The sequence below is a fragment of the Helianthus annuus genome, chromosome 3 (assembly GCF_002127325.2).
Source record: "Helianthus annuus cultivar XRQ/B chromosome 3, HanXRQr2.0-SUNRISE, whole genome shotgun sequence".
NCBI lineage: Eukaryota > Viridiplantae > Streptophyta > Magnoliopsida > Asterales > Asteraceae > Helianthus > Helianthus annuus.
The window spans coordinates 170,798,334-170,870,422 of NC_035435.2; the positions used below are offsets into that span (position 1 = coordinate 170,798,334).

The 72,089-nt window shown below is 38.5% G+C and overlaps 2 protein-coding genes, 1 long non-coding RNA gene, 1 other non-coding gene and 1 pseudogene across 5 annotated transcripts; 1 reads left to right on the forward strand and 4 right to left on the reverse strand.

Annotated features, from left to right (window-relative positions):
- Positions 1-16,073: 16,073 nt before the first annotated feature.
- LOC110944880 (putative pentatricopeptide repeat-containing protein At1g19290) lies at positions 16,074-26,607 on the reverse strand. Its single transcript, XM_022186527.2, has 7 exons — positions 24,902-26,607; positions 23,167-23,292; positions 23,047-23,062; positions 20,112-20,220; positions 18,402-20,038; positions 16,705-16,819; positions 16,074-16,602 (listed from the first exon to the last, which is right to left on the reverse strand). The coding sequence occupies exons 1-7, from the start codon at positions 26,579-26,581 to the stop codon at positions 16,074-16,076; spliced, it is 4,212 nt and encodes a 1,403-aa protein (XP_022042219.2). The 5' UTR covers positions 26,582-26,607.
- Positions 23,268-24,070, reverse strand: LOC110865658. Of its 2 annotated transcripts, none has more exons than XR_004888946.1 (3): positions 23,828-24,070; positions 23,380-23,625; positions 23,268-23,292 (listed from the first exon to the last, which is right to left on the reverse strand). It is a non-coding gene; the product is annotated as an uncharacterized LOC110865658 (long non-coding RNA). The 2 variants fall into 2 exon arrangements; XR_004888945.1 differs by having other exon boundaries at positions 23,708-24,070.
- Positions 26,608-30,022: 3,415 nt separating the features above from the next.
- On the forward strand, positions 30,023-30,095 carry TRNAK-UUU. Its single transcript has one exon. It is a non-coding gene; the product is annotated as a tRNA-Lys (tRNA).
- Positions 30,096-31,013: 918 nt separating this feature from the next.
- LOC110864080 (putative pentatricopeptide repeat-containing protein At1g12700, mitochondrial) lies at positions 31,014-32,895 on the reverse strand. Its single transcript, XM_022113202.2, has one exon. It carries the CDS (start codon positions 32,883-32,885, stop codon positions 31,203-31,205), a length of 1,683 nt encoding a protein of 560 aa, XP_021968894.2. The 5' UTR covers positions 32,886-32,895; the 3' UTR covers positions 31,014-31,202.
- Positions 32,896-36,400: 3,505 nt separating this feature from the next.
- On the reverse strand, positions 36,401-39,191 carry LOC110864079 (annotated as a pseudogene).
- Positions 39,192-72,089: the final 32,898 nt, after the last annotated feature.

Genomic DNA, 72,089 nt, shown 5'->3' on the forward strand with positions numbered 1-72,089 from the left:
TCCCAAGTACATGTTCTATTTCTATTCCTATGTTTGTACCATAAAAAGCCGTACGTCTTCACATCCGAAATGATCTCCGCAATTTTTGTACTCTTGTTATTAAATATGCAATCATTCCGAGCCTTCCATATTCTCCAACACCCTATAATCATCAAACCTTGAACCATATTCTTTGTCGACGCATTGAGTCTCATGTTATTATAAAGACCCGTGAGATCCTTTAAGTCGCAAATATATAGAACCGGAAACCTGCACCACTTTGCTATAAACTGCCACAGTAAAGTTGAAAGCATGCAACCTGTAAAAATGTGCTCTGCAGTCTCCTCACTATCTTCACAAAAGATGCACAAATTATTCTCCACTTGGATGTTCCTCTTGATCAAAGTTGCTTTGGTCGGTAGTCTTTCAAGCATCGCTCTCCACATAAAAACATTGCATTTTAAAGGTAACCACTTACACCAATCAAATTGAGTCGTCGTAACTGATATGTCTGTCGAAGTAATCCAATCTTTTACATTTGCCACTGTGAACTCTGAGCCGGTACCATGCCACGACCATGAATCTTTCTTTTCAGAAAGCTTCACAGTCGTAAGCATATTAATACAATCCGTCAATTCCAAAGTTTCTTCTAAAGATGTCGGATCGTGCCGCCATTTCCACCCAAAACTCCTAGCGCCTCCCGCCTTCAATACCCGATCCGACACCTTACAATGTTTGTCAGTTTCAAGTCTATAAATATAAGGAAAACGCGCCTTTAATGGTTGCCCGCATAACCAAGGATACATCCAAAATCGAATCAAATCACCATTTCCAATATAGCTCTAATAAGGCTATTAAAGCCGACATCAGCCACCTTCGATTGCTTTCCCCATTTCACAATATTATACCAACCCCCTTTGTACCTTGTTTGAACCGGATAAAGATCCCAATTGCGAGCCGATGAGTGGACCGCATCTATAACCTTTTTCCATAAAGCATTGCTCTCGCTCTTATACCTCCACAGCCATTTTAACACAAGAGCTTGATTCGAATTTTCTAGCCTATTAACACCCAGACCGCCTTTACCTTTTGCCACCGTGACCTTATCCCATCCAACCCAATGTAATTATTTATCCCCGTCACTACCCCCTCCCCTCCCCCCCCCCCCCCCACAAGAACTTCTTCATCATCGCCTCTAAATCATTGATAATTTTTTTCGGTGCTTTATAGAGGGAAAAATAATAAGTGGGAAGACTTTCTAAAACTGAACGGATTAGAGTTAGTTTTCCACCAATTGAGAGAACTTGTGATTTCGATCTGGATAACCGCGCCTGGAAAACCTCCTTAACCGGTTGCCAACTAAGAACTCAGTTCATATTGGCGCCAACTTTTATGCCTAAATATACAAAAGGGATATTACCCGCCTTGCAACCCATACCCGCAGCCATCGTTTGAGTAACATCCAACCCCACCCCCCATACCATATAAGATGGATTTATGAATATTAATTCGAAGTCCCGAGCATATATGAAATAATCGCAACATTCTCTTCAGATTGTTGAAATTATAAATCGACCATTCTCCTAGGTCATGGCATCATCTGCATATAAAAAATGATTTACCTCGGGGCCACCACTAGGAAGCCAAATACCATCAAAAACCCCCAATGTCTTTAGCTTTCCTGAACAAGCTAGAGAACGCCTCCATGACAATGACAAACAAGAAAGGCGATAACGGATCACCTTGTCGAATTCCTTTCTTGCAGTCAAACTCAAATGTAAGAGCTCCATTAACAAGCACTGACGACCTCGCCGACATCAAGATACCCTCCACCCATAAACACCATCTGTGACAACCCTCACTAAACCAGGTATCCGTACGACTTAATTAACTATTAATTGCTGCTTAATTACTGTGCTTAACTGAGATTACTGATAAACTGCTACTTGACTGTTGATATCTGTACATATCTGCATCATACTTTGATTTCCGTCACTACATTATTTATTTACTGAACCCTAGTGACAAACATGATGCACAAAAGCACAGTAGCATTTGAACGGATAACCTATTGAACATGCTGATATAGCCAGCATCAGGCAGACACTGCCTCTAAAGGCCTGTATGAGCCAGAAATATTTTACTACACCCATAATGTGTGTAGGGATACAAGGGTTGTGGAACTGCGTCTCTAGGAATAAGAAACAGAGATTGGATGTGCCTAAAACGTACTCTAAGCACAAGACACAGCACTTTTATTAACATACTAGCTTCTAGCTAACTAATAAAGTGCCAAAACATGAGGAAATATTCCTGACACTTTGCAGAATAAATTGTGTCGCTAAAAAAATATTACTTACGACGCTTAAAAGATTACTTAAGCACTTTAACGGATTATTATCCAACCGAACAACCGGACTATACCCGGAACATAAAAATATTGCCAGAAATATTATTAGACTTTTTCTGAGCCAGTTAGGGTCCCTGATTACCCTAACACTCGCAATATAACGCATCATGCAACTAACGGGGTTAATCCCTAAAGTTAACCTACTTAACTAAACTAAACACTAACTAAACCATTGGAAACGAACTAGATACCCCCCCCCCCCTAATGGGATCGGCCAACTAGAGGAACCAAGGAGTACAACTTTTGATTATTATAATGCTTTATGTTTAATATCTAGATGACACAAAATCCGTTGGACGATGAACAAGATTTTTGTCTATAAATACCTTCACTTAACCCATGAGATTATCACACCACCTATCACCAAAACCTCTCTCTCCCTCCCCTCTCCAAACTCACGGCCAAGCATCCCTCTTCCACCCATCCATTTTTCGGCCTTGATTTCTCCATTTCAAGCACATACAAGGCTTACGGGTTTCATATTAGGAAGCTTGAAGCAAGCGGAAGTGGAAGGACCTCGTTTCTTAGCTTTTATCCACCACATTTTCGACTAGATTCTTCCCTAGCCCCGAGCTAGAGGTATAATGTTTAAAACTCACTCTCGAACGTATCTAAAGTGGTTAATATGAGTTATAATGATTAAAAGTCGGAAACATGCGTTTTGAATCTCTAAAGTCTACTAAAACTTGAATTTTGTTGGTTAAAAGCTCATAACATGTGTAAAAGTTGTAGTATTCGAATATGTTGATTATTGAGGCCCGATCTACGTTGTGGTGGCTCTTATCATCGTTTAACCCGATTTGTTAAGATCATAGATCTTGACATAAGCTTGTTTCTATCGGTACGCGGGTTAAAAGGTGAAACTCCACCACACGAGAAACATGAACTTGTGTAAAAGTATAATTACTAGTAAAATGATGTTTAAAACTAGCGGATCTACGTATGTACAAGTGGTATATTCGTAGAACCAAGTGTCGAGAAAATCATGTTTTATATAAGTTGGATGACAAACTAACAAATGTGATTTTACAAACCACAAGTGTGTAAACACTTGTGAAATAAGAAGCTTTCGACAAAATAACAACCTTTGGGAAAGATGACGGGAAGTTGTAAAGAATGATTTGTTCTAAAAACGGGGTTTTTACAAGGCTAAACTAATTTATATATAGATCCACCAAATATAACGAGATCTACACTATAGTTTTTCATAAAACTACAAGTTCATGTAATAATGCGATTTTACATACTAATCGGTAAGTTTGATGTGTTAAAAATTTGTTTGATGTATTGGAAATTGATTGGTTGATTTAAAGAAGTGTTGAAGTGATTTTGTAAAAGAAAATGATACGCTTGAAAGCGTGGCCACCTCCAGTTACAGGGGAAACTCTGGCGAAATTTTTCTAAAATCTAACACTTAGAATTATTTACAAGTGTTAGACTACTTTTGACATATTTTCAAATATATTTCATGACTTTATTTATTAAATAATCGGAGGTGGGATTTTCACAAAACTAAACGTGATAAACATTTATTCGATAAATATATTTTTTTTTCACCACGCTGTTTATGATTATTTTGTGAAAATGTATGAATATTATTTTTAGAGTAAAAATAATATTTACAAACGTTGACGAACCCAAAATAATACAAACGCTTATACGACAAACATATAAGTTACAACGGTAATTACTATTACCACTTAATCGTTAAAACGTAACTTACGCATTATGCGGAAATATTCATAAACGCGCACTTTGTCAACGTGTTATTTTGGAAAGTAATATGAGAAGAGAAAATATGATATTTTTGAGAAAAATATTTATATTTTGGAATAAGAAGTAAAAATATATTAAGTGGGACTTAATAAGATGATACAAATACACATGTATTAAATCCCCCATCCTTGGGAAGGAAATTAAATTACCAAGTACATACAAGGAACGGTTGTCTAACTGTTTCCCCAAAAATGTAAACTATAAAGCTGAAGCACGGCCATCCGTCTAATAGAATTAGCACATGTAGGTCGTTGCACAGCTGTTGGATATTTGGAGTACTTGGTATAGCGACGCACTGACTGTGAGTTCATGTCCCCCTTTTCTCTTAACTCTTTTCAGTTTTATAAACTGCGGGGGTGAAATACATGTTACTATGATTATGAATACTTGATACATGGTATGGTTAGCGTAAGGAGGGTTATTACTTAGATCATGTGAGTGGGTAGGCGGAAACTGGAGGCCATTAATCCTCATTGTAGGACCGAGGGACGTAAGCGGTAGATCTATCTGGGTGTAGCGAGCCCAACTCCAGGTCCAGCATAACGGACCTCGGGGTGACTTTGTGCCCGACGCGAAATCCGCTAGGTTTGAGTCTTCCTACTTGCACTTCACACATATCAATGGACTTGCAAACCATTGGTGATCTCTTTTTCCTTATTTGCTACATACCAGGGTTTTGATAAATACAAAGGTTTATTTACTCACTTTCGCATGAACTCGCTCAACATTATTGTTGATTTTTCAACTTACATGTATTTCAGGGAATTAAAGATCTGGCACGGTATGGCATGTTTTCCGCTGCATAAGTCACCAGGGTCATCCAGGGTTCGGGGAATGTGACTCTTTCCTGGACAAGTCACAGTCCTTGAATCATGTTTACGTTATGTTTGCATTTGTAATGTTTAGACAAGTTTATGGTTGGTGGGTGTTAACCCGTTAAAACAATGTTTTGATATCTTTATTTTAATGGATGATCTTGCACATTTTTAATTCATATAGCTTGTTATGATTAAGCTATGGTATTAAGAAGTCACACCAAATTAACCACGCTTCCGCAAAGCCAGGGTGTGACAGCTTGGTATCAGAGCTCTGATCATAGCGAACTAGGATTCATTCTCGAGTCTAGACTATGATCACTAGGGCTCTCACGAAAACATTTTTACTGCATACCACTTAAGTCCAGATCCAAAACGTTTTTACAAACAAATGTTGAGCACATTTCATTTATTCATTATTAGGCTCAGTCCTGGAGACTGAGGCTCGGTCTTGGAGGCTGAGGCTCGATCTTAGGGATCGAGGTAGATGTTATTTATGTTAGGCTCAGTCTTGGAGGCTGAGGCTCGGTCTTGGAGGCCGAGGCTCGATCTTAGAGATCGAGGTAGATGTTTGTTGTTTTAGGCTCAGTCTTGGAGGCTGAGGCTCGGTCTTGGAGGCCGAGGCTCGATCTAAGAGGTCGAGGTGGATGATAGAGCAGTCTTAGAGACTGGGAGGAATTTGGCTAGTGGGACTAGGAATGTCAGTCTAGGAGACTGGGAGGCTAGTGGGACTAGGAGAATTATTTGATTGATTATTGTTGACTTACATGTTTATATGAATATATGATTGATTATTATACGTATGTGTGTTTGTGTTACACACGTCGTGCCTTCATCATATACTAGAAAGATGAACACTACGAATCCCATGGCCATAGTATCAGACGACATAGTTTCATCGGAGCACGAGGTGTACATTTCCGATACTACCAGCACAGACGATGACGACTTTCAGCCCCTTTTGCGCTGCATGATGTCGTAGCAAAGCCTACTGATGGCCATCTTGTTGGGAATTTTCCATTCGCGGTGATCCTTGTTCCTGTGCCCCTTGCCGCTTATCCTATTGTTGATATGCCCCCCCCCCCCGACGTGGCCTCTGTCGACGATAACGATCTACTAGAGGAGGACCCATTCGAGGGCGAGATCCTATTGCTGCTGTATTAGCCTACTGCTTGTGGACGCTCCTGCAGGGGAAACTTATGCCCATTCCCCTGTCCCAGACTCATTTGAGTCCCAGACATTAGCCTACCCCGTGATGGTTGATCCAGCTAATTTTGAGATGGAGTTTGTTGATCCGGAGCCAGCCGTGGCCCCTGAGCCAGGCATTGCTCTTAACACCGCATTGGAGCATGACCCTGTTCATGCCAATGCACCCGCTGTTGCTCCTTGATTGATCATCTGCTTGGACGAGAGAAAATTTGGGGTAACTGTGCAGGACAATTTATTATTACGGGGGCCCACGTAATAACGACTTGTAGTGCACAGAAATCCTGGTTGACTCTGCGAGTCAAGACTAATGAAAACCAATGTAGCAAGAAATAACTCGAACACGAATGACCAAGGCGATGAAGCCTCGACTTCATTCTATTTCAAGCAACAAGCCAAATTGGCAAGCCTATGTGAAGGCTCAGAAAAATTTATTTCCTCACCCATACATTGAGTATATTTATGTGTAAAATTGGGTGAGTACATGATGGCTTATGGTGCTATGTATCTCATAGACAATTGGAGAGTTGTCTAACCCACTTCATGCCATTTAGGCAGAAGAGAATGCCACCCAGGCGTGACACAAACACCAGTATGTTGCCAAGGATAGAAGCCGAGCTGCAAAAACGCAACTCACAGGCAATTGCATGACAAGAAGCTCTCCGCTTCTAGCACAACAATGGCACTACTGGAAATAATCCCCATCTGACCGCACCTATAAGCAGTTCCTAAACTGCAAGCCTCTGAACTTCGACGAAACAGAAAGTGCCATTGCATTTGTTCGTTGGTCAGAAAAGATTGACTCCATTCTAAGAAAGACTAACTGTTCGCTCCAAACAGAGTGATACCTTTACCTTGAGGTCATTTCTAGACGGCACACTCTCATGGTGGGACCATCAGGTTCAGGCCCTTAGCACGGATGCTACTTATGCACTGAGCTGGGACGAGCTCAAGGAAATGATGGAGGAGAAATGTGGTTCTAAGACTGGAATTCAGAAGCTTAAGGTGGAGTTCTGGAATTAGAAAATGGACAGACCAGAGATTCCTTAACATGTCCAGCAATCGCACGACTTTCCTAGGGTCGTCCCCTACTAAGTCATTATTGTTGTATGATACAGTTATGTACGTATAAGCTTTACATTGTGATCTCGATTTGTGGTAATGCAATCGCAGTATTCTCATCACTTGTGATGTTTGGTCTATGGATTATGTTCTACGACATGAGATGTTGTGTGGCTGATTTATTGATAGCATGAGATGTTATGTGTTGATATTGTTGAATACATACGTACATTTTACCTGCTATGACCTAACCTACGTGAAACATCTTTTAGAAGATGCCACCAAGACACGAAATGCGCATACCCACCAACGAGGCGGAACTTCAGGAAATCATTGCTGCAGTCATCGCACAATACGAGGCCCATCACTCCGAGCACAACGGAGGTACCTCAGGAAATAAAGGTTGTCCCTACTGGCACTTCCTCAACTACAAGCCTCCGAAGTTCGACGGCACTGGGGGTGCCATAGCTTTTGTGAAATGGGTTGAAAGTATGGATTCCATCTTTCGAATGAGTGGTTGTACGCCAGAACAACAAGTCCTATACGTTTCTGAGTTGTTTCAAGATGGAGCTCGACTATGGTGGAACCTTCAGGTTCAAATAAAAAGCGAAACCGCAACATATGCATTATCATGGGATGAACTGAAAGGAATGATGCATAAGAAGTATTGCTCCCAAGCGGAAACCCAGAAGTTGGAAGGGGAATTCCAGAGCCTGATGATGGAAGGTCCAAAAATGTTGGGATACGTGCAAAGACTTCATGACTTGGCACGAGTTGTTCCCCACTTAGCGGAACCAGAAATGAGGAAATTGGGACAGTTCATTTGGGAACTGGCACCACAAGTCTTGAGCTTGATGACAGCATCTACGCCACCAACAACTATTGCTGCAAGCAAGATGGGTTTGGCACGCGTTACAGAAGCAATCAGACTAGAAAAACTTGCAAACCCCGACAAGAAGAAGGAAACTCTAGGGGAGACATCCGAGAAGAACAAAAGAAAGCTCAATGAAGTTCAAGGAGGTAATCGGACAAATAACAAGAACAAGGCCAAAAAGGAAAGGGGGTACAAGGGTAAACTACCTAAGTGCGAAGAATGCCCGCGCCATCATATCGGGGCATGCAAAAATGGAAAGAGTGATAACTGTGGCAGAGTGGGACACTACAAGGAGGAGTGTTACCGCCGGAAGAAACGTGGAAATCAAGGTCAAGATGGTAGTGGGAAACACGAAGTAAACAACGACCACAGTAACTATCAGAACGGAAGTGGAAATATGGGGCACCTTGGGAAGGATTGCCCAAGAAAGGTTAACCAAGACCATGAAGGAGCTTCCAACATAGAAGCAAGGGAAGCGCGCCAGGATCCCAATGTTGTCACTGGTACATTCCTTATAAACCAACGCTATGCATCCGTTTTATTTGATACTGGCGCCGATTATAGCTTCGTATCTTTAGAATTTAAGAATATGCTTGGTTTAGCCGCTAGTAAATTAGATGTTCCATACGCGATTGAATTAGCGAATGGGAAGTTAGTAGAAGCTAACGAGGTGATTCGAGGTTGCGTTGGGAGAGCATGAGTTTGCTCTCGATCTACTACCAGTCCCGTTGGGAAGCTTCGACGTGGTAGTAGGGATGGGTTGGTTATCGAGCAACAAGGCGGAGATAGTTTGTCACGAGAAGATTATTCGTATTCCGACCGATGATGGTGAGACCATTGTTGTTCATGGGGAGAAGCGTGAGACGCCGTTAAGGATGATTAGCTGCCTGAAAGCAAGGAAGTGTTTACAGAAAGGATGTGTTGCTTTTCTGGCACACATTGTGGATAAGAAAGTTGCTGAGCCAAAGATCGAAGACATCCCTGTCATGAGGGAATACCCAGAAGTCTTTCCAGAAGACTTGCCTGGATTGCCGCCTCAGAGGCAAGTGGAGTTCCACATTGACTTAGTTCCAGGCGCCGCGCCTGTGACTAAGGCACCTTATAGACTTGCTCCGTCTGAGATGCAGGAACTGTCGACGCAACTTCAGGAGTTGCTCGATAAGGGGCTTATCCAACCAAGCTTCTCGCCTTGGGGAGCTCCAGTTTTGTTTTTGAAGAGGAAGGATGGTAGTTTCCGTATGTGCATTGACTATAGAGAGTTGAACAAGCTGACGATCAAGAATAGGTATCCCTTGCCAAGGATTGATGATCTATTCGACCAGCTTCAAGGTTCAAGCTTTTACTCCAAGATCGATCTTCGATCTGGATACCATCAGTTACGGATACAGGAGGAGAGTATCCCAAAGACAGCCTTCAGAACTCGATATGGACACTACGAGTTTCTCGTTATGCCGTTTGGTCTGACAAACTCACCTGCAGTGTTCATGGATTTGATGAATCGGGTTTGTAAGCCGTATTTGGATAAGTTCGTGATCGTATTCATCGATGATATCTTGATTTACTCAAAGACGAAGGCTGAGCACGAGCAGCATCTTAGAGCCATTCTGGAGCTACTAAAGAAGGAACAGCTGTATGCCAAATTCTCTAAGTACGAGTTTTGGCTACGAGAGGTGCAATTCCTTGGGCACGTGGTAAATGGAGATGGAATCCACGTGGATCCCACCAAGATCGAGGCGATCAAGGATTGGGAAACGCCAAAGACGCCAACCGAGATTCGGCAATTCTTGGGTTTGGCTGGCTATTATCGAAGGTTCATCGAGAACTTTTCCAAGATCGCCCAACCATTGACACTCCTCACGCAGAAAGACAAGAAGTTTGATTGGGGAATCAAACAGGATGAAGCATTTCAGATATTGAAAGACAAGCTTTGTAACGCGCCGATCTTAGCTCTGCCGGAAGGTACAAATGATTTTGTGGTATACTGCGACGCATCGCGTCAAGGATTGGGTTGTGTGTTGATGCAACGCCAAAAGGTTATCGCCCACGCGTCACGCCAACTAAAAGTTCATGAAAAGAACTATACCACTCACGATTTGGAGCTAGGCGCAGTGGGCTTTGCTTTGAAGATCTGGAGACACTACCTTTATGGTACAAAGTGTACAATCTTTACAGATCACAAAAGCCTCCAGCATATATTCAACCAGAAGGAGTTGAATATGAGGCAAAGACGATGGGTCGAGCTGTTGAACGACTACGACTGTGAGATAAAGTATCACCCAGGGAAGGCGAATGTGGTCGCCGATGCCCTAAGTCGTAAAGAGAGAATCAAGCCCATAAGGGTTAGAGCTTTGGAGATGATCATTCAGACCGATCTTTCCTCGTGCGTTCGTGCAGCACAGCAAGAAGCTCTCAAGGAAAGAAACCTTGCAGAAGAGTATCTCCGTGGGATGGAGAAGTTGTTGGTACCAAACAGGGAAGGAACGTTGTGTTTTGAGAAAAGGATTCGGGTTCCTTTGTTTGGTGGTTTAAGGAAGGTTATTTTCAATGAAGCTCACAAGTCGCGGTACTCTATCCACCCTGGAGCGGATAAGATGTACCAAGATCTTAAAGATTACTATTGGTGGCCTAGGATGAAAGGCGATGTTGCTGTTTACGTGAGCAAATGTTTGACATGCGCCAAGGTTAAGGCGGAATACCAGAAGCCTTCGGGACTTCTGCAACAACCAGAGATTCCCAAGTGGAAGTGGGAACAAATCTCCATGGATTTTATTACAAAGTTGCCAAGAACGCCAAGAGGCCATGACACTATCTGGGTGATAGTGGATCGATTGACGAAGTCAGCACACTTCTTGCCTATCCGCGAGAAGGATAATACAAGCAAATTGGCTGAAAATCTACATGAGAGAGATTGTTACACGCCATGGAGTACCTCTCTCGATTATCTCCGATAGAGACGGAAGGTTCGTATCGAGGATATGGCAATCCTTCCAGGAAGCTTTTGGCTCAAAGTTGAATCTGAGCACCGCTTTTCACCCGCAGACCGACGGTCAGAGCGAGAGGACGATCCAAACGTTAGAAGACATGCTGAGAGCATGTGTGATGGATTTGGGCGGTAGCTGGGATAAGCATTTACCCCTGGTTGAGTTTTCATACAACAACAGCTACCACACCAGTATTGGTGCCGCGCTATTCGAGGCTTTATATGGGCGCAAGTGCAGATCACCGCTCTGTTGGTCTGACGCTGGTGATAGACAGTTGGTTGGTCCTGAGGTAGTCCAGGAAACCACCGACAAGATCGCACAGATCCGAGACCGTATCAGCGCGGCTCGTGACAGGCAGAAAGCCTACGCAGATCGAGGTAGGAAACCTCAAGAGTTTGAGGTTGGGGATATGGTATTGTTGAAGGTATCACCCTGGAAAGGGGTGGCACGCTTTGGGAAGCGTGGGAAGTTGAATCCGCGCTACATTGGTCCTTTCAAAATTTTGGAAAGAATTGGGACCCTAGCATACAAGTTGGATCTACCTGCCGAATTGAATGGTGTTCACGATACATTTCATGTATCCAATCTGAAAAGAAGTCCAACTCAAGATAACATTGCCATTCCTACCGACGAAATTCATGTTGATGACACGCTCCACTTCGTCGAAGAACCTGCTGAGGTCACGGATTGGAAAATTAACAAGACCCGCCGGAGCAGTGTCAAGCTCGTCAAAGTTCGTTGGAATGCTAGACATGGTCCTGAATTCACCTGGGAGCGTAAGGACCGAATGAAAGAGAAATACCCCCACTTATTTCCTAAGAACCCTGCTTCTACAAGCAGAATTTAAAATTTCGGGACGAAATTTTTCTAACGGGGGGAGAATGTGACAACCCTCACTAAACCAGGTATCCGTACGACTTAATTAACTATTAATTGCTGCTTAATTACTGTGCTTAACTGAGATTACTGATAAACTGCTACTTGACTGTTGATACCTGTACATATCTGCATCATACTTTGATTTCCGTCACTACATTATTTATTTACTGAACCCTAGTGACAAACATGATGCACAAAAGCACAGTAGCATTTGAACGGATAACCTATTGAACATGCTGATATAGCCAGCATCAGGCAGACACTGCCTCTAAAGGCCTGTATGAGCCAGAAATATTTTACTACACCCATAGTGTGTGTAGGGATACAAGGGTTGTGGAACTGCGTCTCTAGGAATAAGAAACAGAGATTGGATGTGCCTAAAACGTACTCTAAGCACAAGACACAGCACTTTTATTAACATACTAGCTTCTAGCTAACTAATAAAGTGCCAAAACATGAGGAAATATTCCTGACACTTTGCAGAATAAATTGTGTCGCTAAAAAAATATTACTTACGACGCTTAAAAGATTACTTAAGCACTTTAACGGATTATTATCCAACCGAACAACCGGACTATACCCGGAACATAAAAATATTGCCAGAAATATTATTAGACTTTTTCTGAGCCAGTTAGGGTCCCTGATTACCCTAACACTCGCAATATAACGCATCATGCAACTAACGGGGTTAATCCCTAAAGTTAACCTACTTAACTAAACTAAACACTAACTAAACCATTGGAAACGAACTAGATACCCCCCCCCCCCCTAATGGGATCGGCCAACTAGAGGAACCAAGGAGTACAACTTTTGATTATTATAATGCTTTATGTTTAATATCTAGATGACACAAAATCCGTTGGACGATGAACAAGATTTTTGTCTATAAATACCTTCACTTAACCCATGAGATTATCACACCACCTATCACCAAAACCTCTCTCTCCCTCCCCTCTCCAAACTCACGGCCAAGCATCCCTCTTCCACCCATCCATTTTTCGGCCTTGATCTCTCCATTTCAAGCACATACAAGGCTTACGGGTTTCATATTAGGAAGCTTGAAGCAAGCGGAAGTGGAAGGACCTCGTTTCTTAGCTTTTATCCACCACATTTTCGACTAGATTCTTCCCTAGCCCCGAGCTAGAGGTATAATGTTTAAAACTCACTCTCGAACGTATCTAAAGTGGTTAATATGAGTTATAATGATTAAAAGTCGGAAACATGCGTTTTGAATCTCTAAAGTCTACTAAAACTTGAATTTTGTTGGTTAAAAGCTCATAACATGTGTAAAAGTTGTAGTATTCGAATATGTTGATTATTGAGGCCCGATCTACGTTGTGGTGGCTCTTATCATCGTTTAACCCGACTTTGTTAAGATCATAGATCTTGACATAAGCTTGTTTCTATCGGTACGCGGGTTAAAAGGTGAAACTCCACCACACGAGAAACATGAACTTGTGTAAAAGTATAATTACTAGTAAAATGATGTTTAAAACTAGCGGATCTACGTATGTACAAGTGGTATATTCGTAGAACCAAGTGTCGAGAAAATCATGTTTTATATAAGTTGGATGACAAACTAACAAATGTGATTTTACAAACCACAAGTGTGTAAACACTTGTGAAATAAGAAGCTTTCGACAAAATAACAACCTTTGGGAAAGATGACGGGAAGTTGTAAAGAATGATTTGTTCTAAAAACGGGGTTTTTACAAGGCTAAACTAATTTATATATAGATCCACCAAATATAACGAGATCTACACTATAGTTTTTCATAAAACTACAAGTTCATGTAATAATGCGATTTTACATACTAATCGGTAAGTTTGATGTGTTAAAAATTTGTTTGATGTATTGGAAATTGATTGGTTGATTTAAAGAAGTGTTGAAGTGATTTTGTAAAAGAAAATGATACGCTTGAAAGCGTGGCCACCTCCAGTTACAGGGGAAACTCTGGCGAAATTTTTCTAAAATCTAACACTTAGAATTATTTACAAGTGTTAGACTACTTTTGACATATTTTCAAATATATTTCATGACTTTATTTATTAAATAATCGGAGGTGGGATTTTCACAAAACTAAACGTGATAAACATTTATTCGATAAATATATTTTTTTTTCACCACGCTGTTTATGATTATTTTGTGAAAATGTATGAATATTATTTTTAGAGTAAAAATAATATTTACAAACGTTGACGAACCCAAAATAATACAAACGCTTATACGACAAACATATAAGTTACAACGGTAATTACTATTACCACTTAATCGTTAAAACGTAACTTACGCATTATGCGGAAATATTCATAAACGCGCACTTTGTCAACGTGTTATTTTGGAAAGTAATATGAGAAGAGAAAATATGATATTTTTGAGAAAAATATTTATATTTTGGAATAAGAAGTAAAAATATATTAAGTGGGACTTAATAAGATGATACAAATACACATGTATTAAATCCCCCATCCTTGGGAAGGAAATTAAATTACCAAGTACATACAAGGAACGGTTGTCTAACTGTTTCCCCAAAAATGTAAACTATAAAGCTGAAGCACGGCCATCCGTCTAATAGAATTAGCACATGTAGGTCGTTGCACAGCTGTTGGATATTTGGAGTACTTGGTATAGCGACGCACTGACTGTGAGTTCATGTCCCCCTTTTCTCTTAACTCTTTTCAGTTTTATAAACTGCGGGGGTGAAATACATGTTACTATGATTATGAATACTTGATACATGGTATGGTTAGCGTAAGGAGGGTTATTACTTAGATCATGTGAGTGGGTAGGTGGAAACTGGAGGCCATTAATCCTCATTGTAGGACCGAGGGACGTAAGCGGTAGATCTATCTGGGTGTAGCGAGCCCAACTCCAGGTCCAGCATAACGGACCTCGGGGTGACTTTGTGCCCGACGCGAAATCCGCTAGGTTTGAGTCTTCCTACTTGCACTTCACACATATCAATGGACTTGCAAACCATTGGTGATCTCTTTTTCCTTATTTGCTACATACCAGGGTTTTGATAAATACAAAGGTTTATTTACTCACTTTCGCATGAACTCGCTCAACACTATTGTTGATTTTTCAACTTACATGTATTTCAGGGAATTAAAGATCTGGCACGGTATGGCATGTTTTCCGCTGCATAAGTCACCAGGGTCATCCAGGGTTCGGGGAATGTGACTCTTTCCTGGACAAGTCACAGTCCTTGAATCATGTTTACGTTATGTTTGCATTTGTAATGTTTAGACAAGTTTATGGTTGGTGGGTGTTAACCCGTTAAAACAATGTTTTGATATCTTTATTTTAATGGATGATCTTGCACATTTTTAATTCATATAGCTTGTTATGATTAAGCTATGGTATTAAGAAGTCACACCAAATTAACCACGCTTCCGCAAAGCCAGGGTGTGACACCATCGAATCGGGAACCCCAAATGACGAAGCATATCTAATAAAAACCCCCAATGCACATTATCATATGCTTTTTCAAAATCAATTTTAAAAATAAACATCTCCTTGCCCATCTGCCTCGCCCAAGCCAATATCTCATTAATCATCATCGGCCCGTCTAAAATAAATCTACCACTCAAGAAAGCAAATTGTGTTTCTAAGTGATATTCCCCATAACCTTTCGGAGCCTATTCGCTAAGATCTTAGAAATCACCTTGCTAATCACCCCAATTAGAGTTATTGGCCTATAATCTCCTAATCCCGAAGGGGCCGAATTTTTAGGAATTAAAGTTATAAATGAAGAGCCAACACCTCGGCTTACGGACCCAGTTTCATAAAACTCATTCATAATATTCATAAAATCTGCTGAAAGAATGTTCCAAAACCTCTTTATGAACATAAAATTAAATCTGTCCGGTCCCGGTGCCTTATCATTACCACAACCAAATACCGCCTCCTTGACTTCTGTCTGTCTCTGAAAAAGGTGCAACCACCAACGTCGCTTCATCGTCAGACAATTGTTTCAACTCATGACCTATGAGTTTAGGTCTAACTTTCATTTCCACAACGAACTTCTTCTTGAAAAATTGAAAAACTTCTTTTTTTAATTTTAGACGCCTTCGTCTCCCAATTCCCATTAACCATCAATCAACCCTGGAATACTGTTTGACGCCTTTCTTTTGTTAATGAGACCATGAAAATACCGTGTGTTATCATCCCCATCTGTTGCCCATTTACATCTAGATTTCTGTTGCAGATCTTTATATTTGAACTCTTCTATTTCTCTAATTCGTCTTCGACTCTCCTCCCAAACCCATTCTTCCTCTTCATTCAAATCCCTTTGTTCGCGAATTATATCAAGATCTTCAACCTCATTATTTAAAATCAATTCTTCCTCAAGATCTTTTTGTTTAATAATTTCCTTCCACTCTGTGATGTATTTTCGAAACCATTTGAGCTTTTGTAATAACACCACATCAGGACAACCATGTCCACGAAATTCATTATTTGCCTTCAACACCACCCCCTCGAAATCGTCCCTTTGTAACCAAGAGTTGAAAAACCGAAATGGTTTTGGCCCGAAGTTACCTGAAAATGTCTTGAGGTTGACCGGACAATGATCGGGCCGACCTTTTGGCAAAACTCTGTATTCAGCAGACGCCCATCTACAAAAAAATCCCAACAAACGAATAATCTATCAATTCGGCTTAATTTATTACCTACCGAAAAAGTAAACTTGCGCCCCCCTGAGCATAAATTCATGTAACCCCGCGTTAAAGTTGAACTCTCTAGCCGCTGCCGCATTAAAGTTGGAATTTCGCCTTTCATCCTCATACCGAACTGAGTTAAAATCCCCTCCCACTACCCATAAACTATTTCTAGCTGTGATAATATCAACAATATTCATCCATAATTGCCGTTTATCAACCAACAAAAGCCCAATCATCCGAGTAAGGGGCTATTTGGCAAAATACTACATGAATTGGGGAGATATATAATTGATTGATGATATTATAAATGGGAAATATATAAATATTAATTTGATAGTTCATTAAGGGTAAAATAGTTATTTTATAAGAGTTTTTAATGAAAAGGGGAACTATGTAACATATATGGATTAGGGAGGGGAAATAAGTAATTGTTTTTTTTTTTTTTTTCATTTGGGGAAATATGTAATAAGAAAGCTTAGAATGGGGAAATATGTAATAATCCCAAAATAAAAACCTACTAAAAAACTACATATATTTTGCTCGGATATCTTGCTTGGGTTTGGGGTATGTTTTGGGTTTGCAAAAAAAATGGTGGTGCGGGATAGTATCCAAGAAAACCGGGAAGCAGTGGTGGTGTTGTTGGATGAGGGGAGGTTGTGGTGGTAGGTGGCATAGGACAATACGCAATCTCACCCGTTCGCGGGTCTCTTCGGTATCAATTTTGCTCGTTGTTTGCTAAATTACCACAAAACGGATTGTTGGGGTCCCATGCGTTTTGATTGTTGGGAAACATTGTGTGAGTATGATAAAATGTATAAAATTTATGGAGAATGGACAGTAGAAATGGTATGGTTTTAGTAAAAATGGTAGGATATATATAGTGTGAAATTTTAAAAATAAAAGTTACAGTAAATTGCCAAAATTGTCCCTGAGGTTTGGATATGTTTGTCATTTTCATACAAAACAACTTTTTTTGTACCATATGGTTTTCACTTTTGAGATTTTTTGCCATTTTCATCCAAACGTCTGACTTTTTTTTGCCAAAATCGTCCCTGAGATTTGAGATTTTTTGCCATTTTCATCCAAATGTTTGATAGAAAAAATAAAGCAAATTAGTTGTTTGGATGAAAATGTCAAAAAATCTCAAATCTCAGGGACGATTTTGGCAAAAAAAAGTCAGACGTTTGGATGAAAATGGCAAAAAATTGAGTGTCTGTATCGTATTAATACCGTAATGAAGAGAATCGAATGGATTCCTGCCATTAACGTTATTTATACCATTGTGTAAGGTCACAGATTGGCCTTAGAAAGGTTATACGCTTGCAAAATATGTTGACCAGTTCATCTACACTGAACAAATGTATATGTTGACACTTTACCAAGTTTGAGGCAAACCGGTTCCCCCTCTCGCAACCGGGTTCAATTTGCACTACCAAATCGGTTTCAACCAGACCCAAACTGCCAATTCGTTCGTATCAGTACCTTTAATTTATGTGTTTGGTTATCAATACATGAAGATTTGGATTGCTATAATATTATCAAACCGTTAGTAAAATATCAAAAGTTAACCTTTAGGAAGTGACTAGATTTTAGAACCAAACACATGAACACCAAATAGAATTTGGTAGAGATTTTCTGCTTTCAACATTTTACAAGTTTTAATCTTCATTTTTCCTCTAAACAATTACTATCTCAGTTTCACTCCCAGTCGCACAAGCTAGGATCGTTCAGTAGTTCTTTTGGCACAAGCTTACCTAACAACTTAAGCATACTTCTATCTAGTAAACCAGCTGCGATATGATCTATAAATAACGATAAAGTCGAAGCATCAAGTGAGTAACCTCTATCATCCATTTCCTGTAAAAGCATCTCAACATCATCATAGTGCCTGTTCTTTAGATATCCTTGGAGTAAAACACGGTAAGTAACATTATTTGGTGTGCAGCCACTCTCTTCCATTTTAAGAAACAACGACTTTGATTCCGCCAATAGACCTTCCCTACAAAAACCACTAATCATCACAGCATAGGTATGAACATTAGGTTGCAAGCCTTTATCAATTAGGTCATAGAAAAGATTCCTTGCAATATCCACTTTCCCATATTTTCCTGCACCATTGATGAGGATATTGTACACAACAATATCAGAATTGAGCTTGCTGTTACCCACCAAATGAAACAAAGAGAGCGCATCCTCTACTAGATGGTTGTTGCAAAGACCCTCTAGAACTATTCGATAAGTGCACTGGTCTGGAATTCGGCCTTGTGCATGCATCTCATTAAAGAGTCTGCGCGCAGCTACACAACGCCCAACCTGAAACAATCCTTGTAACATGGTGCTGTAAGTGACCACATCGGGTTTTAAACCTTGTCCGGACATTTGACGAAACATTTGCATAGCCCCTTCTATATTCCGATTCTTACAATACCCGTTCAGCAAACTATTGTAAGTGACAAGATTAGGGACGAGACCTCTAGGTCTCAGTGAATCAAAAATTGTTTTTGCTTTGATCATTTCCCCTCGCAGACAGTAGCCATCAATAAGTGAGCTATATGTCACTATGTTTGGAAACTCACCTCTCTCAATCATGATGTTGATAACAGCCTCAGCTTCTTTTATTTTACCTTCCTTGCAAAATGCATCAACTAATGCAGTAAAGGTTTTCACATTTGGAGAAATGTTCTCATCCTCCATTTCTTTTAGCATCTTTGAGGCCTCATCCCAACAACCTAACTTACAAAGACCACAAATTAAAGAGTTGTAGGTGATGACGTTTGGTAGAATACCTTTGTCAGATACCATTTCTTTTAAGAGCTTGAAAGCATCATCGATCATTTTATCTTTGCAAAGACTATCAATGATGGTGCTATATGTAACAATACTAGGCTTGCAGTTTTTTTGCTCCATCAGCCTAAGCAAAGCAAGTGCTGTAACGTTATTACCGAACTTGCAAAGCCCTTTAATCATTGTGTTATACATAGCCACATCAGGTTCACAAAGTTTTTGTTTGATGAGCTTCTTGAATAACATCTCTGCTTCAAGAATCCTATCTTCAAGGACGAGTCCGTCTAAGAGTGCATTAAATATGAAGACATTGGGTGGAATAGCTCGCCTAAAGCAGCATCCTAGGAGTGCAAAGCCGTCTTTGGTGCGATTCAACTGACAACAACACTTGATTGCAATGCTCATAGTGTAATTACTAACAGGGACACCAAGGGAACACATTTGTTTGAAAAGGTCAAGAGAAGAAGAAAAATGTTTCATTTTGGTAACAGCAGTCAGCAACTGATTAAACTTAACAACAGATGGCAAAGGCTGTCTGTGTGACATTTCATCGAACAGTTCCAAGGCATCATTCAAGTTGGTAATTTTATGAATCAAAAAGGAAACACTGGAGTGAAGGGAAGCTTTATGAGTACCGGATTGGAAAGATGAGAGAGAATGAAGAAGGAAGGAGTTGGTACCTCTGAATTTGATGAAAGCTGTGCGATTCATCATCGTCTCCGGCAGGGAAACGGAGTTGAAGCTTCAACCTAACTATCAAATGGCAGAAAGCCTGTTCTTTTTGTATTTCTAAAAAACTCAAAATACACACTCAAATCATGAAAACCTCGTTTACCTACTTCATATTTATGTTCTATAACTTTTTTTTTTATGAATGATCAAGAAAGCCCTATCACCCGGATAACGGGATAAGTCGTCCGCGAACACAGACGTTGCTAGTGACCCGACTCACCGCCCAAAGGCACATTGTGGTAAAACATGGTAGACCTAATGGCAAAAGGTCACCCACGTTCGTAAACACAGACGACGCTGGTGACACAACCCACAACCCGAAGGCACGTTGTAGTAAAACCTCTTACTCAACCTGACCCATGGGGTTGCCAATCCACTAGAAGATTTGCCCGATAACTTTTTTTATATGTTTCATGTATTAAGAAAGACTAATAATGAAGCATGTTCTACTAATTTTAATTATTTTTTAAAACATGTAAAATTATATATACTTTTATAGAAATAAGTTTAGTTTGTCATAAACAGATCACGATTTTATTATCCATTTTTCACTTTTATCTTACATGTGTTATGTTCGCATTTCATGTCGTACTCGATGAGATTTAAACTTTACAAAATTATTTAAAGCTTCATTTTGTGCATTTTATATTTTCATATTATACTAATATTAACATTGAAATTAATTATCTACGTTAATGGACCAATTTGTGCATTTTAATATTAACATTGAAATTAATTCTCTACGTTAATTAATGGACCAATTTGTGCACTTCCTTCCTTATGTTTTAACTAGAACTAGTGTTATACTACAACCGCGCGTTGCGGCGGAAAATCACGGGTCAAGACTTCACGTGTCTAGTAGTAATTTTGGTTACGATAGTGGTGTACATCAGAAAAAAAAACATCTATTATCCCGACCATGGTGGCCGGAACTACATACAAACATTGTATCATTAATGCATTTGTTAGGTTTAAGTTGCAACAAAGTCATAATAGTTAAATCAATTTATAATTGTTTTTTTTAATCTTTAGTTTATAAAGATTTTCTTTTAAAAAGAAAAAGAAAGATTGAATGGGACTCGCACTTTCATCAATGAGCTCATCCGTTAACCAAATATTTTTGCTCTTCCTTCGGCAAGGATGAATCCGCACAATGCCAACATTTGTTGTTTCACCCATCCTTCGCCACCCTTGTGGCATCTATAATCATCCATAGCCCCCACATTATAGATGCTATAACAGTAACATGCAAAGCTTCTTAGCACATATTACACAAACAAAATCATAAGCATAACAAAAAGAAAAGTAATGAAAATATTATTCCAAAGCCATACTTCATACCGGATACACCCTGAATAATTCTCATATGGTTTGTAAGTATTCTAATTTATTTATCCTATAATTATGTAATATTTTGATTTTTACTGTAGAAAAGAAAAGGAAACAATTCAACCACATTCTCCTGTCTTTCCTAGTAAATTACCTGTTTCTCGTTATCATCAAATATATAAAGCGTTTAAAAAAATCATTTGTACACAATCAAACCAACTTTGTCACATTAAAGCGAAATAATGTATATGGATACAAAGATCACTTCGTTCTACTTAAAAAACCAAAAACTTGATCCATAAGACATACATATACAATATTGTCAAAGGAACAATTACACTTTGGTATCATATACTTCTGCTGCATCCGGCATTTGTTAAGCAGCTACAATAGTTGGTTGGGCGCGCCATGAACCTGTTGTATCCGGCATATGTTAAGCAGCTACAATAGTTGGTTTCACTCGCAAGTGTATCTTAGATTATTCGTTAATAAATCGCACATGTATGTTAAAAACGAAAATCTTTCCGTTGTTGTCATTGACCATAGGCCGATGTCTTGCTTTTCTTCCACAGTTATTGGCTCCTTCGTTTCAGCACCTTCTCAAAACCAACATTTACATGTAAATAATCACCAAGCAACAACCAACTTTTACGTCGGTACCAATTCATGACACCATCAAATGCAAACTCAAAAATAAAATAAAGAGTTAATTGCCATTTTAGTCCCTGTGGTTTGGCCCATTTTGCTAGTTTAGTCCAAAGGTTTCATTTTTAACATCTGGATCCAAAAATGTTTCATCGTTGCCATTTTGGTCCAACTGACTTAACTCCATCCATATTTGTTAAGTCTGCCAAAGGCATTTTAGTCATTTTAGCCATAAAGGGTTGATAAAAAGAAAAATGAAATGACTAAAATACCCTTGGCAGACTTAACAAATATGGATGGAGTTAAGTCAGTTGGACCAAAATGGCAACGATGAAACATTTTTGGATCCAGATGTTAAAAATGAAAACAGAACTGAAACTTACCTCTGCAGCCTTATCCCTCAACTCAATTTGACTTTCTTCATTTATTATCAAATATAAGGGTGTTAGGAGTGGTGCGGCAAAGGGTGTCGACAAAGGCCTTTGCCGCGCGGCAACACCGCCGCCGAGCCCTTTGCCGCTCGGTTTCTTTGATCAAGCGGTGTAGGCTCGCCGATGCGGGAATCATGAGAGAGAGGGTAGTGTGAGAGATAGAGGGTAGTGTGGGGTGGGGTCCATTCCAATCTCAACCAATCACACTTTTTTCCTTTTTTCTTTTTAAATAGTTTACCACTTTACCAAGTGTCTAAACCATTGCCAACCTTTTGAGCATAGTTTACCACTTTGACATGGCACACTCTCATTGGTTGAATTTTTAGTTTGTCACTCTCAAGTGTCTAACCACTCCTAACACCCTAAAGAATCTGTAGATGAAAATCCAGCTAGAAAAATATTGAAGTGCAATACTTTTGAACAAAGCAAGTTTTTTAATTTCCAATACAAATCAAATCTAGTGTAGATTCATTAGTACCTTTAATTTTATTATTCTGGATTATAAAAACCAGTATCAAATGATTCTTCATAAGATGATTTAAAACTACAATCTACAATGACGATTACCGACCTAAGTTCTGATATGGTTCGTGGTAACATCGTTGAGTGTGGGGCAACCGGAAAGAGCCATTGTGAACTCTAGTTCATCCTTCAACATCTCCATCACTGTTTTTACTCCATACTCGCCCTTTGTTGTTAAGCCACACACAACCGCTCGCCCAACCTACAATATTAGAAAATATCACCATGTATAATTCTAAGAAAATCGCTAAAACTTTGAGTTTTTTCTCCCGTTTGTTGGTAAAATTACCATAACCACTTCGCACCAAGAGCTAAAGCTTTGAATACATCTGTTTCTTGTCATATTCCTCCATCAAATGGAACCTGGTATTCTTCTCTGAACTGAAAGTACCACTTGTAAGCCCTACAAATTTCTTAATCGATGTTGATAATCACAATGTGGTAGGCATAACTGTGCTCGTGACAAGCCCGCTAACTCGTGCCATAACAACTTCAAAACTTTACCTTGTGGCGAATCAAGTCGACCATATGGTTACTTCAAATACACCAACAAAAACCATCATGTCAGACTAGTGGAGCGATTTGAAGGTCTGATGATGAATAGTTAGAAAGCATACATGTAACCTCATTCTCTCAAAGTTGTTAGAGCAGCATCACATACTCGTTAGATGAGTATATATACCAAACTAATTCACAAATCAAGCACAAATTCTAATACCTAAACAAAAAAATCGAACCTTATAAAGAACGCGACGGACGGTCACCATAGGCATTTCCGTAATTCCCAATCTCCCGCCGGCAACTCCTCCATCTCCTCCCTCCATGCCTCTGGCTGGCCATATTCCGGGTTCTGTGACTCACACTGGTCTTTTAGGCTTGGGAATCCACCAGAATGTCGAGAGAATCCTAGAAACCACAGCCGTCACGGTCACCATCAACCACCACCATGGGTGTCCGGTCGGAGACGTGGCCGGTTTTTCCATCACCGTCGCTCCTCTCTCTCTCTCTCTCTGTCCACCGCTGCTCTCTCTACCGTTTGCCGCGTCAAAACCAGCCGACCATCATCACCGCCAAGAGGGTGGCCAGCTGGAGACGACGGCTCCGATCCCTCTCCACCTCTAATCTGTCTCTCTCTCTCTCTTACTCCTCTGTCTAAACCCTATTCCTATTCTGTGTTCATACTTCATACAGCAAAAGAAAAGGGATGAGAAGCGGTGGAAACTATGTTTGATATGAAATCCCTAACATGCCCTTTGTTACTGTTCAAAGACTTCAATTATTAATACGTGTATAATTTTGACCGGTCGTATGTTGCGGCAAGGTCGAAACTTAAAATGACTCGAATTTGTACCGTTAAATATCAGATCCGACTTGTTTCCAAACTTAACTTATGTCAAAACATTTATATAACCAACCTCATTCTATCTTTGTTAACAGCATTAAACAAACAAATTATACATCTAACCAAGGAATGCATATCATGTAAAACAAAAACCATCAAGTTGATAAAATGTGAAATATCAAGTCGATAAAATGTGAAATATCATCTCTCAAGAAGCAAAAGCACATGTTACAGCTGGTATTCCTGAAACAAGAAAAACATCATTAAACCACAACAAAACACGAATGTGTAAGCGTTGTGAATTCGTTATACTGAAAAATGTCTAATGACCAAACACATGAAGACCACATGTCTAAGGACCAAACACAAGCAGACCAAATGGAATGGAATTTGAAGGAGATGTCCTGCTTTCCACATTTTGCAAGTTATAATCTTCATTTTTCATCCCACAATTACTATCTCGGTTTCACTCCCAGTCGCACAACCTGGGATCGTCCAATAATTCTTTTGGCACAAGCTTACTTAACAATTTAAGCATACTTCTATCTAGTAAACCAGCTGCGATGTGATCTATAAATAGTGATAAAGTTGAAGCATCAAGTGAGTAACCTCTATCATCCATTTCCTGTAAAAGCATCTCCACATCATCATAGTGCCTGTTCTTTAGATATCCTTGGAGTAAAACACGGTAAGTAACATCATCGGGAGGGCAGCCACTCTCTTCCATTTTAAGAAACAACAACTTTGCTTCCCCCAATTGACCTTCCCGACAGAAACCACTGATCATCACGTTATATGTACGAACATCAGGTTGCAAGCCTTTATCAATTAGACCTTGGAAAAGAATCTTCGCAACATCTACTTTCCCATTTTTGCCTGCACCATCAATGAGAATGTTGTACACAGCAATATCAGAATTAAGCTTGCTATCACCCATCAAATGAAACAAAGAGAGAGCCTCTTCTACTTGACGATTGTTGCAAAGGCCCTCTAAAACTATTCGATAAGTGTATTGGTTTGGGACTTGGCCTTGTGCATGCATCTCATCAAAGAGTTTGCGTGCATCTACACAACGCCCAACCTGAAAGAATCCTTGTATCATGGTGTTGTAAGTGACTACATTGGGTTTTAAACCTTTTACAATCATTTCATGAAACATTTGCACAGCCTTCTCAATATTCAGATTCTTGCAATACCCATTCAATAAACTATTGTAAGTAACAACACCAGGAACGAGGCCTCTAAGTGTAATGGAATAAAAAATCTCCCTTGCTTTAATCATTTCACCTCGAAGACAGTAACCATCAATAAGTGAACTGTACGTCACTATGTTTGGAACCTCACCTCTCTCAATCATGATGTTGATAACAGCCTCAGCTTCTTCTACTTTACCTTCCTTGCAAAATGCATCAACTAATACGTTAAAGGTATGTACATTTGGAGAAATGTTCTCATCCTCCATTTGTTTTAGCATCTTTGAGGCCTCATCCCAATGACCAAACTTACAAAGACCACATATTAAAGAGGTGTAGGTGATGACATCTGGTAGAATGCTTTTGTTACATACCATTTCTTTAAACAGCTTCAAGGCATCATCTATCATTTTATCCTTGAAAAGACTATCAATGATGGTGTTATATGTAAAAATATCAGGCTTGCAGTTTGTTTGTTCCATTAGCCTGAGCAAAGCAAGTGCTGTAACGTTATTACTGAACTTGCAAAGGCCTTTAATCATTGTGTTGTACATAACCACATTAGGTTCACAAAGTTTTTGTTTGATGAGCTTCTTGAATAACATCTCTGCTTCAAGAATCCTATCTTCTAGGACGAGTCCGTCAATGAGTGCACTAAATATGAAGACATTGGGTGGAATAGCTCGCCTAAAGCAGCTTCCGAGGAGTGCAAAGCCGTCTTTGGTGCGATGCAGCTGACAGCAACACTTGATTGCAATGCTCATAGAATATTCATTAACAGGGACACCAAGAGAACACATTTGGTTGAAAAGATGAAGGGAAGAAGAAAAATGTTTCATTTTGGTAACAAGATGCAACAACTGAGTGAATTTGACAACAGATGGCAAAGGGCGCGCGTGTGACATTTCATCGAACAGGTTGAGTGCATGATTCAAGTTGGTGATTTTATGAAACATGGATCGATTTGTGGAGAAATTAGAGTGAAGAAGGAATGATTTGGTGATTGAATTACCTCTGAGTTTGATAAGAAGAGAATTTGTGAGACACATGATCGTCGATTCGTGAGGAAAAAGGAGTTGATGCTTCAAGTCAACCTAACTATGAAATGTTTGAAAGCATGTCCTTATTGTTGTATTTGTATTTCTTAAAAATCAAAATGGAATCAATATCTTTTTTTTAGTAAAGTGCCTGAATGGTTTATGAGATTTCCTTTTGAATCTGGTTATAGGTATTTCAATTTTATTTTTATTTTTATCCAAAATTAAAATCTAGTCAATTTTTTCGGTTAAAATTTAGTTTTGTTTGTCTTTTTTCTTCCTTTTAATAAAAGGTAAAATGGACTTTTAACGTTTTATTATAACAAATTATAGAAATCTGACAATTTTGCCATTCATTAAAAGGGAGGAAAAAGACAAAAAAATTGGATGTTAACTAAAAATCGAGTAAATTGCCATTTTAGTCCCTGAGTTTTGTCCAAATTTGCCATTTTGATCCAAATAGTTTTTTTTTTTGCATCTGCGTCCCTGACTTTTACATTTTGTTGCCATTTTGATCATTTTGTTTAACTCCATCCAAAAACCCAGTTTGTAACAGGGGTATTTTGGGCATTTCCTTAAAAAATGTTTTCAGTTGCCATTTTGATCCAATTCCAAAAATTCAAAAAAATTCCAAAAAAATCAAAAAATTCTAAAAATCATAAAAATTCTAAAAAATTCAAAAAAAAATATAAAAATAAAAAAAATTCTAAAAAATTCTAAAAAAAATTCTAAAAAATTCGAACCCGTACCGTATCGAACCGTACCGTTTCGACGCGAACCGTACAGTTTCGACCCATACCGTTTCGAACCGAACCGTTTCGACGCGAACCGTTTCGAACCGTACCGTTTCGACCCGAACCGTTTCGAACCGTACCGTTTTGACCCGTACCGTTTCGAACCGAACCGTTTCGACCCGTACCGTTTCGAACCGAACCGTTTCGACGCGAACCGTTTCGAGCGGAACCGTTTCGACACGAACCGTTTCGACCCGTACCGTTTCGAACCCGAACCGTTTCGAGCCGAACCGTTTCGACGCGAAGCGTTTCGACGCGAAGTGTTTCGACCCGTACCGTTTCGAACCGTACCGTTTCGACGCGAACCGTTTCGAACCGAACCGTTTCGACGCGAACCGTTTCGAACCGAACCGTTTCGACCCGTACCGTATCGAACCGAACCGTTTCGAGGCGAACCGTTTCGACTCAAACCGTTTCGAACCGTACCGTTTCGAACCCGAACCGTTTCGAGCCGAACCGTTTCGACGCAGACCGTTTAGACGCGGACCGTTTCGAACCGAACCGCTTCGACGCGGACCGTTTCGAACCGTACCATTTCGACCCGTACCGTTTCGACGCGAACCGTTTCGAGCCGAACCGTTTCGAGCCGAACCGTTTCGAACCGTACCGTTTCGAACCCGAACCGTTTCGAGCCGAACCGTTTCGACCCGTACCGTTTCGACGCGAACCGTTTCGAGCCGAACCGTTTCGACGCGAAGCGTTTCGACGCGAAGTGTTTCGACTTGTACCGTTTCGAACCGTACCGTTTCGACGCGAACCGTTTCGAACCGAACCGTTTCGACCCGTACCGTATCGAACCGAACCGTTTCGAACCGTACCGTTTAGACCCGTACCGTATCGAACCGAACCGTTTCGACGCGAACCGTTTCGACCCGAACCGTTTCGAACCGTACCGTTTCGAACCCGAAACGTTTCGAGCCGAACCGTACCGTTTCGACGTGAACCGTTTCGAACCGAACCGTTTCGACCCGTACCGTATCGAACCGAAGTGTTTTCGGCTTCGAAACGGTTCGCGTCGAAAAGGTTCAGCTCGAAACGGTTCGGGTCGAAATGGTACGGGTCGAAACGGTTCAGCTCGAAACGGTTCGGTTCGAAACGGTTTAGCTCGAAACGGTTCGGTTCGATACGGCACGGTTCGGTTCGAAACGGTACGGGTCGAAACGGTTCGGCTTGAAACGGTTCGGCTTCGAAACGGTACGGGTCGAAACGGTTCGCGTCGTAACGGTTCAGCTCGAAACGGATCGTGTTCGAAACGGTTCGCGCCAAAACGGTTCGTGTTCGAAACGGTTCGCGCCGAAACGGATTTTTTGTATTTTTTGAATTATTTGGATTTTTTAGAATTTTTATGTTTTTTTTTAAGAATTGGATCAAAATGGCAACTGAAAAGGTTTAAATTGAAAAGAGTAACTGGGTTTTTGGATGGAGTTAGGCAAAGTGATTAAAATGGCAACAAAATGTAAAAGTCAGGGACTCAGATGCAAAAAAAAAACTATTTGGATCAAAATGGCAAATTTGGACAAAACGCAGGGACTAAAATGGCAATTTACTCCTAAAAATCTGATCAGATTTTGCTACCTCCCTTTGGTTTTTATTGAATGTACACCCACGCGTTGCGGCGGTATCAATACGATACGATACCAGCACCTGGTATAACAACCGAAAGAGTAAATCATAAAAATAAAGTCGAAAGAAACGTTATTGAAGTTTAGGGGTTGTTTGAAACCCGGTAAAACATTCGAAAGAGAAAAACATCAAACTAAAGTCGAATGAAAAGTTTATTGAGTTTAAGGGTTTTTTTATAACTTTATCAAAGTTTAGAGTCTAAGAAATAAACTACAAGGGGGTGAAAGTGTAAAAGGTGTGGATACTATTCATCAATCCACACCTTTTAATATATACAAGCAATATCGATATGGTAGCAATATGATCAGTTTCTTCGTGTTACGTTGCGTGACTTTGGTCGTTATCGGCCCGACTCATCGGAAAAGCAAAAAGCAAATATCGATATCGGTTCCGTACAAGTTAGAAAAAAGAAAAATAGGTTTTTTCTCACCGCGTTATGTGGTGAGAGTTTGATCATTTTATCCCGTACTACGCGGCGTGACTTTGGTCGTTATTGGCTCTACTCATCCAAAGCGAATATCAATACAGGTTCCAATAATACCAATGAAAAAAAAAACAAAAATATCATTAAAAGTTTAAACCCTAAAAGATAAAAAAAAGAGAAAAACAAAAATACTATTAATATAGGTTGTCTAATTATATATTATATATATTAAATAAATAAATATGAATTACAAGGATGTAACATCCATGAAATTATGGAAACAACATTGTACAAAAGTAGATGCAATTCTGTAAACATAAAATAGATGATACCCATTGAACAAACACATGAAGACCAAATAAAATTCGGTACAAATTTCCTATCTTCTACACTTTGAAGGTACAATCTACATCTCTCTTCATCACCAATCAATCTGTCGTGTCTGTTACTGGCTGTCATGGATGGGCCGCCCTCTTTGATTTTCCGCACCAATCCTTATTTACTACTACATCTTTTTTGGGGTGTATAGCTCAGTTGGTAGAGCATTGGGCTTTTAACCTAATGGTCGCAGGTTCAAGTCCTGCTATACCCAAACCTAACTTGCACTATACTATGAGTAAGGATGCGTAGTAGCGCAAAGAGCACTCTTTGGCCTTTAGATTAGAGGCGCTTCGCCGTCTTTGATTGGATGGAAACAGATATCTAAAGTGTGCAGTGAAGGATCTTTATATTCTAGGTAGCCAGCCAAAAACTATCTTCTACACTTTGAAGGTACAATCTACATCTCTCTTCATCACCAATCAATTTTCAACTTCCCTCCCAGACTATATAAAAAACTGGGACCTTCCATCACTTTATTTGGCACAAGCTTACCTATCAAATTAAGCATGCTATGATAACATTCCTAAAGATTCTGAATAATTAAGGGTTGATTGCTAATACAGTGCTGATTTTAGAAAAAAAAAAAAACTATGATGTAACTATGATATCCACAAAGAAGATATTACCATTTCATAAGTTCAGTGACGGTAATTAAGGGTTGATTGTTAATACAGTGCTGATTTTAATAATGGAACCGGCATATAAAGCCGATAAAAAAGTGAAGCTGGTTTTAGAAAAGAAAAACTATGACCTTCCATCACTTTATTTGACACAATCTAACTATGATCTAGCTGATTTTAGAAAAGAAAAACTAATTAAGGGTTGATTGCTAATACAGTGCTGATTTTAATAATGGAACCGACATATAAAGCCGATAAAAAAGTGAAACATCCTGTCTCAAGAAGCAAAATGTATAACACAAAGAAGATATTACCATCTCATAAGTTCAGTGACGGTAAACTTTTATGAAGCCGGTTAGAATCGTCTACAATATCAATTGTGAAACTTGACAAGGAAATTAACTTCGGTCTGGAGTTGACTGCTGATACAGGGCTGAGTTCAGAAAAGAAAAACAATGACAGACACGGTGTAGATGTTAAACTCGAACTACCGCATCAAGTCGATAAAATGTGAAATATCATGTCTCAAGAAGCAAAAGATAAAACACAAAGAACATGTTACAGCTGATATTCATGAAACGAGCAAAACATCATTAAACTACAACAAAAACAAATCTGTAATCATTGTGAATTCGTTTCATTGTCTAATGACCAAACACATGAAGACCACATGTCATCCCACAATTACTATTTAAGTTTCAGTCCCAGTCGCACAAGCTAGGATCATCCATTAATTCTTTTGGCACAAGCTTACCTAACAGCTTAAGCATACTTCTATCTAGTAAACCAGCTGCGATATGATCTATAAATAACGATAAAGTCGAAGCATCAAGTGAGTAACCTCTACAATCCATTTCCTGTAAAAGCATCTCTACATCATCATAGTGCTTGTTCTTTAAACATCCTTGGAGAAAAACACAGTAAGTAACATTATTTGGTGGGCAGCCACTCTCTTCCATTTTAAGATACAACAACTTTGCTTCCCCCAATAGACCTTCGCGACAAAAACCACCAATCATCACATTATATGTCCTGACATTAGGTTTCAAACCTTTAACGCTTAGACCATGGAAAAGATTCCTTGCAATGTGAAATTTCCCACATTTTCCTGCCCCATCAATGAGGATAGTGTACACAACAATATCGGAATTAAGCTTGCTATCACCCATTAACTGGAACAAAGAGAGTGCCTCTTCTACTTGACGGTTGTTGCAAAGACCCTCTAAAACTATTCGATACGTGTTTTGGTCTGGAATTTGTCCTTTTGCATGCATCTCATCGAAGAGTTTGCGTGCAGCTACACAATGCCCAACCTGAAAAAATCCCTGTAACATGGTGTTGTACGTGACCACATTAGGTTTTAAACCTTGTCCGGTCATTTCACGAAACATTTGCATAGCCTCTTCTATATTCCGATTCTTACAATACCCGTTCAATAAACTATTGTAAGTGACAACATTAGGAACGGGACCTCTAAGTGTCATTGAATCAAAAATCTCCCTTGCTTTGATCATTTCACCTCGAAGACAGTAACCATCAATAAGTGAACTGTACGTCACTATGTTTGGAACCTCACCTCTCTCAATCATGTTGTTGATAACAGCCTCAGCTTCTTCTACTTTACCTTCCTTGCAAAATGCATCAACTAATGCAGTAAAGGTTTGCACATCTGGAGAAATGTTCTCATCCTCCATTTGTTTTAGCAGCTTTGAGGCCTCATCCCAACGACCTAATTTACAAAGACCACAAATTAAAGAGGTGTAGGTAATGACATCTGGTAAAATTCCTTTTTCAAATACCATTTCTTTAAAGAGCTTGAAAGCATCCTCAATCAGTTTATCCTTGCAAAGACTATCAATGATGGTGTTATATGTAAAAATATCAGGCTTGCAGTTTTTTTGCTCCATCAGCCTCAGCAAAGCAACTGCTGTAACGTTATTACCGAACTTACAAAGGCCTTTAATCATTGTGTTGTACATAACAACATTAGGTTCACAAAGTTTTTGCTTGACGAGCTTCTTGAATAACATCTCTGCTTCAAGAATCTTATCTTCAAGGACGAGTCCATCTAAGAGTGCACTATATATGTACACATTGGGTGGAATAGCTCTCCTAAAGCAGCTTCCTAGGACTGCAAAACCGTCGCTGGTGCGATTCAACTGACAACAACACTTGATTGCAATGCTCACAGAATATTCATTAACAGGGACACCAAGAGAACACATTTGGTTGAAAAGATGAAGGGAAGAAGAAAAATGTTTCATTTTGGTAACAAGATGCAACAACTGAGTGAATTTGACAACAGATGGCAAAGGGCGTCTCTGTGACATTTCATCGAACAGGTTGAGTGCATCATTCAATTTGGTAATTTTATCAACCATAGATCGATTTGTGGAGAAATTCAAATTAGAGTGAAGAAGGAAGGGTGTGGTGATAAAATTACCTCTGAATTTGAATTTGAAAAGAAGAGAATTTGTGAGATTCATGATCGTCGAATCGTCAGTGTGGAAAAGGAGTTGATGCCTCAAGTTCAACCTAACTATCAAATGGTGGAAAGCATGTCTGTCCTTGTTGTTGTATTTGTATTTCTTAAAAATCAAAATGGTTCATCAAGTACGTTTTTTTTTAATTTTTAAAGATAAGGGACATAGTTTTTTTAATTTTACTCAAAATTAAAATTCATTCAGATATCTAGTTTTTTTAATCTTTTTTCTTGTTTCTCATTTATTACTTTTATCTAAAAAAAATGGTGAACATTATACCTAATGAAAAGCATTAAAAAATTATTCCGTTATTTTTTCCATTTTTTAAATGCTAATATTAGTATAATTTAACTTTTAAATTACACTAAATAAATCATAATTTACTTTTTTTAGGTTGAGGTGTTTTGGTTGAATCACCACGCGCAAAAAAAAAAAAAAAAAAACAATAAAAAAAGACTCACATTCTTGTACGGCTTTATCTAGTGCTCAATCTTCGGTTGTAACCTAGGCACGTTACGTAGTACCCATCAAATACAATATTTTTAATCTTTTAAAAGAAGAAAATGCTAAAGGAACGGCGAAGGGTAAAGAAATTGAAGCACCACGGGAAATCGTGGCGGCCGTTATTGATGCAGCAGCTTATCAGCATATCTTATATTTTTATTTAAAATTTGAATTTCCTATTTTATCTTTTTTCATAGTTATAAATAGGGCATTTAGGGTTTATTGTTTTTCAGTTTTTTGATTGAATTTTAATAGAAATGAACATTGTTCTTGAACCTATCGGTTCGTTATGAGACTTTGATTAACTAATTGTTCTTGAGCCATTTGAATGCTTCCGAAATTGCATCAGGTGGTATCAGAGCTTTGGTTCTCAAATGGCTCTGCGTGGAGGAAGATGCTTGCTCGATCGTAGATTCGCCGACAGAGGCAACGACAGAAGCATGTTCGTTTCACGTGCTCATGGAGAAGATCGACGCCATGTTCGTAGAACCGTCGACCGAGGCAACGACAGAGTTGATTTCGATCCACGAGATCTTGAAGAGATCAAACGGCTCCGACAACGAGTCCGAGATCTTGAAGAGATCAAACGACTCCGACGGCGAGTCCGAGATCTTGAAAAGATCAAAAGGCTCCGCCAAAGAGTCCAAGATCTTGAGTTACAACGGGAGATGCGCAAGATGGAAACCGAGTCGAGCACCGTCGTCTGGGACGAAGGTGGCGACGGAGAGGAGCATCCATTTGGTCGTTACCCACCCCGGTTCTACGAACCGATCTATCAAGAGTTTTTATCGGAAGACAAACCTGTTTTCGATGATGATGGGATTGAACCCGATGAGAAAGAATGTTCGTTCGTACGAGAAGTTTTAAGAGAGAAAATGGACATTAGTTGTGGTCCGTCAATGAGTACGGTGGTTATTGGTAGCCCTGAGGCAGTTGGTGGTGTGGAAACTCCATCAATGCTGGCAAAATTTGTGGAAGGAATAATTGTTTCACAAGATAAGGTAGGTTTGAAATTTGAAAAATCTATTAATTTTGAAATCTTATACGATAGAAACAATATTTTTTCCTCAAATATGGGGTATCACGATTGCAAGAGGTATGAAAATTCCATGCACTTATTGGATGGATCAGATTGGGATTATACCAAACTTGATGGAAATAATTATGATGTTGGGCCACATCATGCGTTGAAGGGCTCAAATATTGGGATCATATTTGACACAAGAAACGTGGCATCCTTAAGTGAAAAGAATAATGCTGATGTGCTAAGGGGGAACGGGGTGCTCACCGACTTCCCATCGGTGACACCTCTTGCCGATGAGTGACTGCACCGCCAACATATCGGTGACCAAGAGAGAGGCAACAAACCGGTGGCGGCTCACCGAAGAGAGGGGGAGGAGAGAGGGAGAGGGGACCAATCAATGCTTTTTTTTCTTTTTTTTTATTTAATAAAAACCAACTCCCCTAATAGGGGAGTGCCGCCATCAAAAAGGGGTATTAGGGGAGTGTTAGAGGGGAGTTGACGTGGCTTATTCTGGTTGGTTATGTGTAAGAGGAGGGACTCACCTAAGAGGTGAGCACCCCTTACACCCTAAGTTGTCTTGGTACACAACTTTTAATAAATATAATTACTGGTGTGGGCTTTGGAGAACAATCTGCTCTTGGGTTGCAAATCAAACCCAACGCAATCAAAACTTTTAAATTGGATTATTTTAATGGATCATATTTGAAGCTCAGGTGTAGTGATCAACATTCTAAGCCTAGTGAGGAGGCAAGGGGAAAAGAGGCATGGAGAACCTTTGACCCAGGTGGTAAATATCCCGAGTTGGGCGAGATGAACCGTAAAGTTAAGTGGTATAGGTGGTTCGTGATGCTAATAATAAAAAGCAAAAGGGTTGATTTTCCGTTTGATCCGGGAGGTTTTGGTCCAAGGGCAAAACTCGAGGACGAGTTTTTTTCGAAGACGGGGAGAATGATGCAGCAGCTTATCAGCATATCTTATATTTTTATTTAAAATTTGAATTTCCTATTTTATCTTTTTTCATAGTTATAAATAGGGCATATAGGGTTTATTGTTTTTCAGTTTTTTGATTGAATTTTAATAGAAAAGAACATTGTTCTTGAACCTATCGGTTCGTTATGAGACTTTGATTAACTAATTGTTCTTGAGCCATTTGAATGCTTCCGAAATTGCATCACCGTTATTAAGGAACTCGCGGAGCCAAAGATTAAAAAAAACTGAGGACTTGAGGATTAAAGAAATTGAGGCGGCTATGTCAAAAGATAACGTTTGTGACGGATATTAAAAACTTGTGCTACAACTTAACTACAAATCCTTTGGTTTCATTTTGCTAATCCATATATAATGAAAATATGTCGATAACACCCGATATATCAACAACATATGGTATCAAGGTACGACTTGTTTATAAACATCAAAACAAACGGTTCAAATAGAGAGCTCGAAACTTCTGAATTCAAAAATTCAGAAAAAACAACTGGAAGAGATAATCCGAGGTTTCAAGGAATGCTCACCGATTGAATTCAAAAAATATCACTCTGTTGCAGAAGCCACTACTTACAGACTAGCAATCCTAGTTTGAATTATGATCAAGCTATGATATCCACATTGTTACATAAAAATGGAACCAGCATATATCACTGATAAACTGAGAAACATCATGTATCAAGAAACAAAAACTAAAACATAAAGAAGATCTTGCAGCTAGCTTTCGTATATTAGCAAAATATCAGTAAAATACAAGAAACACAAATGCCTAAGCGTTGTGAATTCATTAAATGGACAATGTCTAGAGACCAAACACATGAAATCAAATGGGAACCAAACACAAGAAGACCAAATGGAATTTATAATCTTCATCTTTCATCTCACAATTACTATTTAAGTTTCACTCCCAGTCGCACAAGCTAGGATCGTCCAGAAATTCTTTTGGAACTAACTTATTGAACAACTTAAGCATACTTTTATCTAGTAAACTAGCTGCGATATGATCTATAAATAACGATAAAGTCGAAGCATCAAGTGAGTAACCTCTACAATCCATTTCCCGTAAAAGCATCTCTACATCATCATAGTGCCTGTTCTTTAAACATCCTTGGAGAAAAATACAGTAACTAACATTATTTGGTGGGCAGCCACTCTCTTCCATTTTAAGAAACAACAACCTTGCTTCCCCCAATAGACCTTTGCGACAAAAACCACCAATCATCACATTATACGTCCTGACATCAGGTTGCAAGCCTTTATCTATTAATTCATGGAAAAGATTCCTTGCAATGTGAAATTTCCCACATTTTCCTGCCCCATCAATGAGGATAGTGTACACAACAATATCAGAATTAAGCTTGCTATCACCCATTAACTGGAACAAAGAGAGCGCATCTTCTACTAGATGGTTGTTGCAAAGACCGTCTAAAATTATTCGATAAGTGCATTGGTCTGGAATTAGGCCTTGTGCATGCATCTCACTGAAGAGTTTGTGTGCATCTACACAACGCCCAACCTGAAACAATCCTTGCATCATGGTGCTGTAAGTAACTACATCGGGTTTTAAACCTTTTCCGGACATTTCACGAAACATTTGCTCAGCCTTCTCAATATTCAGATTCTTGCAATACCCATTCAATAAACTACTGTAAGTAACAACATTGGGAACGAGACCTCTAAGGGGGTGTTTGTTTTTTGTGAAAAGTACTTCAGAACCTCTTATGTCTGCCTCACGCAGACCACGCGCAGACGTTTAAGTCTGCAGCTTGTTTGTTTTTTAGAAGTGATTTCATTAAAACACCTCTTCCTCACCTCTTCTCCAAACAGACATGTCCTCACATCTTCACACCTCTTCTAAACTCTTCTATTTCAAAACAATTATCAAAACCCTAGATACTCCACTCCACAGCCGACCTGCTTCACTTCTTCCCCACAACGATCTCGAGCAGCAGCGACCTCCAGCGACATCTCCACAGCAGTGACCTCCAGCGACACCTCCATCGAGATCTCCACAGCAGCCGTCACATCCACAGCAGGTTAGTTTGTTTCGTTTGTGAATTTTGTTTCGTGAGTTTGGCTTAAATTTTCGATTCTGAAGACTGCATCATTGATTCCTATTAATTTTCGTGATTCCTATCTAGCAACATTGTTTCTTGATTTTGCCCTAAGTTCTTAGCGACACCTCCCCCAAGCAGGGTGTTTTTGTTTGATAACTAAAACATTATGTGAATTAAATAAAATAAAATAAAAGTTACTGGTAATTGATATTGTGGCATCTAGACATCTATTGTTCTTCAAAAAGAACATCCTGGATTTTGTAAAGCCTCTGTTGAAAAAGGAATACTTTTGATTTTCTACATGGATTACTTTGCAATACAAACATGTCGTTCTTTAAGCTTTTTTTTTTTTCTTTTTTTTTTTTTTGTAGATTTGATTGATACATCAACTTTATATAATGTTCAACAAGTTCGAATTTTTTAGTGATGAAAATATGAAACTGATGTATTGCAGAAGTTAAAAAACAAACAGTCTTCTTCTTGCAGACTGCAGAGGTTTGGTCCACCTCTTCAGCTGTAGATGTCTGCAGATGTGGTCCGCAGACTGCAGACGTTTTACCTCTGAAAAAACAAACAGCACCTAAGTGTCATTGAATCAAAAATCTCCCTTGCTTTGATCATTTCACCTCGAAGACAGTAACCATCAATAAGTGAACTGTACGTCACTATATTTGGAACCTCACCTCTCTCAATCATGATGTTGATAACAGCCTCAGCTTCTTCTACTTTACCTTCCTTGCAAAATGCATCAACTAATGCAGTAAAGGTTTTCACATTTGGAGAAATCTTCTCATCCTCCATTTCTTTTAGCAGCTTTGAGGCCTCATTCCAACGACCTAACTTACAGAGACCACATATTAAAGAGTTGTAGGTGATGACGTTTGGTAGAATACCTTTGTCATATACCATTTCTTTTAAGAGCTTGAAAGCATCATCAATCATTTTATCCTTGCAAAGACTATCAATGATGGTGCTATATGTAACAATACTAGGCTTGCAGTTTTTTTTGTTCCATTAGCCTGAGCAAAGCAAGTGCTGTAACGTTATTACCGAACTTGCAAAGGCCTTTAATCATTGTGCTGTACATAACAACATTAGGTTCACAAAGTTTTTGTTTGACGAGCTTCTTGAATAACATCTCTGCTTCAAGAATCTTATCTTCAAGGACGAGTCCATCTAAGAGTGCACTATATATAAACTCATTCGGTGCAATAGATCGTCTAAAGCAAAAACCTAGGACTGCGAAACCATCTTTGGTGCGATACAACTGGCAACAACACTTGATTGCAATGCTCATAGAAAATTCATTAAGAGGGACACCAAGGGAACACATTTGGTTGAAAAGATGAAGAGAGGTAGAAAAATGTTTCATTTTAGTAACAGCATTCAACAACTGAGTGAAGTGAACAACAGATGGAAGAGGGCGTCTCTGTGACATTTCATCGAACAGGTTGAGTGTATCATTCAAGTTGGTAATTTTATGAAACATAGATCGATTTGAGGAAATATCGGAATGCAAAGCTAAGTGGAAAGAAGAGAAAGGGGTTTCAGAATGAAGATGGAAGGAGGAGTTGGTGGTAAAATTACCTTGGAATTTGATGAAAGCTATGCGATTCATCATCTTCGGTAGGAGGAAACGGATCACAAGTAGCCTTCAACCTAGCTATAAAACTCAAAAATTGAGTCACACACCCACATTCACATCTTTCATTTATCTTATTTTGCATTTTTCACTTTTCTCTTAAACTAGTGGAATTTTCCCGCAAGTTGCGACATAATTAAGTTTGTGTCGGTTAATTTTATTATGGTTCGGTATGGTAGCGGCAATCATTACTACAACCAAAAGATAATATCCAAAGTCATGATATTCTAAAAATTGACATGTGCTTTACATTAATCTAAAACTATAAAAGTATAAAACTAATATTTTTTCGAAAGACACACACATGTGATACCCGAGGATCACACAAATAAGTCACTTTTTATTTAACAATCAGTATTTCTATGACAAAATTCTAAAGGATTTAAAAATATATTATCTTATATGCTAGATTATTACATGTGTTTAGAGACGAAATATTTTCTAATTTGTTTGCATGTGATGTAAAACCAATTTTTTACCATTGAATTCTCCCTATTTCTCACATGTGATGTAAAAAAAGAAATGTCATTAGATGACATTTTTATAAATACCTTTTAAAATGAGGGATGATTTATGTATTGTAGCTAAGCGCTTGGTATAGCTAAGCACTTGATCTTTTATACAAATATAATAACGTGTCATATTATACACCAGAAAGGACAACACCGTTGTAAGTCGTATTCTTTGTATCCATGAGTAAGGATTCTTGATTCAGATATAGATATAGATATAGATGATTAAAAGTAATAACTTAGAATTAGGAGTCATTTAAAAAAAATTAAAAAATAATAAATTTCAAATATTAAATTCAATAATTCACCCAACATATCCATATTATAAATACTATTTACATCTCAATGTGGCTCTAGTCTACTGTAGGTTTTCTTTTTAGGTTTTTATCTAACTAGTTATTTTCCGTCCGCACGTTGCGGCGGGGACCCAATAACTACAAAAGGCGTGTCTGCAATGCCAAAATATGGATGAGCTCGGTACCGGTAACGGGACCGAAAGTACCGATCCAGAAAATCATCGAAATTAGGTACCAGCACTGAAAATGCTTGGTACAATACGGTGTGGTATTTGAAGGTAAAAATAAAAAAAAATACACGCATTGTGCTAGACTAGTGACGAACTGAAAGTAACGATTCTGAAAACGCCAAAAGGTGGGTACCAAATTGGTACAGAAAATAATTTGGTATAGTAAATTTGGTACCGATACGATACCGGTTTGATTACAGGATTTGATACTATTTGCTCATCAATATTCTAAATATCCAAGTTAATTTTACATGCTACAATTCATTCATTACAGAAAAAGACAAAAAAGAAAGCAAAATAAATTGTTGTGTATATAAAACATCATTCAAACGAAATACTGTTTACTTACTGTGTGTATGAAAAGTAGTCTAAACGGTGCAATTACTTGCATTGCCGCGTTGCTACAGGATTTGATGAGCTCGGTACCAACCGGTATCAAAAATACCATTACCAAAATCCCCAAAAGTGGGTACCGATACCGAATATACCTGGTATGGTACGGTTTGGTCTGGTACGACACCGGTATTTGAGGGTAACAACCGGTGAATATCGGTACTGAAAATACACCGGTTTGGTAAATTTGGGATTGGTACCGGTACCCGTACCCGTACCCGATACCATTTATTCATCTCTTAGTGATGTTACTATTCATTCCATTCTAATTCTAATTTTAATTAATTAATATATAGGTAATATGTTTTGTAAGTTTTAATCACATCTTTATGTGACAACCCTCACTAAACCAGGTATCCGTACGATTTAATTAATAAATAATTGCTGCTTAATTACTCTGCTTAACTGAAATTGCTGACGAACTGCTACTTGATTTCTAGTACTTGTATATTCCTGCATCATACTTTGATTTCCGTCACTACATTATTTACAAGTTGAACCTTAGTGACAAACATGATGCACTAAAGCACAGTAGCATTAGAACGGATAACCTATTGAACACGCTGATAAAGCCAGCATCAGGCAGACACTGCCTCTAAAGGCCTGTATGAGCCAGAAATATTTTACTACGCCCATAGTGAGTGTAGGGATACAAGGGTTGTAGAATTGCGTCTCTAGGAATAAGATATAATGACTGGATGTGCCTAAAACGTACTCTAAGCACGAAACACAGCACTTTTATTGACATACTAGCTTCTGGCTAACTGATAAAGTGCCAAAACATGGGGAAGTATTCCTGACACTTTTGGAAATAAATTGTGTCACTAAAAATATTATTTACGACGCTTAAAAGATTACTTAAGCACTTTAACGGATTACTATCCAACCAAACAACCCGGAACATGAAAATATGGCCAATAATATTATTGATCTTTTTTCTGAGCCAGTTAGGGTCCCTGATTACCCTAACACCCGCTTTATAACGCATCACACCACTAACCGAGTTAACCCCTATCTAACTTGGTTTAATGTAACTAATCTCTAACTAAATACTTGAAATCAAACCGAATGACCCCCCCCTTTGGGCCGATCGGTCACAATGTGACCAAGAAGAGTACAAGTTTGATTATTTTATTGGATTGTGTCTAATATCTTGGAGACACATTAACCTTTGGATTAAGATCTTGAAATTGTCTATAAATACAAACACTAAACTCAAGAGTCATCACCACAACATAACACTCAAAACTCTCTCTCCCTTGCCCTCTCCCAACTCTCGGCCGAACACCCCCTTGTCTACACAACCATTGTCGAGTCTTGTTCATCCATTCCAAGCATATACAAGTGTTCAAGGTCACGTATTAGGAGTCTTGGAGCAAACGGAAGCGGAAGGACCTCGTTACCTTGCTTTTATCCATCACATTTTCGCCTAGATTCTTCCCTAGCCCCGAGCTAGAGGTATAACACTTAAAACTCATTCTCGAACATATCTAAAGTGGTTAATAAGAATTGTAACGGTTAAAATGCGGAAACTCATCTTTTGAATCTTTAAAGTTTACTAAAACATGAATCTTGTTGGTTAAAAGATCATAAGTTGTGTAAAAGTTGTAGTGTTTAAATATGGTGATTATTTAGGCCCGATCTACGTTGTGGTAGCTCGGATCATCGTTTAACCCGACTTTGTTAAGATCATAAATCTTGACATAAGCTTATTTCTATCGGTACAAGGGTTAAAAGGTGAAACTCTACCACACGAGAAACATGAACTTGTGTAAAAGTGTTTTTACTTGTAAAATAGTATTTAAAACTAGCGGATCTACGTATCTGCAAGTGTTATTTTCGTAGAACCAAGTGTCTAGAAAATCATGTTTTATAAAAGTTGGATGACATACTAACAAATATGATTTTTTTTTTACAAACCACAAGTGTATAAACACTTGTGAAATGAAAAGTTTCGACAAAATAACAATCTTTGAGAAAGATGACGGGAAGTTGTAAAGATAGATTTATTCTAAAAACGAGGTTTTTACAAGATTTAGTATTTTACACATAGATCCACAAAATATAACGGGATCTACACTATAGTTTTCGGAAAAACTACAAGTTCATGTGATTATGCGATTTTACATACTTGTCGGCTAGTTTGATGTGTCGGAAATTGATTGATTGATTAAAGAAGTATTGAAGTGATTTTGTAAAAGAAAATGATACGCTTGAAAGCGTGGCCACCTCCAGTTACAGGGGAAACTCTGGCGAAATTTTTCTAAAACCTAACACTTAGAGTTATTTACAAGTGTTAGAATTGTTTTTGATATGTTTTCAAAATATATTTCGCCACTACTTTATTTACTAAATAATCGGAGGTGGGATTTTCACAAAACTAAACGTGATAAATATATACTTAGTAAATATATTTTCACCACATTGTTTATGATTATTTTGTGAAAATACACAAATATTATTTTTAGAGTAAAAATAATATTTCGAACGATAACAGCTCCAAAATAATACAAACGCTTACACGACAAACATATAAGTTACAACGGTAATTATTATTACCACACGATTTCTAAAACGTAACTTACGCATTATACGGAAATATTCATGAACGCGAGTTTCGTCAACGCATTATTTTGGAAGTACTATGGAAAGTGAAAATATAATATTTTTGAGAAAAATATTTATATTTTGGAAGTAGAAGTAAAAATATATTAAGTGGGACTTAATGATATAATACAAATACACATGTATTAAATCCCCCATCCTTGGGAAGGAGATTAATTACCAAAGTACATGCAAAATATAAACACGAAATAGTTGTCTAACTATTTCCCAAAAACTTAAACTATAAAGCTAAGGCACGGCCATCCGTCTAATAGAATTAGCACATGTAGGTCGTTGCACAGCTGCCTGACATCCGGAGTACTTGGTATAGCGACGCACTGACTGTGAGTTCATGTCCCCCTTTTCTCTTAACTGTTTTCAGTTTTCTAAACTGCGGGGGTGAAATACATGTTACATTGATTATGAATACTTTTTACATGGTATGGTTAGCGTAAGGAGGTTTGTTACTTAGATCATGTGAGTGGGTAGGCGGAAACTTGAGGCCATTAATCCTCATGGTAGGACCGAGGGACAGGAGCGGTAGATCTATCTGGGTGTAGCGAGCCCAGCCCCAGGTCCAGCATGACGGACCTCGGGGTGACTTAGTGCCCGACGCATAAATCCGCTAGGTTTGAGTCTTCCTACTTGCACTTCACATATATCAATGGCCTTGCAAACCATTGGTGATCTCTTTTTCCTTATTTGCTACATACCAGGATTTTTGATAAATACAAAGGTTTATTTACTCACTTTCGCATGAACTCGCTCAACATTATTGTTGATTTTTCAACTTACATGTATTTCAGGGAATTAAAAGATCTGGCACGGTATGGCATGTTTTCCGCTGCATTAGTCACCGAGGTCATCCGGGTTTGGGGAATGTGACTCTTTCCTGGACTAGTCACAGTCCTTGAATCATGTCTATGTTATGTTTACGTTTGTAATGTTTGTTGAACAAGTTTATGGTTGATAGGGTGTTAACACGTTAAGACAATGTTATGGTATTTTTATTTTAATGGATGATCTTGCATATTTTTAATTCATATAGCTTGGTTATGATTAAGCTATGGTATTAAGAAGTCACACCAAATTAACCACGCTTCCGCAAAGCCAGGGTGTGACAGCTTGGTATCAGAGCTCTGATCATAGCGAACTAGGATTCCTTCTCGAGTCTAGACTATGATCACTAGGGCTCTCACGAAAACATTTTTACTGCATACCACTTAAGTCCAGATCCAAAACCTTTTTATGAACAAATGTTGAGCGCATTTTATTTATTATTTTTAGGCTCAGTCTGGGAGGCTGAGGCTCGGTCTGGGAGGCCGAGGCTCGATCCAATGGATCGAGGTAGTTGTCTAGTGGGACTAGGGAGTCAGTCTGGGAGGCTGGGAGAATTGACTAGTGGGACTAGGGAGACAGTCTGAGAGACTGGGAGGCTAGTGGGACTAGGAAGAGCAGTCTGGGAGGCTGGGAAAATTGCCTAGTGGGACTAGGAAAAGCAGTCTGGGAGGCTGGGAGGCTAGTGGGACTAGGAGAATTATGTGATTTTTACTTGGTGACTTACGTGATTACCTGATCGTATGACTGATCATTTGTGCATAATTGTGTTTATGTTACTGACATCATGAGTCACCTGTGCCATGCAACATGTTTATGTGTATATGACTCGGACACCACCAGACCCCTACCTATCGTATCTGATGACCTCCCATCTTCGGAGCATGAGGTGCATACATCTGATTCCACCAGCACGGACGACGACGACTTCCAGCCCTTCGCACTACCCGAGGGTGCTGATGAGCCTGCGGATGGCCCCCCTGCTGAGTACTTACCCCTAGTTGTGATCCCGGCTCCTATTCCTTTAGCCGTCTATCCCGCATACGACTTACTACTTGACGCCGAGGCTGACGGCGATATCGATTTGTTTGAGGATGAGCCTATAGAGGATGAGATCCCGGACGCAGCCCTTCTTCCCGCTGGCGATCTTCTGATGATCGCTGACGCCCCTGCTGAGGACTCACCCGCACATTCACCGGTCCCAGACTCCTTTGAGTCTGTGGCTTCCGCACCTTCTCACGAGGTGAGCGCACAACACTTTGCACACGACTCGGACCCTGACCAGGCATCCTCAGCAGCACCTATCCCGAGCTTTGCATTTGAGCATGACGACATAGAGGATTCTGATCCCATTTTTCCTCCGGGATTCGACCCGGATCATGATATTGAGTTTATCCCGATGGACCAGCTCATGGAGGATCCCGCTGATCCAGTTGACCCTATTGATCCTGAGTTCGACTTTGATATGGCTTTTGATGACCATGAGCCTGCCTTGGCTCCTGAGCAGGCAGCTGCTCTAGATCCTATGCCCGAGCATGACCCCGTACATGCTGGCATCCCAGTTGAGCCCGTTCTAGCTGACCCGCCCATTGATGATCATCTGGAGGATGATCATGTTGTTGCTGTCGATCCTGTTGTTCCTCCACCTTTTGTTGATGATATACCTGTTGAGCACATTGCACCAGTTGATCCTGTCGTTGCTTCTCCATTTGATCCCATTCCACTTGAGCCTGAGCACGCACTGTTTGCAGACCACATGGATCCACCCGATGAGGATGCTCAGCACGGTTGGATACCTGCTGATGAGGACGTTCCACCTTTGCCCCCTCAGATCCCTGTTACACGACCTGTTGATTTTACTTGTCAGGTTCCTCAGTTCGTACCTCCAGCGAGGCCTGGAGAGGGCTCTTCAGCCCATCCTTTTGGGCACGTGCCGATGTCTATTCCCTTCATGCCCCAGATGTCATCTGTTCCATCCTCTACTTCACCGTTTCATGTGGCACCATTTGACCCCACCAGTGAGCCTTTACTCTGGTCGACACCGCCCGTCATGCCACCGACTGATCCATACCATCCGTTTCATGTGGGACACACTATAGAGGACGTTTTGATGTCCTTCGTTCATCAGCACGAGTCACACACGCAGCGTCTCCAGGAGCTCGAGAGAGCTCAGCTGCCACCATGTTCATGCCATGGTCAGATACACTCTCCTCTTCATCCATGTCGATCATTACCCCCAGATTATGCTGCCCGACTCTTTACACTAGAGCAGCAGGTTGCTTCCGTCATTCGCACTCAGCAGGCTATGGAGGAGGACTGGCTTCAGCTACGCCGCTTGCTTTACACTTACTTTCCCCCTCCTCCACCGCCATCTGTATAGAGCCCATCAGTACTGCTTGTGTAGACGTTGGTGAGAGGACCGCGATTGCTTTTGGTTGCATAGCATTTTGGAGACTACATGATGATACTGACTTTTGACACATACTTGATATATTTGATGTATTTGACACTGATTTGATATAGCTTTTGGACAGGGGTGATGTAGCCCCTAGTTGATTGATGATTGTATGACACAGTGATGTACTGATACACTTACGTTGTGGTCTCGATATATATGGCAATCGCAGTATTCTCATCATATTTGATTCGCTTGAATGCTTATTTATATTATTAAAACATGGGATGTTGTGTGTATGATACTTGTGACATGGGATGTTGTGTGATTAGTATTTGTGAAGTATTGATAACATGAGATGTTATGTGCTATTACTATTACTATATACGTACGCTTTACTATGGCCTGACCGACGTACACATCATTAGAAGATGCCGCCAAGACGTCAACCTCAGCCAATGCCTATGACTCAGGACGAACTACAACAAGTCATTGCTGCAGCTATTGCTCAATATGCTGCCTCTCAAGGAGGAATGAGTGGAAGCAACTCTGGCAACACTGGCAATAACAACAATCCACCTCATGGTAACCCTAAGTCGTTAAGACATACCATGACCTAGATGGATTTCCTTAGCAAGAATGCTAATGCCAATCATGCGTTATAATGTATGTGCAGGGTGCACCTACAAACAGTTCTTGGACTGCAAGCTCGTAAACTTTGATGGCACAGGAGGTGCAGTCGCTTTTGTCCGCTGGGCTGAGAAAATAGAATCCGTACTTCGCATGAGCAAATGCGCGCTGGATCAACAAGTCACTTACATCTCAGGGCTATTTTTGGATGTAGCCCTATCATGGTGGAATCTACAAGTCCAGACACTTGGCGAAGCTGCTGCTTACGCGCTGACTTGGGCTGAACTGAAGGAACTCATGCGCAAGAAATATTGTTCTCGCGCTTAAATTCAGAGATTGGAGACCGAGTTCTGGCATCTAAAAATGGAAGGTCCTAAGATAGCTGAGTACGTTCAGAGGTTCCACGACTTGTTGCATGTGGTACCCTACATGGTTACACCTGAGTTCAAGAGAATTGAGCGCTTCATTTGGGGATTAGCCCCTCAAATCATCAGCATGGTGACCTCCTCCAAACCTGCAACTATCACTGAAGCCATTGATTTGAGTGTGGCTCTTACGGAGGAGGCAATTCGTTTGAACAAGTTTGATGAAGTGGAGCCTAAGAAGAAGGAGACTCATGTGGAGTCATCTGGAGGGAACAAGCGGAAGTTTTCAAACTTCAAGCAGGGCACCGGGGTGGTGGTTAAGAAAGGAGAGCAGAACGCGCCAGCTCAGGATACAGCTGGTGGTAGGAGGAAAGGTAAGGGATATATGGGTACACAACCCAAGTGCAACTCATGCCAACGACATCACTCTGGTCGTTGCAGCTTAAGAGTTTGTGAATCATGTGGGAAGACTGGTCATACGAAGGATTTTTGTTGGGCTAGTGCTGGCCGGGGAGGCCAAGGAGGATCTGGGAATAGGAATAATCGTGGTGGTAATGGGAACCGCCCCCAAGGAAACCATGGAGGTGATGGGAATCGGGTCAATCATGCAAACCAAGCGGGCGCCATGAATCGAAATCAGGGAAACAACCAAGCGGGAAACAATGGTGGGAACGGGCAGAGGCCCGGATGTTTCAACTGCGGTGATGCTGGGCATTACAAAAGGAATTGCCCGGAATTGAACCAAGCCCGCGGAAGGGTTTTCAACATAGAAGCAAGGGAAGCGCGCCAGGATCCCAATGTTGTCACTGGTACGTTCCCTGTAAACCAACGCTATGCATCCGTTTTATTTGATACTGGCGCCGATTATAGCTTCGTGTCGTTAGAATTTAAGAATATGCTTGGTTTAGCCGCTAGTAAGTTAGATACTCCGTACTCGATTGAATTAGCGAATGGGAAATTAGTAGAAGCTAATGAGGTGATTCGAGGTTGCGTAATCGAATTGGGAAAGCGTGAGTTCGCTCTAGATCTACTACCAGTCCAGTTGGGAAGCTTTGACGTGGTAGTAGGGATGGATTGGTTATCGAGTAACAAGGCCGAGATAGTTTGTCATGAGAAGGTCGTTCGTATCCCGACCGATGATGGTGAGACCATTGTTGTTCACGGAGAGAAGCGTGAGACGCCTTTGAGGATTATTAGCTGCCTAAAGGCAAGAAAGTGTTTGCAGAAGGGATGTGCTGCCTTTCTGGCACACATTATAGATAAGAAGGCTGCTGAGCCAAAGATCGAAGACATCCCTGTCGTGAGGGAATACCCAGAAGTCTTTCCAGAAGATTTGCCAGGCTTGCCGCCTCAAAGGAAAGTGGAGTTTCGCATTAACTTAGTTCCAGGCGACGCGCCTGTGGCTAAGGCACCCTACAGACTTGCTCCGTCTGAGATGCAAGAACTGTCGACACAACTTCAAGAGTTGTTAGACAAGGGATTTATCCGACCAAGCTTCTCGCCTTGGGGAGCTCCAGTTTTGTTTGTTAAGAAGAAGGACGGTAGTTTCCGTATGTGTATTGACTACAGAGAGTAGAACAAGCTGACGATCAAGAATAGGTATCCCCTGCCAAGAATCGATGATCTGTTTGACCAACTTCAAGGTTCAAGCTTTTATTCAAAGATCGATCTTCGATCTGGATACCATCAGCTACGGATACAGGAAGAGAGTATCCCAAAGACAGCCTTCAGAACCCGATATGGACACTACGAGTTTCTCGTTATGCCGTTTGGTTTGACAAACGCACCTGCAGTATTCATGGATTTGATGAATCGAGTTTGTAAGCCGTACTTGGATAAGTTCGTGATTGTATTCATCGATGATATTTTGATTTATTCAAAGACGAAGGCTGAGCACGAGCAGCATCTTAGAGCCATTCTGGAGCTGCTAAAGAAGGAACAGTTGTACGCCAAGTTCTCTAAGTGTGAGTTTTGGCTACGAAAGGTGCAATTCCTTGGGCACGTGGTAAACGGAGATGGAATCCACGTGGATCCCACCAAGATCGAGGCAATCAAGGATTAGGAAACGCCAAAGACGCCAACCGAGATTCGGCAATTCTTGGGTTTGGCTGGCTATTATCGAAGGTTCATTGAGAACTTTTCAAAGATCGCCCAACCATTGACGCTCCTCACTCAGAAGGACCAGAAGTTTGATTGGGGAATCAAACAGGAGGAAGCATTTCAGATATTGAAGGATAAGCTTTGCAACGCGCCAATCTTAGCTCTACCGGAAGGTACAGATGATTTTGTGGTATACTGCGACGCATCGCGTCAAGGTTTGGGTTGTGTGTTGATGCAACGCCAAAAGGTTATTGCCTACGCGTCACGCCAGCTGAAGGTACATGAAAAGAACTATACCACACATGATTTGGAGTTAGGCGCAGTAGTTTTCGCTTTGAAGATCTGGAGACACTACCTTTATGGTACGAAGTGCACAATCTTCACAGATCACAAGAGCCTCCAACATATATTCAACCAGAAGGAGTTGAATATGAGGCAAAGACGATGGGTAGAACTGTTGAATGACTACGACTGCGAGATTAAGTATCATCCAGGGAAGGCGAATGTGGTCGCCGATGCCCTAAGTCGAAAAGAGAGGATAAAGCCCATAAGGGTTAGGGCTTTGTAGATGGTTATTCGAACCGATTTTCCTCTGCGCATTCGTGCCGCGCAGAAAGAACCTCTCAAGGAAAGAAACCTTGAGGAAGAGTATCTCCGTGGGATGGAGAAGATATTGGTACCAAACAGGGAAGGAACATTGTGTTTTGAGAAAAGGATTTGGGTTCCTTTGTTTGGTGGTTTAAGGAAGGTTATTTTCGATGAAGCTCACAAGTCGCGGTACTCTATCCATCCTGGAGCGGATAAGATGTACCAGGATCTTAAAGATTATTATTGGTGGCCTAGGATGAAAGGCGATGTTGCTGTTTATGTGAGCAAATGTTTAACATGCGCCAAGGTTAAGGCGGAGTACCAGAAGCCTTCGGGACTTCTGCAGCAACCAGAGATTCCCAAGTGGGAGTGGGAACAAATCTCTATGGATTTTATTACGAAGTTGCCAAGAACGCCAAGAGGCCATGACACTATTTGGGTAATAGTGGATCGCTTAACGAAGTCAGCACACTTCCTACCTATCCGAGAGAAGGATAATACGAGCAAACTGGCCGAAATTTACATGAGAGAGATTGTTACACGCCATGGAGTACCTCTCTCGATTATCTCTGATAGAGACGGAAGGTTCGTGTCAAGGATATGGCAATCCTTCCAGTAAGCTTTTGGCTCAAAGTTGAATCTGAGCACTGCGTTTCACCCACAGACCGACGGTCAAAGCGAGCGGACGATTCAGGCATTGGAGGACATGCTGAGAGCATGTGTTATGGATTTGGGCGGTAGCTGGGATAAACATTTGCCTCTGGTTGAGTTTTCATACAACAACAGCTACCACACCAGTATTGGTGTCGCGCCATTCGAAGCTTTATATGGGCGCAAGTGCAGATCACCGCTCTGTTGGTCTGACGCAGGTGATAGATAATTGGTTGGTCCTGAAGTGGTTCAGGAAACCACAGATAAGGTCGCACAGATACGAGATCGCATCAGTGCGGCTCGTGACCGGCAGAAAGCCTACGCAGATCGAAGCAGGAAACCTCTAGAGTTTGAGGTTGGTGAGATGGTTTTGTTGAAGGTATCACCCTGGAAGGGTGTGGCACGGTTTGGGAAACGTGGAAAGTTGAACCCGAGGTATATTGGACCATTCAAGATCTTGGAGAGAATCGGGTTAGTAGCTTACAAGTTGGATTTACCTGCCGAACTGAATGGTGTTCACGATACATTCCATGTATCCAATCTGAAGAAGAGTCCAACTCAAGTTACCGTTGCCATTCCCACCGACGAAATTCATGTTGACGACACGCTCCATTTCGTTGAAGAACCTGTCGAGGTCACGGATTGGAAAGTTAACAAGACCCGCCGGAGCAGTGTCAAGCTCGTCAAAGTTCGTTGGAATGCTAGACATGGTCCTGAATTCACCTGGGAGCGTGAGGACCGAATGAAAGAGAGATACCCCCACCTATTTCCTGAGAACCCTGCTTCTACAAGCAGAACTTAAAATTCCGGGACGAAAATTTTCTAACGGGGGGAGAATGTGACAACCCTCACTAAACCAGGTATCCGTACGATTTAATTAATAAATAATTGCTGCTTAATTACTGTGCTTAACTGAAATTGCTGACGAACTGCTACTTGATTTCTAGTACTTGTATATTCCTGCATCATACTTTGATTTCCGTCACTACATTATTTACAAGTTGAACCTTAGTGACAAACATGATGCATTAAAGCACAGTAGCATTAGAACGGATAACCTATTGAACACGCTGATAAAGCCAGCATCAGGCAGACACTGCCTCTAAAGGCCTGTATGAGCCATAAATATTTTACTACACCCATAGTGAGTGTAGGGATACAAGGGTTGTAGAATTGCGTCTCTAGGAATAAGATATAATGACTGGATGTGCCTAAAACGTACTCTAAGCACGAAACACAGCACTTTTATTGACATACTAGCTTCTAGCTAACTGATAAAGTGCCAAAACATGGGGAAGTATTCCTGACACTTTTGGAAATAAATTGTGTCACTAAAAATATTATTTACGACGCTTAAAAGATTACTTAAGCACTTTAACGGATTACTATCCAACCAAACAACCGGACTATACCCGGAACATGAAAATATGGCCAATAATATTATTGATCTTTTTTCTGAGCCAGTTAGGGTCCCTGATTACCCTAACACCCGCTTTATAACGCATCACACCACTAACCGAGTTAACCCCTATCTAACTTGGTTTAATGTAACTAATCTCTAACTAAATACTTGAAATCAAACCGAATGACCCCCCCCCCTTTGGGCCGATCGGTCACAATGTGACCAAGAAGAGTACAAGTTTGATTATTTTATTGGATTGTGTCTAATATCTTGGAGACACATTAACCTTTGGATTAAGATCTTGAAATTGTCTATAAATACAAACACTAAACTCAAGAGTCATCACCACAACATAACACTCAAAACTCTCTCTCCCTTGCCCTCTCCCAACTCTCGGCCGAACACCCCCTTGTCTACACAACCATTGTCGAGTCTTGTTCATCCATTCCAAGCATATACAAGTGTTCAAGGTCACGTATTAGGAGTCTTGGAGCAAACGGAAGCGGAAGGACCTCGTTACCTTGCTTTTATCCATCACATTTTCGCCTAGATTCTTCCCTAGCCCCGAGCTAGAGGTATAACACTTAAAACTCATTCTCGAACATATCTAAAGTGGTTAATAAGAATTGTAACGGTTAAAATGCGGAAACTCATCTTTTGAATCTTTAAAGTTTACTAAAACATGAATCTTGTTGGTTAAAAGATCATAAGTTGTGTAAAAGTTGTAGTGTTTAAATATGGTGATTATTTAGGCCCGATCTACGTTGTGGTAGCTCGGATCATCATTTAACCCGACTTTGTTAAGATCATAGATCTTGACATAAGCTTATTTCTATCGGTACAAGGGTTAAAAGGTGAAACTCTACCACACGAGAAACATGAACTTGTGTAAAAGTGTTTTTACTTGTAAAATAGTATTTAAAACTAGCGGATCTACGTATCTGCAAGTGGTATTTTCGTAGAACCAAGTGTCTAGAAAATCATGTTTTATAAAAGTTGGATGACATACTAACAAATATGATTTTTTTTTTACAAACCACAAGTGTATAAACACTTGTGAAATGAAAAGTTTCGACAAAATAACAATCTTTGAGAAAGATGACGGGAAGTTGTAAAGATAGATTTATTCTAAAAACGAGGTTTTTACAAGATTTAGTATTTTACACATAGATCCACAAAATATAACGGGATCTACACTATAGTTTTCGGAAAAACTACAAGTTCATGTGATTATGCGATTTTACATACTTGTCGACTAGTTTGATGTGTCGGAAATTGATTGATTGATTAAAGAAGTATTGAAGTGATTTTGTAAAAGAAAATGATACGCTTGAAAGCGTGGCCACCTCCAGTTACAGGGGAAACTCTGGCGAAATTTTTCTAAAACCTAACACTTAGAGTTATTTACAAGTGTTAGAATTGTTTTTGATATGTTTTCAAAATATATTTCGCCACTACTTTATTTACTAAATAATCGGAGGTGGGATTTTCACAAAACTAAACGTGATAAATATATACTTAGTAAATATATTTTCACCACATTGTTTATGATTATTTTGTGAAAATACACAAATATTATTTTTAGAGTAAAAATAATATTTCGAACGATAACAGCTCCAAAATAATACAAACGCTTACACGACAAACATATAAGTTACAACGGTAATTATTATTACCACACGATTTCTAAAACGTAACTTACGCATTATACGGAAATATTCATGAACGCGAGTTTCGTCAACGCATTATTTTGGAAGTACTATGGAAAGTGAAAATATAATATTTTTGAGAAAAATATTTATATTTTGGAAGTAGAAGTAAAAATATATTAAGTGGGACTTAATGATATAATACAAATATACATGTATTAAATCCCCCATCCTTGGGAAGGAGATTAATTACCAAAGTACATGCAAAATATAAACACGAAATAGTTGTCTAACTATTTCCCAAAAACTTAATGATATAATACAAATATACATGCAAAATATAAACACGAAATAGTTGTCTAACTATAAAGCTAAGGCACGGCCATCCGTCTAATAGAATTAGCACATGTAGGTCGTTGCACAGCTGCCTGACATCCGGAGTACTTGGTATAGCGACGCACTGACTGTGAGTTCATGTCCCCCTTTTCTCTTAACTGTTTTCAGTTTTCTAAACTGCGGGGGTGAAATACATGTTACATTGATTATGAATACTTTTTACATGGTATGGTTAGCGTAAGAAGGTTTGTTACTTAGATCATGTGAGTGGGTAGGCGGAAACTTGAGGCCATTAATCCTCATGGTAGGACCGAGGGACAGGAGCGGTAGATCTATCTGGGTGTAGCGAGCCCAGCCCCAGGTCCAGCATAACGGACCTCGGGGTGACTTCGTGCCCGACGCATAAATCCGCTAGGTTTGAGTCTTCCTACTTGCACTTCACACATATCAATGGCCTTGCAAACCATTGGTGATCTCTTTTTCCTTATTTGCTACATACCAGGATTTTTGATAAATACAAAGGTTTATTTACTCACTTTCGCATGAACTCGCTCAACATTATTGTTGATTTTTCAACTTACATGTATTTCAGGGAATTAAAAGATCTGGCACGGTATGGCATGTTTTCCGCTGCATTAGTCACCGAGGTCATCCAGGGTTTGGGGAATGTGACTCTTTTCTGGACAAGTCACAGTCCTTGAATCATGTCTATGTTATGTTTACGTTTGTAATGTTTGTTGAACAAGTTTATGGTTGATAGGGTGTTAACCCGTTAAGACAATGTTATGGTATTTTTATTTTAATGGATGATCTTGCATATTTTTAATTCATATAGCTTGGTTATGATTAAGCTATGGTATTAAGAAGTCACACCAAATTAACCACGCTTCCGCAAAGCCAGGGTGTGACAGCTTGGTATCAGAGCTCTGATCATAGCGAACTAGGATTCCTTCTCGAGTCTAGACTATGATCACTAGGGCTCTCACGAAAACATTTTTACTCCATACCACTTAAGTCCAGATCCAAAACCTTTTTATGAACAAATGTTGAGCGCATTTTATTTATTATTTTTAGGCTCAGTCTGGGAGGCTGAGGCTCGGTCTGGGAGGCCGAGGCTCGATCCAATGGATCGAGGTAGTTGTCTAGTGGGACTAGGGAGTCAGTCTGGGAGGCTGGGAGAATTGACTAGTGGGACTAGGGAGACAGTCTGAGAGACTGGGAGGCTAGTGGGACTAGGAAGAGCAGTCTGGGTTGCTTCTGGTCATGTTTTATTACGGTCAAAAGTCACCCAAACGGTATTATAATGCGTAAAACCTTATAGATTACATTTAGTTGAAAATCAGTTATTGTTGAGATAGTATACTTTTTACAATCATATTAGTTAGAGTAAATTGCCATTTTAGTCCAAATAGATTTTTAAAAATATGTGTGTGTATGTTTTTCTAAAGAAATAACATTATATATGTATAATTATTTGTTATTTATACGTATGTATAAAGGGGTAAAAAGATTTTTGGATGAAAATGGCAAGTACCAAACTATTTTAGTGAGCTGACCAAATTACCCCCGACTTAACTGAGATTTTTGACGGAGTTAACGAAATGGACGAAAATGACCAAAAATGGAAACGTCGGGAACCCAGGGAAGAAAAAAGAACTATTTGGACTAAAGTGACATTTTGGGCCAAACCTCAGGGACTAAAATGGCAATTAACTCTATTAGTTATTTACAAAAGGTTTATATTATGTACACCAATATGCCCATTAAGTATGCCACCACTAAACAAGATAAAGAGGGTGTGTGAAACGAACCTGATAACTTTGGGGCGGTGTTATTTGTGATGGTGAAGGGAGACGGTCCAAGAAGAGGATATAGGGGTTCAGGATTTCCGGTCTCGGGCAACAAGTTATCCGCTCTTTGATCAAATATTAGGGAGTTATGCAGTGAGCTGCATTGGGAGCCATTGAAACCTGTCCAAACGCTTGTGTGTCAATAAAATATACAAAAAATTTCCGTTCATGGCATGTTTTCAAGCTATATTTATATGCCAGTGGGTATATTAGATATTTGACTAATAGTCAGTCAAAACACTCTACGAAACAGAGTGACGTGCGTTTGTGGCACAATGGGCTTCCACTATACATATTAAAGATTATTACTTTCAACTTTAAAGTATATCATTTAAGACATTTAACTAATAGTCAGTCGAACACTTTGCATTTCATGAGAACAAAAGGAACCATGAGGATGTGTTGACATTATTTTTTAATCCATTCTCTAGGATAGCATCCACCACACGATATAGATATAAGTGTTAACAGCGACCACACAACTTGTTGGTATTTTTCGGTTCAAATGCAACGGGATAGGCTACGACTAGTTTGGAATTTGGATACAGAAAACATCACCAAATCAACCATAGGGCTGTGATTCAAAACTGGAAGCTACATATTCACCACTTCGGTTAGGACTGGACATCAACCATAGCATGTTGCATTTACATGGCCTGCGATCACAACCCATATTATCTCTATGTGGACTTTGTAAGCGGATCATCATGGCATCTAAACTAAAACGACGACCCAGGTCTACAACATAAACCATGTGAATAGGTTCAATAACTGACATACATAACTGGGATTCTGTAACATTTCGATATGTTACATTTGTAACAATTTTCATTCTTAAACCTCTGTAGTTGACACTCACTAGGTTTGACTATAAAAAAAGTCAAAAATGCACTCAAAACCCTAAAATCAAATAAGCTTCAACAACAAACAAATCTAAGCAAACCCCTTAAATCTTAAAGCATCCAATCAACTACCATTAACAGCTCAAACACATTCTCCTATATAAATCACATTCTCAAACCCATGTTACATAAACAAAGAAACCCATCAATCCAACACACAGAATCAACAAATAGCTAAACCCTGAAGAAAAGATCCAAACTTTTTAGGTTTTATAAATATACCCAACTGAGAAAAACCATGAAATCAAGCAAATAGAGTGACAAATTAAGACGGGTATTTGCTAAAACTTACAGAAAATCAGTACAAGTGAGAAAATGAGCATGAAATTGAGCTTCTGAGCTTCACTTTCCCTCATGCTTGATGGGTTGGTTATTGTCGCCCTTCAAGAAATATGAATTTATTGTAACAAATTTGCAAAATAATAAATGAGTGAATTTAAAGAAAGATTGTCATAATTTTGTTGAGAAAAAGAAGGCGGTGATGAAACGGGAATATATAGAGCAAGCAAGTAGTTTGGTTGCAGCTGTCTATTTATTTATATGCCAAGAGCCCCACAAAAATATATAGCGTGTAGATGAAATATATGTTTGTTATTTTGGAAAATCACTAAAATAGCTAGGATCACGCCGTTATTTCAATACTAGCCAACTGACACCTCTCCACGAGCTGGTACCGTTCACTGACACAGCTTAAGGAGTTCTTTCAACGCAAACCAATTGTGATGCGGGTGAACCCGGTCTGGAATGGGATCCCGGTTGAAGATTACCCGAAGATTTGGATAATATTTTATTCCTTAATTATCGAGTCTTTTATTAGTTATCGTATCTTTTATTTATTTTGTTTATTCATGTTTATCTCTAAAAATTTTTAGTTTCTAGTATAAATAGGGGTCTAGGTTTTATTATTTAGTTAGCTTTTGATTTGATTATTAGTAAAAAGAACAATGTTCTTGAACCTTTTTGGTTCTTTTTATCGTCATTGATTATCAATTGTTCTTGAGCCATTTGATTGCACGCGAAACTGCATCAGGTGGTATCAGAGCTATGGTTTTATGATGCGGGTGAACCCGGTCTGGAATGGGATCCCGGTTGAAGATTACCCGAAGATTTGGATAATATTTTATTCCTTAATTATCGAGTCTTTTATTAGTTATCGTATCTTTTATTTATTTTGTTTATTCATGTTTATCTCTAAGATTTTTAGTTTCTAGTATAAATAGGGGTCTAGGTTTTATTATTTAGTTAGCTTTTGATTTGATTATTAGTAAAAAGAACAATGTTCTTGAACCTTTTTGGTTCTTTTTATCGTCATTGATTATCAATTGTTCTTGAGCCATTTGATTGCACGCGAAACTGCATCAGGTGGTATCAGAGCTATGGTTTATCAAATGGCTCTACGTGGAAAAGAAGAAACTTTCGTTCGTAGATTCGCCGCCGGAGGCAACGACGGAGTTCCTTTTAATCCGCAAGGATATGGTGATCATTCTCGTAGATTCGCCGCCCAAGGCAACGAGATTGTGGACCATGAAAACTTTCGTGAATCATGTGATGGTTATCATCCTCGTAGATTCGCCGCCCGAGGCAACGAGGATCCTGACCTTATCTATGATTCTTCTCCCGTGTATGATGAATATGAGGACGAGGAGTGGTATTCTTGGGTTACCGGTGGTGATCGAAACTTATTGGGAGATGAATCGGGTTTCAAAAGTCGTAAGGTTGGTGTTACAGCGGTAGAAAACGGTGATGATGCGGTTGCTCACGGTGGTCCTGCGCAGGCCATGGTGGTTACTGGTTGTGATACCTTGGTCAGGGGAGGTCCTTTGGTGGACCGAAAAATATTACTGGTTAGTTTTATCAATTTGGATATTGCTAATTGCATAAAATTATCTCTAGTGAAGGTGAGAATTCAAATTGGAGATGGTTATTATTTTAATGGAAAAAGATCACTTGTTGATAATAAACTTTCCAATTATTTTGATGGCTATACACGTGAAGAGCTATTATTTTCAAAAATGCAAATGAGAGGGTCCAATCAGAATGCTAGGATTATTGTGATAGGTTTGACTAGTAAACCTCTTTTATCGGAAGTTCAAATAGAAAGAAATATTAGCAAAGAAGTAGGTGAAAGTGGAATGGAATTAGATGGGCCACATGTTGCTTCTGTTCACATGAAAGTCCAAAAGGTTGGACAATTTAATTTCCCTAGTTATTTACCAAATAAAGGGGCAAAAGAGATTGAATCGAACAATACCCAATTCGACCCAGGTGGTTCATGTCAAGAGCCAGGCGTAACGAATCTTGAAAAGAGTTTAATCCCGCTGCTGCTTAATATCATCGGGCCTACGAGTATAAATACAATTATGGTTAAGTCAAAACTGAGTGATCGGCTTGTGGGATGCTTGGTTCGAAAGCAAAACTCGAGGACGAGTTTTTTTGAAGACGGGGAGAATGATGCGGATGAACCCGGTCTGGAATGGGATCCCGGTTGAAGATTACCCGAAGATTTGGATAATATTTTATTCCTTAATTATCGAGTCTTTTATTAGTTATCGTATCTTTTATTTATTTTGTTTATTCATGTTTATCTCTAAGATTTTTAGTTTCTAGTATAAATAGGGGTCTAGGTTTTATTATTTAGTTAGCTTTTGATTTGATTATTAGTAAAAAGAACAATGTTCTTGAACCTTTTTGGTTCTTTTTATCGTCATTGATTATCAATTGTTCTTGAGCCATTTGATTGCACGCGAAACTGCATCAAATTGGAACACGACACGAGTCCGACAAACTTCTGAAACGGCTTAATATGCTGAAACGGCTTGATATACTGAAACGGCTCCAATCAGATGAACCGGCTTGGGTCACCTCAGACGTCTCGAACAGTGCATGTGACGGCTTGAGCACTTGCCGGAAACGGCTCGGCTTGAGCACCACCGTAAACCACCACCACCCTCACCGAGCACCACCACCCTCCACCCACCACAACCACTACCCAGATTACTATAGATGCGGCGGAGTTTGTTGAGTTTTTTTATTGTGAAACCGGTGGTTGATGATGAGTTTGTTGAGTTGATTGAATTGCTGAACGACGATAAAGACTTGAACTTCGATCTGCACATATGCTTCATGGAGGTGAGGGTTGTGGAGGGTGGAGGGTGGTGGTGGTGCTCGGTGAGGGTGGTGGTTGGTTGCAGGGTGGTAGTGCTCTGTGAGGGTGGTGGGAGGTAAGGGTGAGGGTGGTGGTGGTGCTTGGTGAAGAAGATGAAGACCGAGAGTAGGGTGGGAGTGGTGAAGAAGAAATAGGGAGATGAGAGAGAGAGAGAAAGAGGAGATAAAAAAAAGAAATAGGCTTATGTCTTGAGCCGGGTTGTAATTCGTGAAACGACATTTTATGGGATGTCAACGGGCTATTTTTGAAATTTTGACAAAGTCTTGGCTAAATTCGTGATTTTCCCTTGTTATTTTCTTCACTAGAAAAAAAAGAAAATATTATGAATGTTTAATAGATGTGTTTTTAAACGGTTGTTGTGTAGTGATCGAATACGATTAAGAGTAAAATGAGAAACTTAAAATGATGTTTAAAAGTCTGCATTCTTTTTAGGATAAACAAGAAAAGAAAGATAGATTTTTTTTTAACTAACAGGTCTTTGGCTTAATGATATCATGTGTGTAAAATAGTACCATTTGAGGTGGTGTAAGCAGGTTCTAAAAAAGTGTATGTGGAGGGCCGAGTTGAACCGGATTCTTACCAGTGATGCTTTGCCTAAGTGTAACATTGTTGTGGAGAACCAAAGGTGTTTGTTTTATGATCAAGCGGAGGAGTGACGTGCTTTAAAATATACATATTTTTATATAAATATTCCTACACTTTTGAATAGCTTAATGATCGTTTGTTATTAAATTCCATTCATAACTGATTCATATTTAAAGTTGAATGATTTTTAGTAAAATGAGCTAAAACGATCAAGTTGGAGCTAAAATAAATATTAGTATTCATCAATCATAAATAAAGTTGTATAATATTAGATTGGACTAACACATATTTACAATTAGTAATGCATGTAGTATGATAGGTAAATATGCTAGTGTTTGGTTTTGGATACTAAATGAGAAAAATATATGATTGACATTTGGTTGTAGGTGTGCTCGAGAAACAGGAAATAATAAAATATCAAAAGAGATTAAAATGGGTCATGACAAATAAAGAGAAGAGAGGCATAGGGGGTACACCTATTATTGTTTTCGAAATCCAAGATATACATATAGCAATTGTTATTGTTTTCGAAAAAGGAGAGTTAGACAGAAGACATTAGTGGGCCGCCAAAATCACAGCATGTTTACGTGGAAAAGGGTATTGGGCTTTGAATGGTAATTAAATTAAACTAGGGTTAAAGATCCGCCCGCGTTGCGGCGCGGGTGCATCGTAAACATTGAATAGATTAGTCCAAACATTATATGATGCATTAACCATATGAAAACACACATTTCGACGTATCTAGTTGAACTCAGTGTAACCTGTATAAGCATTGTCATTGGATCAAACGTAAAGTAAATGAAATTCATATCGAACAATAACTTGAATTTATACGAAAACGTACATAAAAATATGCACGTAAAAATTGTTTCTTTAAACGAAAACGTATTATCTCGTCTATAAAAAAAGTTTACGTCGGAATGTAAAAGAAATCATATTTATACATACCCGTACATAAAATATGCACGTAAAAATAGTTTTTAAGTGAAGGAAGTATAGGGGTAAACCGAAACAAAATATTAGTAAAAAAATTAATAGGTTAAAACCGTTCGTAAAACCGTGCCAAGTAGCACCAATGCAACAACGGCATCGACTCTCAACATCGTAAAAATAAAATAGATAAAATGGTAAAAATTACACTGAACGAAAAGGAGACTAAAATTGTTGAACCATACACACCCGTTACAGTGTGTTAATGCGAAGAAATTAACCGGAAACGTAAAACGTAGAAAATAACAACTTAGTTGATCTAGGACCCGCCCATTGCGGTGAAGTTTTCAAAAGGGAAAAAATGGACGCGTTGCGACGGGTCTGTCAAATATGAGAAAATAGAGCAAAAACGTTGAAACTCACATGCACGTCACTACATGTTAACTCGCAAAATTTAGAACGAAACGTAAAACGAAAAACTTGCGAAAGATAAAAAGTATGGGGACCAAAGTTGTAAATAATAAAGTGTTGTGTTAAATTCAAAAGATGAAAAGTTTGAGTTAAAAGTAAAAATTCAAATGGGTTAAAATGAAAAAGATAAAACTTTAAGGTTGAAAGTGGAAATCAAGTAATGGGTTAAAATTTAAAAGATAAAAGTTTAAGGTAGAAAGTGGAAAATCAATTTTTTTTTTGAAAAAAGCCCAAAGCATAGAGTACAAGCGATGATGCATAAGAAAGTTGTAAATTTATATAGTGTTTGGTTTTGGATACTAAATGAGAAAAATATATGATTGACATTTGGTTGTAGGTGTGCTCGAGAAACAGGAAATAATAAAATATCAAAAGAGATTAAAATGGGTCATGACAAATAAAGAGAAGAGAGGCATAGGGGGTACACCTATTATTGTTTTCGAAATCCAAGATATACATATAGCAATTGTTATTGTTTTCGAAAAAGGAGAGTTAGACAGAAGACATTAGTGGGCCGCCAAAATCACAGCATGTTTACGTGGAAAAGGGTATTGGGCTTTGAATGGTAATTAAATTAAACTAGGGTTAAAAATCCGTCCGCGTTGCGGCGCGGGTGCATCGTAAACATTGAATAGATTAGTCCAAACATTATATGATGCATTAACCATATGAAAACACACATTTCGACGTATCTAGTTGAACTCAGTGTAACCTGTATAAGCATTGTCATTGGATCAAACGTAAAGTAAATGAAATTCATATCGAACAATAACTTGAATTTATACGAAAACGTACATAAAAATATGCACGTAAAAATTGTTTCTTTAAACGAAAACGTATTATCTCGTCTATAAAAAAAGTTTACGTCGGAATGTAAAAGAAATCATATTTATACATACCCGTACATAAAATATGCACGTAAAAATAGTTTTTAAGTGAAGGAAGTATAGGGGTAAACCGAAACAAAATATTAGTAAAAAAATTAATAGGTTAAAACCGTTCGTAAAACCGTGCCAAGTAGCACCAATGCAACAACGGCATCGACTCTCAACATCGTAAAAATAAAATAGATAAAATGGTAAAAATTACACTGAACGAAAAGGAGACTAAAATTGTTGAACCATACACACCCGTTACAGTGTGTTAATGCGAAGAAATTAACCGGAAACGTAAAACGTAGAAAATAACAACTTAGTTGATCTAGGACCCGCCCATTGCGGTGAAGTTTTCAAAAGGGAAAAAATGGACGCGTTGCGACGGGTCTGTCAAATATGAGAAAATAGAGCAAAAACGTTGAAACTCACATGCACGTCACTACATGTTAACTCGCAAAATTTAGAACGAAACGTAAAACGAAAAACTTGCGAAAGATAAAAAGTATGGGGACCAAAGTTGTAAATAATAAAGTGTTGTGTTAAATTCAAAAGATGAAAAGTTTGAGTTAAAAGTAAAAATTCAAATGGGTTAAAATGAAAAAGATAAAACTTTAAGGTTGAAAGTGGAAATCAAGTAATGGGTTAAAATTTAAAAGATAAAAGTTTAAGGTAGAAAGTGGAAAATCAATTTTTTTTTTGAAAAAAGCCCAAAGCATAGAGTACAAGCGATGATGCATAAGAAAGTTGTAAATTTATATAGTGTTTGGTTTTGGATACTAAATGAGAAAAATATATGATTGACATTTGGTTGTAGGTGTGCTCGAGAAACAGGAAATAATAAAATATCAAAAGAGATTAAAATGGGTCATGACAAATAAAGAGAAGAGAGGCATAGGGGGTACACCTATTATTGTTTTCGAAATCCAAGATATACATATAGCAATTGTTATTGTTTTCGAAAAAGGAGAGTTAGACAGAAGACATTAGTGGGCCGCCAAAATCACAGCATGTTTACGTGGAAAAGGGTATTGGGCTTTGAATGGTAATTAAATTAAACTAGGGTTAAAAATCCGTCCGCGTTGCGGCGCGGGTGCATCGTAAACATTGAATAGATTAGTCCAAACATTATATGATGCATTAACCATATGAAAACACACATTTCGACGTATCTAGTTGAACTCAGTGTAACCTGTATAAGCATTGTCATTGGATCAAACGTAAAGTAAATGAAATTCATATCGAACAATAACTTGAATTTATACGAAAACGTACATAAAAATATGCACGTAAAAATTGTTTCTTTAAACGAAAACGTATTATCTCGTCTATAAAAAAAGTTTACGTCGGAATGTAAAAGAAATCATATTTATACATACCCGTACATAAAATATGCACGTAAAAATAGTTTTTAAGTGAAGGAAGTATAGGGGTAAACCGAAACAAAATATTAGTAAAAAAATTAATAGGTTAAAACCGTTCGTAAAACCGTGCCAAGTAGCACCAATGCAACAACGGCATCGACTCTCAACATCGTAAAAATAAAATAGATAAAATGGTAAAAATTACACTGAACGAAAAGGAGACTAAAATTGTTGAACCATACACACCCGTTACAGTGTGTTAATGCGAAGAAATTAACCGGAAACGTAAAACGTAGAAAATAACAACTTAGTTGATCTAGGACCCGCCCATTGCGGTGAAGTTTTCAAAAGGGAAAAAATGGACGCGTTGCGACGGGTCTGTCAAATATGAGAAAATAGAGCAAAAACGTTGAAACTCACATGCACGTCACTACATGTTAACTCGCAAAATTTAGAACGAAACGTAAAACGAAAAACTTGCGAAAGATAAAAAGTATGGGGACCAAAGTTGTAAATAATAAAGTGTTGTGTTAAATTCAAAAGATGAAAAGTTTGAGTTAAAAGTAAAAATTCAAATGGGTTAAAATGAAAAAGATAAAACTTTAAGGTTGAAAGTGGAAATCAAGTAATGGGTTAAAATTTAAAAGATAAAAGTTTAAGGTAGAAAGTGGAAAATCAATTTTTTTTTTGAAAAAAGCCCAAAGCATAGAGTACAAGCGATGATGCATAAGAAAGTTGTAAATTTATATAGTGTTTGGTTTTGGATACTAAATGAGAAAAATATATGATTGACATTTGGTTGTAGGTGTGCTCGAGAAACAGGAAATAATAAAATATCAAAAGAGATTAAAATGGGTCATGACAAATAAAGAGAAGAGAGGCATAGGGGGTACACCTATTATTGTTTTCGAAATCCAAGATATACATATAGCAATTGTTATTGTTTTCGAAAAAGGAGAGTTAGACAGAAGACATTAGTGGGCCGCCAAAATCACAGCATGTTTACGTGGAAAAGGGTATTGGGCTTTGAATGGTAATTAAATTAAACTAGGGTTAAAAATCCGTCCGCGTTGCGGCGCGGGTGCATCGTAAACATTGAATAGATTAGTCCAAACATTATATGATGCATTAACCATATGAAAACACACATTTCGACGTATCTAGTTGAACTCAGTGTAACCTGTATAAGCATTGTCATTGGATCAAACGTAAAGTAAATGAAATTCATATCGAACAATAACTTGAATTTATACGAAAACGTACATAAAAATATGCACGTAAAAATTGTTTCTTTAAACGAAAACGTATTATCTCGTCTATAAAAAAAGTTTACGTCGGAATGTAAAAGAAATCATATTTATACATACCCGTACATAAAATATGCACGTAAAAATAGTTTTTAAGTGAAGGAAGTATAGGGGTAAACCGAAACAAAATATTAGTAAAAAAATTAATAGGTTAAAACCGTTCGTAAAACCGTGCCAAGTAGCACCAATGCAACAACGGCATCGACTCTCAACATCGTAAAAATAAAATAGATAAAATGGTAAAAATTACACTGAACGAAAAGGAGACTAAAATTGTTGAACCATACACACCCGTTACAGTGTGTTAATGCGAAGAAATTAACCGGAAACGTAAAACGTAGAAAATAACAACTTAGTTGATCTAGGACCCGCCCATTGCGGTGAAGTTTTCAAAAGGGAAAAAATGGACGCGTTGCGACGGGTCTGTCAAATATGAGAAAATAGAGCAAAAACGTTGAAACTCACATGCACGTCACTACATGTTAACTCGCAAAATTTAGAACGAAACGTAAAACGAAAAACTTGCGAAAGATAAAAAGTATGGGGACCAAAGTTGTAAATAATAAAGTGTTGTGTTAAATTCAAAAGATGAAAAGTTTGAGTTAAAAGTAAAAATTCAAATGGGTTAAAATGAAAAAGATAAAACTTTAAGGTTGAAAGTGGAAATCAAGTAATGGGTTAAAATTTAAAAGATAAAAGTTTAAGGTAGAAAGTGGAAAATCAATTTTTTTTTTGAAAAAAGCCCAAAGCATAGAGTACAAGCGATGATGCATAAGAAAGTTGTAAATTTATATAGTGTTTGGTTTTGGATACTAAATGAGAAAAATATATGATTGACATTTGGTTGTAGGTGTGCTCGAGAAACAGGAAATAATAAAATATCAAAAGAGATTAAAATGGGTCATGACAAATAAAGAGAAGAGAGGCATAGGGGGTACACCTATTATTGTTTTCGAAATCCAAGATATACATATAGCAATTGTTATTGTTTTCGAAAAAGGAGAGTTAGACAGAAGACATTAGTGGGCCGCCAAAATCACAGCATGTTTACGTGGAAAAGGGTATTGGGCTTTGAATGGTAATTAAATTAAACTAGGGTTAAAAATCCGTCCGCGTTGCGGCGCGGGTGCATCGTAAACATTGAATAGATTAGTCCAAACATTATATGATGCATTAACCATATGAAAACACACATTTCGACGTATCTAGTTGAACTCAGTGTAACCTGTATAAGCATTGTCATTGGATCAAACGTAAAGTAAATGAAATTCATATCGAACAATAACTTGAATTTATACGAAAACGTACATAAAAATATGCACGTAAAAATTGTTTCTTTAAACGAAAACGTATTATCTCGTCTATAAAAAAAGTTTACGTCGGAATGTAAAAGAAATCATATTTATACATACCCGTACATAAAATATGCACGTAAAAATAGTTTTTAAGTGAAGGAAGTATAGGGGTAAACCGAAACAAAATATTAGTAAAAAAATTAATAGGTTAAAACCGTTCGTAAAACCGTGCCAAGTAGCACCAATGCAACAACGGCATCGACTCTCAACATCGTAAAAATAAAATAGATAAAATGGTAAAAATTACACTGAACGAAAAGGAGACTAAAATTGTTGAACCATACACACCCGTTACAGTGTGTTAATGCGAAGAAATTAACCGGAAACGTAAAACGTAGAAAATAACAACTTAGTTGATCTAGGACCCGCCCATTGCGGTGAAGTTTTCAAAAGGGAAAAAATGGGCGCGTTGCGACGGGTCTGTCAAATATGAGAAAATAGAGCAAAAACGTTGAAACTCACATGCACGTCACTACATGTTAACTCGCAAAATTTAGAACGAAACGTAAAACGAAAAACTTGCGAAAGATAAAAAGTATGGGGACCAAAGTTGTAAATAATAAAGTGTTGTGTTAAATTCAAAAGATGAAAAGTTTGAGTTAAAAGTAAAAATTCAAATGGGTTAAAATGAAAAAGATAAAACTTTAAGGTTGAAAGTGGAAATCAAGTAATGGGTTAAAATTTAAAAGATAAAAGTTTAAGGTAGAAAGTGGAAAATCAATTTTTTTTTTGAAAAAAGCCCAAAGCATAGAGTACAAGCGATGATGCATAAGAAAGTTGTAAATTTATATAGTGTTTGGTTTTGGATACTAAATGAGAAAAATATATGATTGACATTTGGTTGTAGGTGTGCTCGAGAAACAGGAAATAATAAAATATCAAAAGAGATTAAAATGGGTCATGACAAATAAAGAGAAGAGAGGCATAGGGGGTACACCTATTATTGTTTTCGAAATCCAAGATATACATATAGCAATTGTTATTGTTTTCGAAAAAGGAGAGTTAGACAGAAGACATTAGTGGGCCGCCAAAATCACAGCATGTTTACGTGGAAAAGGGTATTGGGCTTTGAATGGTAATTAAATTAAACTAGGGTTAAAAATCCGTCCGCGTTGCGGCGCGGGTGCATCGTAAACATTGAATAGATTAGTCCAAACATTATATGATGCATTAACCATATGAAAACACACATTTCGACGTATCTAGTTGAACTCAGTGTAACCTGTATAAGCATTGTCATTGGATCAAACGTAAAGTAAATGAAATTCATATCGAACAATAACTTGAATTTATACGAAAACGTACATAAAAATATGCACGTAAAAATTGTTTCTTTAAACGAAAACGTATTATCTCGTCTATAAAAAAAGTTTACGTCGGAATGTAAAAGAAATCATATTTATACATACCCGTACATAAAATATGCACGTAAAAATAGTTTTTAAGTGAAGGAAGTATAGGGGTAAACCGAAACAAAATATTAGTAAAAAAATTAATAGGTTAAAACCGTTCGTAAAACCGTGCCAAGTAGCACCAATGCAACAACGGCATCGACTCTCAACATCGTAAAAATAAAATAGATAAAATGGTAAAAATTACACTGAACGAAAAGGAGACTAAAATTGTTGAACCATACACACCCGTTACAGTGTGTTAATGCGAAGAAATTAACCGGAAACGTAAAACGTAGAAAATAACAACTTAGTTGATCTAGGACCCGCCCATTGCGGTGAAGTTTTCAAAAGGGAAAAAATGGGCGCGTTGCGACGGGTCTGTCAAATATGAGAAAATAGAGCAAAAACGTTGAAACTCACATGCACGTCACTACATGTTAACTCGCAAAATTTAGAACGAAACGTAAAACGAAAAACTTGCGAAAGATAAAAAGTATGGGGACCAAAGTTGTAAATAATAAAGTGTTGTGTTAAATTCAAAAGATGAAAAGTTTGAGTTAAAAGTAAAAATTCAAATGGGTTAAAATGAAAAAGATAAAACTTTAAGGTTGAAAGTGGAAATCAAGTAATGGGTTAAAATTTAAAAGATAAAAGTTTAAGGTAGAAAGTGGAAAATCAATTTTTTTTTTGAAAAAAGCCCAAAGCATAGAGTACAAGCGATGATGCATAAGAAAGTTGTAAATTTATATAGTGTTTGGTTTTGGATACTAAATGAGAAAAATATATGATTGACATTTGGTTGTAGGTGTGCTCGAGAAACAGGAAATAATAAAATATCAAAAGAGATTAAAATGGGTCATGACAAATAAAGAGAAGAGAGGCATAGGGGGTACACCTATTATTGTTTTCGAAATCCAAGATATACATATAGCAATTGTTATTGTTTTCGAAAAAGGAGAGTTAGACAGAAGACATTAGTGGGCCGCCAAAATCACAGCATGTTTACGTGGAAAAGGGTATTGGGCTTTGAATGGTAATTAAATTAAACTAGGGTTAAAAATCCGTCCGCGTTGCGGCGCGGGTGCATCGTAAACATTGAATAGATTAGTCCAAACATTATATGATGCATTAACCATATGAAAACACACATTTCGACGTATTTAGTTGAACTCAGTGTAACCTGTATAAGCATTGTCATTGGATCAAACGTAAAGTAAATGAAATTCATATCGAACAATAACTTGAATTTATACGAAAACGTACATAAAAATATGCACGTAAAAATTGTTTCTTTAAACGAAAACGTATTATCTCGTCTATAAAAAAAGTTTACGTCGGAATGTAAAAGAAATCATATTTATACATACCCGTACATAAAATATGCACGTAAAAATAGTTTTTAAGTGAAGGAAGTATAGGGGTAAACCGAAACAAAATATTAGTAAAAAAATTAATAGGTTAAAACCGTTCGTAAAACCGTGCCAAGTAGCACCAATGCAACAACGGCATCGACTCTCAACATCGTAAAAATAAAATAGATAAAATGGTAAAAATTACACTGAACGAAAAGGAGACTAAAATTGTTGAACCATACACACCCGTTACAGTGTGTTAATGCGAAGAAATTAACCGGAAACGTAAAACGTAGAAAATAACAACTTAGTTGATCTAGGACCCGCCCATTGCGGTGAAGTTTTCAAAAGGGAAAAAATGGACGCGTTGCGACGGGTCTGTCAAATATGAGAAAATAGAGCAAAAACGTTGAAACTCACATGCACGTCACTACATGTTAACTCGCAAAATTTAGAACGAAACGTAAAACGAAAAACTTGCGAAAGATAAAAAGTATGGGGACCAAAGTTGTAAATAATAAAGTGTTGTGTTAAATTCAAAAGATGAAAAGTTTGAGTTAAAAGTAAAAATTCAAATGGGTTAAAATGAAAAAGATAAAACTTTAAGGTTGAAAGTGGAAATCAAGCAATGGGTTAAAATTTAAAAGATAAAAGTTTAAGGTAGAAAGTGGAAAATCAATTTTTTTTTTGAAAAAAGCCCAAAGCATAGAGTACAAGCGATGATGCATAAGAAAGTTGTAAATTTATATAGTGTTTGGTTTTGGATACTAAATGAGAAAAATATATGATTGACATTTGGTTGTAGGTGTGCTCGAGAAACAGGAAATAATAAAATATCAAAAGAGATTAAAATGGGTCATGACAAATAAAGAGAAGAGAGGCATAGGGGGTACACCTATTATTGTTTTCGAAATCCAAGATATACATATAGCAATTGTTATTGTTTTCGAAAAAGGAGAGTTAGACAGAAGACATTAGTGGGCCGCCAAAATCACAGCATGTTTACGTGGAAAAGGGTATTGGGCTTTGAATGGTAATTAAATTAAACTAGGGTTAAAAATCCGTCCGCGTTGCGGCGCGGGTGCATCGTAAACATTGAATAGATTAGTCCAAACATTATATGATGCATTAACCATATGAAAACACACATTTCGACGTATCTAGTTGAACTCAGTGTAACCTGTATAAGCATTGTCATTGGATCAAACGTAAAGTAAATGAAATTCATATCGAACAATAACTTGAATTTATACGAAAACGTACATAAAAATATGCACGTAAAAATTGTTTCTTTAAACGAAAACGTATTATATTTGACTTGACTCGTCTATAAAAAAAGTTTACGTTACAAACAAAATGCCATTTAGCGGCACACGCTTTTAGTGGCATTTGGCTTTTGTGCCACTAATTAAGATTTTTAATGGCACTTTGCATATATCATATTTTCTTAACACACACTTTTAGTGGCATTTAGCATTTATGACACTAATTTAGGTTTTTAATGGCACTTTTTGTATGCCACTACAAATTTCAAGTGGTTATTTTGAAAATTCCCCTCTTTCCCACTTCTCCATAGACATGACCCGAACATAGAACTATAGAGCACCTTATGGTAACCAAATGGAATTTTCCTTTCATTCACAAGATGATCCCTAAGTTGTATTTGGTTCAACAAACTAATAGAAAAAAAGTACTAAAGGACATTACCCACAAAAAAAAAATCTGTCTTTAACAACTTAGTACTATGTATACCTTTTGTAGTAAACTAAATAAAAGTTAAAAGATAATACATTTAAAAAAAACCTTTACTTATACAATTTTTATTATAGTTTTTTGATATTATATTTAATATTTATTACTTTATATAGATTTTTTAACTTAATATTAAACTTAATTAAAATTTTAACCCCCTCTCGCTATTTTATAGCTTCCCTCCAATACCCCAAATTTTTAGAATCCAAAATTTTTTTTCCCTCTCTGATACTAGATTCTAAACCCTAACCGTGCCCTCCCTCTCAATTGGACGTATTCTCTCCAATGTTGAAACAACAAACGAAAAGCTCTTCTCTTTTACTATATAGAAGTTTGTTGTTCACAAAATCGCCACTCAATCCGACCACTTATGCTTCAATCAATCGGGTATGAACTGTTCTAAATTATTTTTTTCTCCAATTTTCTCTTTTAACTTATTCGTTATTATTGATTTAATTGTAATCGTATATTACTGATTTAGTTTATCGTAGAGGTCAACGATAATAGGGGCGGTCACAGAGGAGAAGTTGATTTGGTGTGGGCTGTCGCTGAACAAAAGTGAGTGCGATTACTTCGGATTGGCTGTCAAATGGTCTGCAATTT

Excerpts from the sequence above, each read along its gene's own strand:
- LOC110944880 (XM_022186527.2), bottom strand. The coding sequence starts at position 26,581 with ATGTTTCATAAAATCACCAACTTGAATCATGCACTCAACCTGTTCGAT. Across the intron at positions 20,039-20,111 it reads AGCTTTCATCAAATTCAGAG|TGTTTCCTTTTTGATTCATA; the intron begins GTACCAACTCCT and ends CCTTCACTCCAG. Across the intron at positions 16,820-18,401 it reads AAGTATGCTTAAGTTGTTAG|CTAGAAATAGTTTATGGGTA; the intron begins GTAAGCTTGTGC and ends ATATTATCACAG.
- LOC110864080 (XM_022113202.2), bottom strand. The coding sequence starts at position 32,885 with ATGGTTGATAAAATTACCAAATTGAATGATGCACTCAACCTGTTCGAT.